The sequence below is a fragment of the Schistocerca gregaria genome, chromosome 1, assembly GCF_023897955.1.
Source record: "Schistocerca gregaria isolate iqSchGreg1 chromosome 1, iqSchGreg1.2, whole genome shotgun sequence".
NCBI classification, from domain to species: domain Eukaryota; kingdom Metazoa; phylum Arthropoda; class Insecta; order Orthoptera; family Acrididae; genus Schistocerca; species Schistocerca gregaria.
Window position 1 is genome coordinate 164644724 of NC_064920.1, and position 60948 is coordinate 164705671.

A 60948-nucleotide genomic window follows, 5' to 3' on the forward strand; every position below is an offset into this window, starting at 1 on the left:
AAGGGGAAACTTTATTGACACATTGCTGGGGTCAGATACATCACATGATCACACTGACAGAACCACAGGCACATAGACACAGGCAACAGAGCATGCACAATGTCGGCACTAGTACAGTGTATATCCACCTTTCGCAGCAATGCAGGCTGCTATTCTCCCATGCAGACGATCTTAGAGATGCTGGATGTAGTCCTGTGGAATGGCTTGCCATGCCATTTCCACCTGGCGCCTCAATTGGACCAGCGTTCGTGCTGGACGTGCAGACCGTGTGAGACGACGCTTCATCCAGTCCCAAACATGCTCAATGGGGGACAGATCCGGAGATCTTGCTGGCCAGGGTAGTTGACTTACACCTTCTAGAGCACGTTGGATGGCACGGGATACATGCAGACGTGCATTGTCCTGTTGGAATAGCAAGTTCCCTTGCCGGTCTAGGAATGGTAGAACGATGAGTTCGATGACGGTTTGGATGTACCGTGCACTATTCAGAGTCCCCTCGACGATCACCAGAGGTGTACGGCCAGTGAAGGAGATCGCTCCCCACACCATGATGCCGGGTGTTGGCCCTGTGTGCCTCGGTCGTATGCAGTCCTGATTGTGGCGCTCACCTGCACGGCGCCAAACACGCATACGACCATCATTGGCACCAAGGCAGAAGCGACTTTCATCGCTGAAGACAACACGTTTCCATTCGTCCCTCCATTCACGCCTGTCGCGTCACCACTGGAGGCGGGCTGCACGATGTTGGGGCGTGAGCGGAAGACGGCCTAACGGTGTGCGGGACCGTAGCCCAGCTTCATGGAGACGGTTGCGAATGGTCCTCGCCGATACCCCAGGAGCAACAGTGTCCCTAATTTGCTGGGAAGTGGCGGTGCGGTCCCCTACAGCACTGCGTAGGATCCTACGGTCTTGGCGTGCATCCGTGCGTCGCTGCGGTCCGGTCCCAGGTCGACGGGCACGTGCACCTTCCGCCGACCACTGGCGACAACATCGATGTACTGTGGAGACCTCACGCCCCACGTGTTGAGCAATTCGGCGATATGTCCACCCGGCCTCCCGCATGCCCACTATACGCCCTCGCTCAAAGTCCGTCAACTGCACATACGGTTCACGTCCACGCTGTCGCGGCATGCTACCAGTGTTAAAGACTGTGATGGAGCTCCGTATGCCACGGCAAACTGGCTGACACTGACGGCGGCGGTGCACAACTGCTGCGCAGCTAGCGCCATTCGACGGCCAACACCGCGGTTCCTGGTGTGTCCGCTGTGCCGTGCGTGTGATCATTGTTTGTACAGCCCTCTCGCAGTGTCCGGAGCAAGTATGGTGGGTCTGACACACCGGTGTCAATGTGTTCTTTTTTCCATTTCCAGGAGTGTATTTCCCTCAACATCAACAGATTTAATGCGACTACATTCCATTATCCTCGTTTTGCTTTTGTTGATGTTTATCTTATATCCTCCTTTCAAGACGCTGTCCATTCTGGTCAACTGCCCTTCCAGGTCCTTTTCTATCTCTGACATCATCGGAAAACCACAAAGTTTTTAATTCTTCTCCAGGGATTTTAATACCTACTCTAAATGTTTCTTTTGTTTCCTTTACTGCATGCGCAATATACAGATTGAATAGCATCGGGGACAGGCTTCAACCCTGTCTCACTCCTTTCCCAGCCACTGCTTCCCTTTCATGCCCCTCGACTCTTATAACTGCCATCTGGTTTCTGTACAAATTGTAAATAGCCTTTCGCTCCCTGTATTTTACCCCTGCCACCGAAAGAATTTGAAAGAGAGTATTCCAGCCAACATCGTCAAAAGCGTTCTCTAAGTCTAAAAACTTCAGAAACGTATGTTTGTCTTTCCTTAATCTATCTTCTAAGATAAGTCGTAGGGTTAGTATTGCCTCGCGTTTTCCAGCATTTCTACGGAATCCAAACTGATCTTCCCCGATGTCGGCTTCTACTAGTTTTTCCATTCGTCTGTAAAGAATTCGTGTTTGCATTTTGCAGCCGTGACTTATTAAACTGATATTCCAGTAATTTTCACACCTGTTTTCTTTGGGATTGAAATTATTATATTTTTCTTGAAGTCTGAGGGTATTTCGCCTGCCTGATATATCTTGCTCACGAGATAGAGTTTTGTCATAGCTGGCTCTCGCAAGGCTATCAGTAGTTCTAATGAAATGGTGTCTACTATTGGGGGCTTGTTTCTACTTAGGTTTTTCAGTGCTCTGTCAAATTCTTCTTGTAGTATCATATCTCCCATTTCATCTTCTCCTATGTCCTCTTTCATTTCTATAATATTTGTCCTCAAGTACATCGGCCTAGTATAGACCTTCTATATACTCCTTCCACCTTTCTGCTTTCCCTTCTTTGCTTAGGACTGGTTTTCCATCTGAGTTCTGGATATTCATTCAAGTGGTTCTCTTTCCTCCAAAGGTCTCTTTAATTTTCCTGTAGGCAATATCATTCCATCTCGCTTACTTCATTTACTGCATTTTTTTATTTTCTCCTTTCGTCAATCAAATTCAATATCTCTTCTGTAAAACAAGGATTTCTACTAGCCGTCGTCTTTGTACCTATTTGATCCACTGCTGCCTTCAATATTTCATCTCTCAATGCTATCCATTCTACTTCTACCGTATTTATTTCCTCCATTCTTGTCAATCGTTCCGTAATGCTCTGTCTGATACTCTGTACAACCTCTGGTTCTTTGAGTTTATCCAGCTCCCACCTCCTTAAATCCCACCTTTTTGCAGTTTCTTCAGTTTTAATCTACAGTTCATAACCAATAGATGGTGGTCAGAGTCCATATCTGCCTCTGGAAATATCATAAAATTTGGAACCTGCTTCCTCAATCTCTGTCTTACCATTATATAACCTATCTAAAACCTTCCAGTGTCTTCAGGCCAAGTGTTAGCTATGATTAAGTCATTCTCTGTGTAAAATTCTACCAGGCGACTTCCTCTTGCTTTCCTTAGCCCCATTCCATATTCACCTACTACCTTTTCTTCTCTTCGTTTTCCTACTATCGAATTCCAGTCCCCCATGACTATTAAATTTTCGTCTTCCTTCACTACCTGAATAATTTCTTTTATCGCATCATATATATCTTCAATCTCTTCGTCATCTGCAGAGCTAGCTGGCATATAAATTTGTGCTATCGTGGTAGGCGTGGGCTTCGTGTCTATTTTGACTATAACAATGCGTTCACTACGTTGTTCGTAGTAGCTTACCCGCCCTTCTTTTTTTTAATTCATTATTAAACCCCTCCTCATTACCCCTATTTGATTTTGTATTTACGAACCTCTATTCACTTGACCCGGAGTTTTGTTCCTCCTGCCACGGAACTTCGCTAATTCCCACTACATCTAACTTTAACCTATCCATATCCCTTTTTAAATTTTCTAACCTAACTGTCCGACTAGGGTACTGACATTCCATGCTCCGATCCGTAGAAGACCAGTTTTCTGTCTCCTGATAACGACGTCCCCCTGAGTAGTCCCCATCCTGAGATCTGAATGGTGGACTTTTTTACCTCCAGAATATTTTACCCAAAGGACGCCATCATCATTTAACCATACAGTAAATCTACGTACCCTCGGGAAAAATTATGGCAGTTGTTTCCCCTTGCCTTCAGCTGTTTGCCGTACCAGCACAGCAAGTCTGTTTTGGTTAATGTTACAAGGTCAGACCAGTCAATCATCCAGACTGTTGGCCCTGAAACTACTGAAAACGCTGCTGCCCCTCTTCTTGAACCACACGTTTGTTTAGCCTCTCAACAGATACACCTCCATTGTGATTGCACCAACTGTACTGCTACCTGTAACACTGAGGCACGCAAGAGTCCTCAAGAATGGCAAGTTCCATTATTCGTGGGGAGATTTATACGTATCTTCTTAAAAAATGCGGGAGAATCAGAAAATAGCAATGAAATGTGCTTCGTTTTTTTAAAAAAAAATTGGTTAAAATTAGCCACAAAACCATGAATAGCATGGTATGTTGCAGAAAATAGAGTGTATGCCAAGCATTCACAAAAAATAGGCCAGTACTGCTGGGTGCTACGCTACGCTGGAAAATATCTTCTGAATTTGCCGGTGGTGATGCTGCTGCTGCTCCAGCGAAACCGACGTTGAGAATGATAGTTTCAGAACACTAAGGACCAATGGGGGCTGTGGTGGTGGTGGTGGTGGTGGTGGTGGTAGCGATGGCGGGGAGGCGATCAATAGCAGCACAGTGGGGTAGCAGCATGGTGGGGCTTTCATTTTAGTTGGGACACAAATTACAATCACAAAAAATAACATCACTTTAAGCTAAAAGCCTTGATCACTTGGGTAAACATGAACCCACTATAGTCCACCGTCTTGCTACAAATTATGATAATTGTCATGACAGTAATTGACCATTAATTATGGCACGAATAAACAAAACATGAGCCCAAGCAAACAGTTTGCTTACATAGGGGCTGTCGGTTCTTGCGGGGGACGTGCTGCCGCCCTTGTTTGATCTGTTCGATACATAGGAGGTAGAAACTCAGGAACAGAAGAACAGGTTTTATTAATTGAAACATGTAAGACTACTGTCCACTTGTAACTCAAGGATAACTCAACTAAATCTTTAGCCTCATTAAAAAATCACAATTTTTAATCAGAAAGGACGCCAGAAATATTGTAGCACCATGTCGGAAGTTCTCAAATAGAACAACAAAAGAAAAGAAATTTAAGTGTAGGAGTAAACGTGTACACGGAGAAATGAAACGCATGTGTAATGCAGCGATCCTGCTGACCAGGATGTGTCTGCTGCCTGATACAGTTCAGCATCTGCCGACTGCCATAGTACCTCATCTGCTGTAGCCGACATGCTCCACCCACCGGATTCACATCCTAGTGAAGCTCTTCGATACTGTTGCTCTATTTCTGCCAGGGGCGGGGAGGGAGGGCTGATGTAGCGGCCTACGCGACAGCCTCCATGTGTTCATGAAAAGTGCAGTGTTGTGCAGTGAAAGTGTAGTGTAGTGTGTGCGCAGTAGTGCACCGAGAAGATACCAATGACGAACCTCGTTCTGGACGGTCCAGCGTATCAACAGGAGATGTTAACGTCGAACCTGTGAAGAAAATTGTTTTGGAAAACCGTCGAATTACCGTTAGAGAAATTGCTGAGGATGTTGGCATATCGGTTGGATCGTGTCATGCAATTTTTTCGGATGTTTTGGGGATCAGACCTGTGTCAGCGAAGTTTGTTCCAAAACTTCTCAATTTTGATCAGAACAACCGTCACATGAGCATCACGCAGGAGCTCTTCAGTGACATCAGTGATTATCCTGATTTGTGAAACTGATCGTAACTGGTGACGAAACATGGGTTTACGGTTATGACGTCGAAACCAAAGCCCAATCGTCCCAGTGGAAGAATCCCAGACAGCCAAGACCGAAAAAAGCACTCCAAGTTCAACCAAATGTCAAAGTTTTGCTCACTGTTTTCTTCCATTACCGTGTCGTGGTGCATCATGAACTTTTGCCTCAATATCGTACTGTCAATAAGGAGTATTGCCTTAAGGTTGTGTGCCATGTGTGAGAAGCAGTACGCAAACGTCCGGAATTGTGGGAAAACAATTCATGGCTATTGCATCACGACAATGCACCTGCACTTTCATCGTTGCTTGCCAGATTTTTGGGCTGAAAACAAGGAAACAATCATGCCTCAGTCATTATATTCACCGAATTTGGACCCCTGCGACTTTTTACTGATCCCAAAACTGAAGAGAAACATGAAAGGACGAAGATTTTCAACGACTGAGGAAAAAAACTACATCGCTGGAAGTATTCAGGCTGCACCAAAAATTGCTTATGAGCAGAGCTTGCAGGATTGGAAGAAGGATTGGCACAAGCGTATTGTATCTGAGGGGAATAACTTTGAAGTGGACAGCATGAATATTGCTGAATAAATAACTATTTTTTCATAAAAATTTAAAGTCACCTTACTTTTTGAACACACCTCATATAGTGCAACATTTGCCTTGTTTATCATTGCCATAACTAAATTTGCACCACTCTTGTGAGTTACGCATCGACCAATCAGTTCATCTATGCTCCATAGCCCCATGCTATGTTCACCACTGAATACCTCCAGTCCCACCCCCTCTTACCATTAGCAAGTATTATCGAGAAAGACATCAAATGCCATAAACATCATCGGCCTTATGCTACCTTGCAGTCAAGCAGTTCCTTGTTATATTAATTTGTTCTTCTACCTCCAAGTACGTAATATGCGTTTTACTTGTTGTAGTATGTAGAAAACAAATAATTGTTTGCCTTTTATAAAGTATAGCCCATTGTAAAATCATAGCTGATGATTGTTCAATATAATCAGATGTCGCTGAGGGAAAAATTAGTATATATTTGGATTTTTCTGGACATGGATCACTGAAAAAACATCAGGGACCGACACTATGCCTGCACTGATCGCTAGTAATTTGTTTTTTCTATCCTACAGTGTCTGACACTATGCTAAACCAAGCTAGAGCTGTGTGAACTCAGTAGGCTTGCGACTGTGGCGTTGACACAAGTCAGTAACTCGCATTTACTTGTGAACAGAGACAGATATCAGCGTCACTAGCAATACAAAAACTTTTACGTACTTTTAGCTATATTTCATTCGGAGTTGTGTATGGTCTCTAACGCATCTAGCAGTAAGCTACCTGCTACCAAACGTTTTCACAATAAGACTTGTAAATGAAGTGCAAGAGGTTGACAAATAGCATCATTTCACAATGACTGTTACAAGTTATTGAAAGGTAAATGGCTTATTAAGAAGCCAAGATGTTACACTACAAAGTGTACAAAAATCATATTTTTAAATGGTACATTTTTTTTCAACATCGATTGAGAAACATTCCATAACTAAAATAATCACGCTAAAAGAAAAGCAGGAGTTTTCTTTCTTCACGAATAATGTAAAGCTTTTAAAGAACAAATAAGTTCAGAAAATGTTGTCACAAAGTATTATACATCACAAAGAGTTAAGGCAAAATCGGCAAGTGGATTTTCCCCTTTTTCATCCGGAGAGAAATGTAAACACCCAGGACGGCAACTTGACCTGGCTAGGTGTGGGCTGGGCTTGTACATGTCATGCCAGCTCGACCCAGTGCTTAGTGTGAACTCATGATCTGTGTAAAAACTAACTGCAAGTCCTCTTGAACAATATCTAAATGGCAGTACCTTTGCTGAGAGGTGTGCTTTCTTAATAGCTGTACTGGGCCTCAGCATGTCTACATGGTGCTACATATCGTATTTTAAAGAACATTACACAAGAATGAAACATGGGTGAGTACTTAAATAATGAAATAATGATCAAGATTACTACATCTAAGAAATTAGTACACTGAAGTGGCGAATAATTTGTTTACATTACTATTATTATTTCCTTTCAAAATAGCACTTTACTTCAGCCTGTGTCACCTGTTCTGACTATATATTGGTGTATTCAGTGTACTAATACTATTGAGTGAGCTCGTAAAGAAAAGGTGCCTAATCAAATCCATTCTGCTCAGATGTCGATGAGAGATGAAGAAATGGAATGAAAGTCACCCAAAACATATTATGGATGAAATTCAATCGGGGTGGCTCTCTGTAAACGTTTAGTGTCTTTGCTAATAACTAGAGTTCTCAGTGTGAAAAATTAGCTGCCTTTAATCAAAACACTATGGAGGACAGAGTTTATCAAACACCTATCAACCACATCAATAATTTAAAGAACTGAATCGTTGCTGCTATTGTCACATTTGATGCAGATATGTTGCACAAAGTGTAGACAGAGCTTTAATACCGACTGGGTGTTGTGTATGCCCCAAAGGTGCACATGTTGATACTGATTGAATGGCATGAAAACTTTGTGAATTAGTGTGTCAGATCAGCCAAACATCGTGTGAACATCGCCATTAATTTGGGTTCTATAACACATTAAATTCGTAATGTACTCTTTGAGACATCCTGTACATTTTTTATTTTACAAAGATGTGAGTTATTGGCATATTTAAGCTTCCCAGGCTATAATTGTGAAGAATAAATAAACAAATAAAAACAATAAATAAGATCACTCCATATTTCACTCCTATTTTAATGTTATAACAAAACTGTTGGCTTGTGCAACATGGAAAATTAATTGCAGACAACTGTTTATGAACTCAGAATATTTCTAGGGATTGCCAGGAACTGAGACCTTCAGTGAACATGGGCCTATATTCTCAGTTGTTTATAGACAATTACAGAAAAAGAGACATACTGACAGTTCTAATCTTACAAATAAACGATAAGTACGAAAAGTAATGGTAACAAAAGCTTTCATATACAGCTGGCTCCTGAACTAATTTCAGTCTGGAAGAAAATGTAGTTTCTCGTTCTCCAAGAGTTCTAAAAAACCAAGTGAAGGTGAGGTCAGCATTATCATTATTTAATCATCTGTCAGAGAACATACCAGGTAGCTGCAATGAAATGTTGACTGATTATAACAATTCAGGAAGAAAATGAGCATGACCTGTAGTTGCAGAGAAGAAGAAAAAATGGGAGCCTTAGTTTAAATTTCAATTGCAAGTAAATCCTAAAGTAATTATAAAATGCAGGCAACTTCTCCTACAGTCAGGTAGTTGTCTCAAGTGAGTTTACCAATGGCTATGTATCATGCTGAACACACAATAAGGTGAATGAAATAAAATATTCCTTCTGGAATATAGAACTTAACTTTTCATTACAATGGTATTTTTAAATGTTACCATTCATGCACGAGATATATTTATCCCTTCAGAAAAGTCAATGTAATATCACTATTTGTAATGTTTTGCTTTGTACAGTCGTTCCAAGCAGGACTAGGAAATTCTTCAAATTTCAAAATTTGCTTTTCTTTGGTTCTGTCAGCTTTGTACACTGCATCAACATCACCATTGGTAAACAAACATTGTGCCATGGGATGGACCTGATCACCCAAAATGATCACGTAATCTTTGGCAATAACATGACCATGTAGACCCACAGAATATCATGATATCGTTGCCCAAATCATCACTGAACCTCTGCCATGTTTCACTCTTGGAATACACCTTAAAATGGGGTTAAATAGGGCACCTTCTTCCATCTACTGGTTTCTCCAATTTAACCCAAGTATACATATAATTTTATGTCCAAAATCCAAGTGACCTTGTAGTCTGTACATTTTGTGAAAGTTTTGAATTTATTTCACATCTGACAGCCTTCCTAAACAAAAATTCAGGTGTCCTATGTTACCCTACAGAACAGGGTAACTTAGGAAACTTATGTTTTATTTCACAAAAAGCTGGTTTTTGCAACAGAAGGATAATGAAAGTTATTCAAAATTGAGTAATTTGCAACACAAAAGAATCTTCTTTTATTTAAATATGAAGAACTGGTCACACTTTCAAATTGAATTGAACAGATCATAGTTCAAATTGAAACCTGTAGCATCCTTGTTATGCACATAGCGGTGTCACTAATACCATAATCAATGTCATTCTGGCTTTCATTAAATCATCAATATCTGGGAACATGTGATTTGTTACATCTTAGTGAACTTTGTCTGAAGCTTTCCCTAACCATTGTGAAAAGCATAGATGCACAAAATTCTTTTCATATTCTTTCTTAGTGCCATTGTCATACATAAGTATTATGACTACAAATGCACCTACTAGTTCATAGCTTGGAGGAAACTTTTGTTCTTAGATGGAAGTTGGCCTTCTTCATTTTCTCCTGCTGACTACTCTACAGACGTTTCAAGAAACAATATGTTTCCATTCGAATTAGAGTCATGACGTGAATGCTTGTCACATTCATCACTGCATGATATGTGTGGTTTCTTATCTTTCTTGCTGTTGACATGTTTCCTTGAAGTCACAGGACCTGTGAGTGTCCTATCCCTCAGTGATATAGCTTTTCCTATTTTTTGTTCTGTTTCTTTTTTTGTCGTTTACTCAAAAAAATTTCCTAAGGTTTGAACCCATTCTGGTTCATTTCCATCAAGATTGAGATTGGTGGCTTTGGAACCACGCAATTTTCTCAGCATTTCTTTCTTGTCTACAGGAACAATGCCTGTGCTTCTAAACCTTGATTTCAGATTCTTTCCACAACTGCCACCAAGCTGATCAAGACATTTCTTTAGCAGTCCAGGAAACCTGTGCTTTGAAAAACTTCCCCTGTTCTTCTGTTTTCAATCATAAATCACATCTCTCCATTTAATTTTTAAAGTCGTGAAAAATACAACATTAGATGATTGCCATAAGGCTTCGTTATTGGGAGGAAGTGAAACAAATCTGATGTTGTTATTCTAACATTCAAGTACTACCTTTTCTGATACATTGCTGCTTAGATTGCCTCCAATTAAGTTTTTGGGACTGAGTGTGAATTGCTTGAAGTAAGGCAGAGCTACCATTTCAAGTCCATGTCATAAATGTCCATTGTGAACCAATCACTTTTGCTTTTATTATATATAGCTTTTCCTGTTGCTTGAGGAACCTACTGTCCAGTTGTTGTACAGATTTTCAACTTTATGTGCCACATAGAGAGGCAGCACTATCTCACTAGCTGTTCCCAAAAACATGAGTGAAACATAACATATAGTTGAGTTGACAATTCTTTTGGGATGTCAGCAGCAACATCTGACAAGTGAAAGTTTTTGTTTGTGATGAGATAAAAATAATAAAACCAAATCTTGGCCTGCTAAATTGATGTTGAATGTTTTCTCAATAATCCCCTTGTGATTGGCGAATGATTTTACAATTAGACGAATGTCTAAAGATGTCACATAGAAGCAAGTCCCAGTCTCCAACAGAATCTATACAAAATAACAAGACCAGAGATCATCTTCAGAAACTGTGTAAGGGTTGCCCACTTTTCTAGTTGGTTGATTGATTTGGGGTGAGGGGATAGGTCATCGATCCCATCAAATTAGGTAAGGATGGAGAAGGAAGTTGGCCATTCCCTTGCAAAGGAACCATCCCATCACTTGCCTGAAGTGATTTAAGGGAATCACAGAAAACGTAAATTAGGATGGCTGGGCACAGATTTGAACCATCATCCTTCTGAATGTGAGTTCACTGTACAAACCATTGCGCCACCTTTCGCGATGCTTTTCCAGTCTTTACAGCACATATATGATGGTCTAAAGTGTATCTGGTGACCCTATATAATTCAGCGCCTCTTTATAGACATGTGCATTCATTTTTCTAATGCATCAAGCGCTTTATGTAGATGTTCATAATCAAAATCGCGATATTTACATGACACAGGCTACTTTTTCTTTATTTCTAAGGATATGATTTCCCTAAAACAGAAAGAAGATACTATCAATATGTTGAAACTGTGCTTACAAATAACAAGGGAGGTAACATAGGACACTGAAATAAAAAGGGAGTAACATAGGACAATATCCCATGTTACTACTGTCTAGGAACAGCTCTGATGTTAACATTTTATGCATTCCAAAGACTACTGCAAAGTACTTAAGCAAGTAATCCAGAAATAAAAGCAGTTTTATTGTGAGAAAAAGATAATTACATCGGGCAACAAAAGAAAAACTATATGGGATATGGTGAAGAAAGAGACAGATGGGGCCAAAAACAAAGACAAACAGTTAGCTCCAAAAATAAATGAGACGTTGGTAACAAGTGTATGTAGTGTTGCAAATTTCTTAAACAAGTAGTTCGTTTCTGTTACTCATATCTTGGGATTATTGGGTTCAGTAAACAGTGCAATGGAATATCTGAGAACAGTCTTTATAAATAACTTCACTAAAATGGAAATTAAATGACGTTCACTTCTGACAAAGAAGTTACATCCATCATAAAATCCTTAAAATCAAAATGTTCTAGGGGTATGATAAAATAGCAACAAACTTATTTCAATGGTGGTCATGTCATTTTAGTTCTATCCTAAGTTATTTGTCTAATAAATCTCTTATCAGTGAAATATTTCCACACTGGCTAAAATCTGCTTAACTTAAGCTTCTTTACAAGAAGGGGGATAAAGAGATACTATCAAATTATCGAACAATTTCAAACCCTTTCAAAAATATTTGGAAAGCTATTTACATGTACAGTGAGACTGTACTTAATTCATTAAATAACAAATTAACGGTTGCTGGCATTTTCTGTGACCTGTCAAAAGCCTTTGTCTGTATGAAGACAGCATTCTATTAAGTAAATTAGAACACCATAGTTTACTGGCAATGCTGCAAAATGATTCAGGTCTTACCTAATTTACAGGAAACAAATGATGTTGTTGTGAAATATCTGTGGAGTAAGCAAACAGTCTTCATTTAACAGGGAATTAATTACATGTGGTGTTCCTCAAGCTTCCAACTTGGGTCCATTGCTTTTTATTGTGTTCATTAATTAACTCTCATCTGTTACATTGTGAAAACTAAGTATTTTTTTGCAGATGATACAAACATTGCAAAAAATAGCAAGTTAAGTACAGATTTAGAAATGGTTTCTAATCAAATTTCCACTGACATTAATAATTGGTATAAAGGTAATTCACTGTTATTAAATTTTGAAAAGACCTGCTATATGCAGTTCAGAACCTGTAAGAGATTCTTTTTCAGCATGCGTATAATATATGAAGACATGCAGATGGAAGAGGTTAACAATGTTAAATTTCTGGGATTAGAGCTTATAACAAATTCAGTTTGGAAGGGCATATCACAGAATTACTGAAGCGCCTAATCAAGTCTGCATTTGCAGTGCGAATTATGACACATATAATAGATATAAGCATAAAAAATATGCATACTTTGTTTACTTTTATTCTATGTGATCATATTCTGGGGTAACATGTCAAATCCAGCAAAAGATTTAGATTCCAAAAGGGTGTAACAAGACCCATTTTCTGTGTAAATTAAAGAACAACATGTAGAAACCTGCTCAAGGAACTGGACATACTAACCACTGTCTCTCTGTATATTTATTCCGTAGTGAAATTTGTTGTACGGAATATGTCACTATTTCCAACCAACAGCTCAATAAATATCAACAGTACTCGAAATACGAACAGTATAGATGAGGACTTATAATCACTTACCTTTGTTCAAAAAGGGATCCAGTACTCACGAACACACATTTTCAGTGAACTGCCAACAACGATTAAAAGCTTGGTTTCAGATAAAGCACACTTTAGACAGAGCTTGAAACACTTTTTGGTAGGCAACTCGATCTACTCTATTCATATATATCTTAACAGATACTGTTTGACTAGCTTAAGTAAAAATGTCTGTTAGATTTCAGTTTTGAGAGCACTGGGTCACAATAGTCAAAAGTAGGTATTTTGCATATGACAAATTTATTTAAAGAACAGAACTATGTTTCATTATGAGAGTGTAATAATTCTTTAAATATTAGAAGTTCCAGTTTACTGTAATGTATTCACATATCTTGACAATCTCCTGACACATGATCGGGAAAGTGAGTATTATATTCAAATGTTCCCTTTTTTATGTTATACTTTCTGACATGTTCCACACCCACAGGAATCACCTCATTTTTGAGTCTACGGAACGAAAACTGAATCTCATCTAACACCTTATTTGTTCCCTCAAAGAATTTTCGCATGCTGTATTACTTGGGTTGGCAGCATTGAACGTTCAAGAGTGTCATCAGTATTTCAGGTTATGTTACGAAAGCATTAAAACTGACTCAATAATGAATGTCATTTCAGGACAATGGAAGTTCATATTTTAACAGTAATTTAAACACTTGACATAAAGAATGTTCATACTCCCCTTTAACAAAAACAACAACTTTTTCTTTCAAAATAAACTAGCACTTCTCTGACCACATCCTAATAACGTTGACAATATCACTAGACCAACAGTGTAGTCACAGCGTGCACTTAACATGGTGAATGTCCAAGTGGCTCATGTTACCCCAGTGTTCTCTTTTATCCTATTTTACTGTAAACTCTGCCAGAAGTTGCAAACAATGGGAAACAGGAGTCGTCTGATAAAATGACATTCTTCCATTTCTCCATGCCTGCAAGGAACTAACTAAAAGAGCTCAGATTCCTTTTACTTCTTGACTTCCTGTGGCCATGGTTGTTCCTACTCCTGTTTCTCCTATTGTTCATTCCGCTACCCTTGTTACTGCTGGTGTTTATTTTTTAATTCGTTTTAGTCCAATATTGGATACTTATAATTATGGTTGATTCATGTTATTAATTTGTTGTATAACTATCAGGTTTTATGGCTTCGGTTTCACGTTTTCTGGTTATGGGCATTAGGAATTTGAGTACGACATTCAGTTATACAGTAGCTACAACAGCTGTCGTTGCCTTATTTTTCGTCACAATCCTCCTCAACGACCACGCTTAACTGTCATTCAACACATGCTTTCGTCCGTGTTGTGAATTAGCGGATGATGTTTTTCCGCTATCCCTGCATGCGGGAGAGCGGCCGCTCAACCCCGCGTCCAGCCACGCTGATTCAGGTTTTCTATGATTTCCCTAAATCGCTTCAGGTAAACGCCGTGGTGGTTCCAGTGAAAGGCCACGGCCGACTTCCTTCCCCATCATTTCCCAATCTGATGGGACCGATGTCCTCGCTGACTGGTCCCGTCGCCCGAATCAACCAACCAGCTCTGCATGCGGTATAAATCTACGACATAGTGTCGCCTGAAACACTAAGCACTTTGGCTATCTTGGGTCAGAGGCACCCAACATATCAGCACCAGCTATTTTCCCACATTCGAATTTACTTAGCTCTGTCATAATGCAGTTACAACTGCACAGAACATTGTTCTGCCCATGACTGATAGTTGCCACGTATTGAGGACATTGCACAGGTGCCGCTCGTGCTGAAACACAATATCACAACATGCAGCGTCGGCTCGCATTTGCATTTATGTTCAAGCATGCATTTCTGGCAGTGTTTGCATCTTTTTGTTCATTTCCTATATTTGTATCTATATACGTCGTAAGCGAAGTATTAGTTTACTTGCCAATAACAATATCCATTTCTGTTTATCATAGTCAACATTCTGTTCATTTCTTGGAGGTCTTTCCACGCTAAATGGAATCGAACGGGACGGTACGGTGCTCGTACGACGCCTCAATTTGTGGGGCACACAATCATGATCTCTGTTTTGTGTTTACCATTTATAATCTTTGAAGCTACTGTTGTTGTATGTTTGGTGCATTGACACTTGTTTGAAAGTATGATATAAGTGTCGTGTGAAGTATGTGATAGATATTTAACGTTTCTGTTTCGTAGTTGTTAATTGTTACAGTTATAACAAGAATTGATTGTATACAGAAATAGCGCCATGGCTAGTATAAGGACTGCTCATAAACGAAATGTTGGTACTGTGGGGTTGCTGTATTCCAATTAGTGTTCTAATTAACCATGTCGGGACACGCTGTTGTTGTGTGGGAATGGGAAAATAGACACGGACGTTGGCGACCGTACAGCCCAGAGGTTTCACAGCATCTTGAAAGAGCTAACTGCAAGAAACTGACAAGGGTCTTCCTGAGTGACGCCGACCCATCGTTAGAGAAGTACTATATAGATCTGAAAACGAAAACCCAGTGTTCCGAAGATGCAGGTAAGGAATAACATTAATTATACGAATTGTAACAAATAGCTATTGCAGGCGGCCTATATTTCATTTTTCTTTCACTTTTTGGATCATCAGTCTTCATTCTCAGTGTGCTAGTTAAGTATCTCAGTGAGTCTTTTATCGAGAAAATACTGTCTTCTAGTGATTATTCTACAATCCTAAAAACACACTCATACATTTCGTGCAATGTATAGAATTAGTGTTCTTCAGTTTTGCCCAGAATGTTTCCTTTCTTTTTTGGCTTAACACTTCCTCACCATTTCTAAGTAAATGTGCAATCAACTGGCAATTTCAATATTATCAATGTTTTATTCAGTGGGTGACCAATTAATTTTGCTTGTGTGACGATTTTTCTTGATTCTTACTATTTGGGAATGGAGGAAGTAAGTTCTGCTCAGTGCAGGGCGTACACAGAGGAGAGGAGCTGTGTTGGTGTAACAGGTCCCATAAAGCTGATGCAAAATGATGCACTAAGCATACTGTCACTGTAGGTAGATACAGTTCTTTCCCCAAAAGAATTTGTAGATATTGCTTGCAATGGACCAAGAACTATTCACCTCATATACCACAAGCTACTTGAACCCCTGTAAAATTATCTTTTAATTATTCTAAAGGACTGTTTGAAAACTGTAATGTTTGCTAATGACACATGTATACAATTCAAAGGCCAAACTAAACCATACCAGACATGCCTGAGGTGCCACCTAAACAGAGATGCAACTTCTTCACAACTTACAGTTTGTCTTAATGTCTTCAAGAATGTTACATGTAACTCCAACAAGAAAATATGACTTCTTGCCAAAAATAGCAATTAATGGTCATAGTCTAATTATTTAGAAAAACTGAGCAATAAAAATATTGTGTATTGTGGATCATGCAGAGGCATCTGTATAGATTATTCAGTTATTACTCTCACTTACTGGTAGTAGTATAAGTTATTAATGAATAATATTTGCTGTTAATGATAAAAGTCAATTTGAATTGAATTGTGATTTAGGATTCAGCTCGAGGCTCTGTAATCTGATGTTAAGATTTAGGGTCAGCTTTAGCTTTCATTATTGGGTGTCGACTCTACCTTTTAACTTAACGAGGTCTTGATATGATATATCCAAAAACAAGAAATGGGGGGTCCTCTTAAATTGAAAACGGCCAAAAATCCATAAGAAGTGGTCGAGGGATGGAAAAGGAAGAAAATGTAAAATTGCCAAGAAGTGTGGCACAGTGGAGTGTACCACGAGAAGGCAGATGTTATCAGAAGGAACAGTTTACTTAATTGAGACAAAGCACATGTTTGGTAGTAAACACTTTCTGTATAGCGATTCCCCACCTGACAAGTTGCAATGAAGAATCAAATCACTGATGTGGTGAAGGTGCTACCAAAGTCTGTGTGACGAGTAGGGGTTCTCTGTTTCTAGTAGGATGACAACCTGTTGAAGCACTAGATATGCATTCGGGAGGAACATTGAGGTTAAGGTTTCCTGTTGTGTGTGTAGTAACAGTTGATTCTGTGAGTTGTTCCTGTGAGGAGAATATGGGTGATTTCCTTTGTCAAGGTTATATATCCAAAGTAGTGTTTCTGTAATTTTCATTTACTTTGTATAAATTTGATTCGTTTACACTTCGTGTGGATTCCTGGCCTGAAGCAGGAATGTACCATAAAATGAAACAATTATGCACTGAACATATTATACTCTAATACATACATGTACTTCAAAAACATGGATAATGGAGAAAAGGCAGGGAGCAGGGTACAAGCTTGCGAGATTAAATTTTAAGGAAATAAGACATGTATGGAAGTGAAACATGGACGATAAATAGTTTGGACAAGAAGAGAATAGAAGCTTTCGAAATGTGGTGCTACAGAAGAATGCTGAAGATCAGATGGGTAGATCACATAACTAATGAGGAAGCATTGAACAGGATTGGGGAGAAGAGGAGTTTGTGGCACAACTTGACCAGAAGAAGGAATTGGTTGGTAGGACATGTTCTGAGGCATCAAGGGATCACCAATTTAGTATTGGAGGGCAGCGTGGAGGGTAAAAATCGTAGAGGGAGACCAAGAGATGAATACACTAAGCAGATTCAGAAGGATGTAGGTTGCAGTAGGTACTGGGAGATGAAGAAGCTTGCACAGGATAGGATAGCATGGAGAGCTGCATCAAACCAGTCTCAGGACTGAAGACCACAACAACAACAAGACAGGACTAACACGAATGGGTAGAGTAAGGAATGAGATGGTGAGTGAAATTGTGAAAGAGAAACCCATGCAAGAAATCTTCGAAAAGACAAGATTAAGGTTGTGTGGGCATGTTAAAAGAATGGGAGTGGTCAAGATACCAGAGACAGGGGCCACAAAATGAGAGTAGAAGGCCAAATACCTAGAGGGACACTAACAGACAGATGGATCGTTGGAGTGAAGGAGTTTATGAAGAAGAGAGAACAACACTGAAACAGAGTAAAAGGAGAATAATGTTGAAAGGATAAGAAAAGATGGAGAGGCTTCTGTTCCAAGCAGACTCAGCCAGGATTTGGAAACTGTAAAAGATGATGTGGGTGTTATCTCCACATAAAAAACTAAAATCATTACAGTGCCACTGGTGTATTAGTCAGAACACTTTACATGTGTTCCCTTTTTAAAGAAGTCTCAACTGCAGTGGTGCAGGAGTGTGCATTAGTAGGAGGCTGCAAATTTCACTCTGGGGCAGTCACAATGATGTGAACCATATTATGCAGAAATGTGCGAAGTAAGAACCTAAGATGCAGTGGCAGTTCTGTGTTATCTGACAAGATAATGTGTAAGTTGGTCATCATTTTGGCCCAGCTTAGAAAACTGCAAACCAGTGAGAACACTTGTTGGTGCACAACAATGAGTGTAGTATTATGTCACAGGGGTAAGTGTGAGGACTAAGGATCATATGTGTTCATTTAACAAATCTGAACCCAATCAGATTTTTGGACGACTTTCTGTTAATATCAGGGCTAAGCGGAAAAACAGACCCTTTTGATTGATACAGTTACTGCATGTTCTGTTAATGTTTACTTAAAGTTAGAAACAGCTCTGCAAGTGAGATGGAGATCAACTTTGATGACACTATTTTCCAGATGATGATGTGTTGCTTTCTTTTCCAACGGCTGGCTACTTTAATTACATTCGTTGCGGTATCCTGTCTCTCTTGTAACCTTATTCTCATATTTTTGTGGTCAGATGTAGTTGGTGTTTCCCACAGTGCTTGCTGTCAGTGTAGATCTGTAATTAAAGGTAATGCTAATTGTTCGCTTCATTGCCACTATTCTGGAGTAGTGAGATCCAAATTGTATTTTACGTATAAAATTTCAATATAATTTCTCCGTGCTCTGATCTGAAAGAATGTAACTTCTGATTCCAGTGGCATAATTCAAGTCAGGTTCGGTCTACGAAAGCTCCAGTTGTGTATATGCTTGTTCACTTTCTGTGCTTTACATGATTCATATTTTGTCATTTATAATTATTCTGACAGAACAATATCTACTTTACAGGTGTTCCCCACAATGTTCGGAGGAAATGTTATTCCCTGGATTCACCTGCAGCAAAAGGAGCAAAGTGGGAATGGGCTGGTGACAGCCCGGGAGACTGGCATACTTACGATATGGATATCCAGTGCCTTATAGAAACAGCATGGGCAAGGGTAAGACATATGATGTTATTTTTGTATTAGCTATATATGATTAGAACATTTTTGAAGGGGTGAGAGTTACCAAGCCATGCGATTGTTTTAGCTGGTTACATGTTGCTGGACAACAAGACATATTTTAGTAGAATACTAATCAAAAATTGGCAGTGCCATTAATCAGAAGTTTGGAAATAACTTTCATGCCTGGTGAACAGTAGTTGCTCCCCCCCCCCCCCCCCCTCCTTTTAGGATAAATTGGTAAATTAATCAACAGATACTAAGCAAATGTTCATTACTGTTTGTTAGCTGGAGTCATATCAATTATAGTTGTCATATAAGGAAAAATCTGAGTAACAGTACAAGTTAAGAGTAGATTGCCACTCACCACATAGAGGGGGCATTGAGAAGCAGACATGTACATTTAAAAGTGGGCTGTTGGATAAGCTATTGGAGTAAGACCTTCAAACAATGGAAAATATTGGATGGAATAACGACAATATTATAAAAAGCATAGAGTGCTCCTCACCATTAGCGGAGCTGTTGGGATGCTGAGGACTGACTGAAGCGAGTAGTGAATCACTATACTGAGAGGGATAACATTGTAGAGGTGGAATGAGATACTGTAGTGCTGCCTGTGGGACTGTACATGGATGTGGCAGGAACAGGATGCTGTGCTGTTAGGTGCAGTATTGAGAGGTTGTGGTGGGTGGGGAACAGCAGAGGAGAGAAGCAGAGTAGGGAAAGGTGCTATACCGAATCCCTGGAAGCATGCAAGGTGTGTGTCAGGCAGGAGTGGGAACAGGTAGGGGATTAATGCACATGAAGGACAGGTAGTAAAGAGACAAGGAATATTATAGGAACAAATGGTATTTTGCAGGGAATGTTCCTACCCATACACTTCAGAGAAACTGGAGTTGGTTGAAAGAGTTCAGGTGGCCCAGGCTGCAAAGTAGTTGCTGAAGTCAAAGCACACTGTTTTGCGCTGCATGCTCACCAGCCGGATTATCCAGCCATAGTTTGGCAGTTGCCATTCATGTGGACAGACAACTTGTTAATGATTATGCCCTCATAGATTGCTGTACAGTACTTGGAGCTAAGGTGGTGGACCATATGGCTACTTTCACCTTTGGTCCTGCCTTTGATGGGTTAGGAAAGGCCTGTGGCAGGAATGGAGTAGGTGGCACTGGGAGGATGTCTGGGACAAGTTCTTTATCAAAGTCGTTTCCAGGGATATGAGTCATGGGGCAAGAGTGGAATAGATATGGACAAGGATTCTGTGTAGATTGGGTGGATAACAGAATACCTCTGTGGGAGGGAGAGGCAAAAAGTGATAGGAACCCATAGTGGAGAATATTGTAATGCTGTATTGCTGCATGGCACTGAGTCATGAAGGAATTACTCCTTTGTGACAGATCAGTAGGTGAGCAGATGATGGTGGCTGATGGGGGAGACAAGGTGCAGATATGTTTTCTGAGCAAGGTGGGGACTATAATTTCAATTCACAAAGGCCTCAGCAAGACCCTCGGCATATCTGGAGAGGGACTGCTTGTCACTGCAGATGTGACAACTGTGGGGGTTTGGCTGTATGGATGGGATTTCTTTGTGTGAAAGGGATTGCAGCTGTTGAAATGCAGGTATTGTTTGTGGCTGGTAGGTTTCTGTGAGGTGGAGATTGACATCAACATAGGTGGGTTATTGGACTAAGGAAAGCCAGGTAAGCGAATGAGGTGTCAAGGTTCTGAAGAAATGTGGATCACATGCCCTCATCCTTGATCCAGATCATGAAGATGTCATCAGAATTTCTGAACCAGATGAGGGTTGTGGGATTCTGGGTGACCAGGAAGGATTCATGTAGGTTGTCCATGAGTAATTTGGCATTCCATGGAGTTGCTTGTGTGCTGTTGGACATGCAACAGATTTGTTTTCAGGTACCAAAGAGACAGCTGAACCACACAATTGTTGAGCATGCAGCATAACACAATGTGCTTCACTTAGGCTGCTTCACAGTCGATTCCATCTGGAATCTTCCCATCAACACCAGATTTTCTGAGTTGCTCAAATGGGAACTCTTCCTACAATGTATCCTTTGCTTCCGTAATCTCCACTGGCCTCAACCTTCACTAGTCCCTGCCTCCATCTGCCTGTGACCCCTACCATCCTCCTACTCCTGCATCTCCCAGGCATATGTAATCTCTCCAGCACATCTGCATAGCTGTTTGTCCTTCTCTCCCTTTTTTCCCCACAGCCACATAGTGCTGTTCTATGCAGCACATCATCCTCCAGGCATAGTACACCATCTTCACCCACCCCTACCATGCTACTCCTCCTCCTTCATGCCAGATGCCTCTTCTGTACCCCGACCACCCACCCAAGCTGAAATCGCTACTCACCTCAGTTGCATCTCAGTGCTCAGAGACAACAGTGACAATGTATGAGCTGAATATGTATTATTTGTGTGTGTGTGTTTTCTACTTTTTGTGAATGAGTTGATCTGACAACTTATTAAATGTGCCTCTCTGCTCCTTAATGGCTTCTCTATGTGGTTTGTAGACATCTGTTCTTACTCATTTAGTGATTTAAAAATACTTGTAATATATATTCCTTGTTTACATATATACCATAAACGGAGCCAACCGCAAAAGATTTTGAAAAACATTTGTGTATTGATAAGATTAGACAATAGATAATCCAGAATGGAATGATGTCGTATTACGGGGGTCACTCCAAAAGAAATGCACACTATTTTTTAAAAAAAAATCCGTCTTTTATTCTACATGTTTGAAAGTTTTACAGTGTGTAGATATATCCTTTAGGAACAACATTTTCATTTCTCCGTGTAATTTCCATCCCTCTCAACTGCCTTACGCTATCTTGGAACTAGTGCCTGTATACCCACACTGTAAAATTCTGGACCAACCTGTCCACTGTTTGGCAGCATGCACAAGGGAGTCATCATCTTCAAACCTTGTTCCACGAAGCGAGTCTTTCAGTTTCTCAAAGAGATGATAGTCACATGGAGCCGTGTCAGGACTGTAAGGCACGTGTTTCAGTGTTGTCCATCTGCGTTTTGTGGTTGCTTCCAGTGTTTTTTTACTTACATGTGGCCGTGCATTGTCGTGCAACAGCAAAACATCCTGCTTTTGGCGATGTGGTCGAACACGACTCAGTTTAGCGTGAAGTTTCTTCAGTGTTGTCACATATGCATCAGAATTTATGGTGGTTCCACTTGGCATGATGTCCACAATCAATCTGAATCGAAAAACACTGTAGCCATAACTTTTCCAGCAGAAGGTGTGGTTTTGAATTTTTTGTCTTGGGTGAATTTGCATGACGCCACTCCATTGATTGCCTCTTTGTCTCTGGTGAAAAATGATGGAGACATGTTTCATCACCTGTCACAATTCTTCCAAAAAATTCATCTCCACCATTCTCGTACTGTTCCAAAAGTTTCTTGTTTCTTTGTGAGCCACTGTCAACATCCTGGGAACCCACCCGGCACAAACCTTTTTTAATGCCAGCACTTTCAGTATTCTGCGAACACTTCCTTCCCCTATCCCAACGTAGCGTGACAATTCGTTCACTGTAATGTGTCTGTTAGCAGTCACCAATTTGTTAACTCTGCACATTGTCTGGAGTGTGTGTAGTATGAGGCCTGCCGCTGCGAGGACAATCCTCAATATTGCCGTGCCTGCTTTCATTACGTAACCTGTTTGCCCACCGACTAACTATACTTCAATTGACAGCAGCATCTCCATACACCTTTTTCAACCTCTTGTGGATGTTTCGCACCATTCTCGCTTTCACAGCACAAGAATTCTATGAAAGCACATTGCTTCTGACAAATGTCAAGTTTAGCAGCCATCCTGAAGACATGCTGTGACGGTGCCACTCATGGGAACAAGTTGAACTAAGTTTGAAAACAAGTGGGAAGGATGTATCTACACACTGTAAAACTTTCACACGTGCAGAATGAAAACTGTATTTTTACAAAAATAATGTGCATTTCTTGTACGGAAAGGGTAGACTGCTACTCAGCTTATAGCAGAGTTACTCAGTCACAGATAAGCACAGTAAAGACTCAAACAATTTTTTTGACAGTATGTTTATCGTGCCTATTTGCAGCTTAACATTTCCACTGTATGGTGAATCGCAATTTATCCTTTTCATAATACTGTCATTGCTTGTCAGTTATGGGGAGCTACTCCCATCCTCTTATCGTTTCATTTATGGTTATTACATAGCCATTGTCTTTAATAACATATTGTGTGATACTGGGTTATGTCGCAGTAATACGTTTTTATCCTTTTTTTGTACGAATACTTGTTATACCTTGTTATAGGTATAAGCAGTGAATCTCTCTCTCTCTCTCTCTCTCTCTCTCTCTCTCTCTCTCTCTCTCTCTCTCTCTCTCTCCATATATGAATACTTCTTTAATTAATTTATAATTTGTTTTGTAGAATGATTTGTAGGTAGCGATATTGTATTGCTTGACACATGTACAGCATATTTAAACAAGTTATAAGAAAAAACTATTTGGTGACTTGATTAAAAACCACATATCTCTGGGTTGTTTAATGAGGTTATTGTATACTGGATATTGTTGTTATATGTGTTCATCTTGACAAACAGATTTATTTGTGTGCTACCATGTTTGATTCTAAATGTTTCTAATTTTTCAGGGAGACCAGACAACTGACATCAGCAAGACCCATGGTGGTTTTCCCTACATTATTAATTTTTGTAACCTGACCCAGGTGCGGAATAACACTGGTTATGTGCGTAATATCAGAAGAGTTCAACAAGCTCCTTATCCATTGGTGAAAGTACAGCCAGAAGAGATTGGTAGTGTTGCAGGTAATATTTCCTGTTCAGTAAATATAGTTACATAGGAAAAAAATACATGGTGTTCCCTCTCAGTCCCCCCCCCCCCTCACATTCCCCCCCCCCCCCCCCTCACACACACACACATACACATACACGGGAGACTTGCCGTTATTTGGTGGGTCTGTGCTGTGGGTCTGTCCCCTCGCTTGGGGAACATGTGTGGGGTGTTTTTGTGGAATGTTCCACACTGTTCGTAGCTGACATGAGAACAGTCTCACCACTCTTTTCCATTCTTTTTCCTTTCTTAGTTCACCTTCTCCTATCCTTCCCCTGTTTTGATGTTTGAGGCTCCACTTTTTTTCTTCTTCCTCCCTGTCTGCGTCTGCTCCTGAAGCCAGCCTATGCATCTGTCGCATAACAGGTGACTGGGTAATGCGTAATTCCCAGCCCCAGGTTGACAGATGCGGTTTGCACATATCCCTTGGTGCAGGGCGGGCACAGGGAGGGACGATTGCCTGAGCTACTATCTTTCCAGATGGACAATTTGCCCCTCTGTCAGGTGTGTGAGAGGTGTGATCTGAGGTGTGAACAATCACCTAAGGCAGGTGCGTCTCCTTGTGAAGGGGGCCCCCAGTTGGAAGGAGTGTGCCATCAGAGACACTGGCAATCATGAGGTATTTCCTCGCAATGAGCCAATCATCGTCTTTGCAGTCCACATCTACCAAACATAAATGGAATGAAGCTCCCTATTCAAAGACCCTCCGAGCTGCACCATGCTTTCTCATCTTTTCACGTAGTGAAGACAGTCAGTCTTTCACCACAGTAAATCCGTTTATGATGCAGAAAGTTGTTGATGCAATTACCGGCCCTGTGAAATTATTCTAACGTTTACAGAGTGGCCGTTTGCTTTTGAAGACTACTTCTGATACTCAAGCACAACAACTGCTTGCCGCTTTGCTTCTCCACGGCTATCCTATTCATGCCACAGAACTCTGAACTCTCCCCGTGGTGTTATTTACACTAGGCTGCTTGACAGTCTGGCTGAGGCCGAAATCCAAATGTACCTCTCTGATCAGGGTTTCTTTGCCGCCCATCAGTTTATGAAAAAGGTAGATGCCTCCTTAGTGCCCACACACACTCTCTTTATTACCTTTGATAGAGTGGTGCTTCAATCCAAGATCAGAGCCGGCTATGAGGGTATCACAGTTTGACCATACATCCCGAATGTGATGTACAGCTACCAGTAGTACCATTTCAACTACACTCAAATGTCTTGTCAACTCCTGGCCAAATATGTAACCTGTGGTAAGGGTGCGATCAAGGGCGATTGTCTGCCTCTTTCTCCCCTCTGTATTAACTGCTGTGGCGACCATGCCACCTCCTCTCGAGATTGTCCCATCTTGATGAGCGGGCTCTCCAGGAGATCCGGGTAAAGGAAAAAGTACCTTACCCAGTCGCTCGCAAGTTATCGGCTAGTAGCAAATCCTGCTTTCTACTGTCTGACCCTTATCGTATCATTCTTCTTACATCTAGCTCCATGATGGCATGGACATGCAGAAATGTGACCTGAAATTCAGCTCTAAGGTTGTGAAATCACCCAGCATCATGGAAGCATCACTGTCCCCTCGTCTAGCTGTGCAACAAGCCATCAAACTCTCGCCTTGTGGAGCAAAGTCACCAGCTACAGAACTGGCAGGCCAGAACGGAGAGAAGGAGTACTCCCATGAAGACTTCCTATGTCCCTCCAGCCAACCGACAGCTGAGTCTTCCTCTGCTAACTGGAAAGGCTCGAAGAAGTCCAACAAAAGCAAAAGGTCTTCTCCTTTCATGACGTGAAGATCCTCTTCGACTACGTCACCACACGATTCCCTCACCAGTCCGGCTTCGTGTCACTGGTGTGCACCACCTACCATTTTTCTGTGTTGAACTCCATGGGCCAACATCAGAAGGAAACCTCATGGAGCAGGATCCTCCTGCCTCTGTGCCCTGTAGCAGAGAGTCTTCAGAGGCTGTCACTCGCTAGCCGCCGAAGTGACACCCCTTCATTTTTTTTCGTCATGACTCTCCTCCAATGAAACATTCATGGCCTATGATCCAGCAACAAGGATCTACATCGGCTTTTAGAATTGCAGTGTCCACTTGTACTTTGCCTTCAGGAAACAACATTGTATCCTCACGATTGCTTTGAGCTTTTACATTCCTCCCCGGTCCGTTTTGATCTTCCTGTGAGGTCGCCATTCCAACTCGTGGGGATGTCATGCTGCTCATACAGGATGACATTCATAGTCTACCCATCTTCAAGCTGTTTCAGTTCGCTTTTGCGTTGCTCACTTGACCTTTTACCTTTGTACTGTTTACATCCATCCGTCATTTGATGTCACCAGGGCAGACATCGTGTATTTTATTGGCAGGTAACTCGCCCATTCCTGCTGCTCGGTGACTTTAATGTGCACCATCCCATTTGGGGTTCTTCCAGGACCTGTCCGAGAGGTGCCTTCTTGGCTGAACTTCTTAATCAACTTAAAATTCTGCTTTAACATAGGAGCATCCACATTCCTTTCTGACTCCTCGCACACCTATTCCCATCTGGACCTAACCTCCTGCACTGCCCAGCTTGCCCATCATCTTGAGTGGTCCGTTCTTTTTGACACATACTCAAGCAACCATTTCCTAAGTGCTACCCATTTGCTGACTCCTACCCCACCTGTGTACCCATCCAAATGGCAGATTACTAAGGCTGACTGGAGACTTTACTCCTCCTGGTGACCTTCAGCGAACAACATTTCACAAGTTGTGATGTCCAGATGGAATATCTAACAACCATTATCCTTACTGTTGTAGAATGTCCCATTCCTCGCATTTCCTCTGTACCACACCGTGTCCTGGTCCATTGGTGAACTGAGGCATGCCATGACGCGATTCATTTGCGGAGATGTGCTCTCCGTATTTTTAACCGTCACCCCACAATGTAAAACTGCATTTGTGATAAACAGATGTGCACATAGTTTCGTCGCATTCATCAGGAAAGCAAAAAAGCTAGCTGGATTTCATTCACTAGTTCTTTTAACAGTTCCACTACCTTTTCTGTCATGTGGGCCCACCTCTGACAGCTCTCTGGAGCTAAGATCCATTCCCCAATTTCTGGCCTGACAGTAGCAGACGATGCCATTGTGGATCCTTTTGCTATCTCCAACACCTTGGGCTGCCATTTTGTGGAGATATCCAGCTCTTCCCACCATCCCCTTTCTCCATCTGATACGAGTGGAGGAGGCTTGGATGATACCCTTCTCTTCTCAGAATCATGTTACAATGATGCCTTTACTATGAGGGAGCTAGATCATGCTCTCACTGCAACTTGATCCTCTGTCCGAGGGCCAGACGCTGTTCACATTCAGATGTTGCAGCACCTTTCTCTTGCACTTTCTGCGCAATACCTACAACTGTATCTAGGCAGAGGGCATGTTTCCCAGATAGTCGTGTGAAGTCACTGTCATACCCATACCTAAGTCCGGTAAGGACAAACACCTTCCTTGTTGGTACCACCCCATTTCTGTCACTAGCTGTGTTTGCAATGTTATGGAATGTATGATTCATGCCCAGCTGGTCTGGTGACTCAAGTCTCACAATTTACTAACTACTGCACAGTGTGGATTTTGAGCGCGTCGTTCTGCAGTTGACCATCTCGTCACTTTGTCCACCCATATCATGGATTATTTTCTGCTGAAATCCCAGAGTGTGGCTGTATTTTTCAATTTGGAGAAAGCCTACGACACCTGTTGGAGACTGGTATCGTCCGTACTCTCTACACTTGGGACTTGGTGGCTTTCTGCCCCATTTCCTTCAGGAATCTTTAAGAGACCAAGTTTTCAAGGTGCAGGTTCTGCCTTGTCTGACATCTTTATCTAGGAAAAAGGTGCGCGTCAGGTATCTATCCTGAGCATCATCCTCTTTGCTATCGCCATTAACCCTATAATGACCTGTCTACTGCCAAGCACCTCCAGCTCCCTTTTTGTTTACAATTTTGCCATGCATATAAGTTCTCCACAGACCTGTCTCACTGAGCAGCGTCTTCAGCAATGTCTCGATCGTCTTTACTCGTGGAGCATTGACAGTGGGTTTCGCTTCTCCACTGACAAAACCATTTGTACCAAGTTCTGGTGGTACGATTCGTTTCTCCCACCATCTTTACATCTTGGGCCTGTTGTTCTTTGTTTCATTGAAACTACGAAATTCCTGGGCTCATGCTCGATAGGAAACTCTTCTGAGCCTCCCACGTGTCTTACCTGGTAGCCAACTGTGCGCGGTCCCTCAATGTCCAATGTGTCCTCAATGGACTTCTTGGGGTGCAGATTGAAACACCCTTCTCCATTTTTACTGGTCCCTTGTCATTCAGAACTAGATTATGGGTGCTTTGTTGATGCATTTGTACATCTGCCCCTCTTAAACTGTCTCAATTCTATCCACCATCGTGGCATCCGTTTGGGCACTGACGCCTTTTACACTGGTCCGGTTGAGAGTTTGTATGCAGAAGCTGCCAAACTACGGCTGTCCTACTGCTGTGACTTTCACCTCAGCAGATACGCATGCCGTTTGTCTGCCATGTGTGGCCATCCATCCTATACCTCCTTCCTTGATGACTCCTTTGATCACCAGTATGGGGCACGCCCGTCTTCTCTGTTACCTCCTGGAGTTTGCTTTTGCCTCTTGCTCCAAGAGATTTTCACACTTCCTGCAACTTTCCCAGTGGGTGTGAACCCTTCACCACCTTCATGCGATGATCCGTGTTCACCTTGGACTTCATTCTCTTCCTAAGGACATTACTGCAGCCTCGCTCTATCACCTTCAGTTTCACAACCTTCACTTGGAATTTCATGATTGTACCTTTGTGTACATTGATTGCTCTCAGACTGTCTGTGGTGTCAGGTGTGCCTTTGTCATTGGCACTGACTTTTTCCAGAGTCGGCTTCTGGCACACTGCTCAGTATTTACAGCAGAGCTCTTTGCCCTTTATCAGGACACTGAGTACATCCAGCGACACAGGCTTTTCAATTGTTTCTTCTGCTCAGACTCTCTCAGTGTCTTTCAAAGCCTCTGTGTGCTGTACACCATCCTTCCCCTAGTGCAACCGGTCCAGGAAAACAGTCACTTGCTCACTCTTGATGGAGCCACTTTGACGTTTATGTGGGTTCCTGGTCATGTCTGTTTGACAGGAACTGAGGCTGCTACCAAGGCTGTAGTCCTCGTACCCCCACCCACAAGTTCTTACATTCCCTCCAATGATCTCCGTGTTGCCGTCTATCAGGAGGTGGTGTCACTTTGGCATCGCCTCTGATCCTCCCTTCATGGGAATAAACCTTGGGTTATTAAGCCTCTCCCAGAGGCTTGGACGACCTCCCCTCGGCCCTTCTGCCGTGAGGTGGTCATTTTAACTAGGTTGTGTATTGGGCACTGCCTTTTTATCGATTGTCATTTGTTAAGTGGTGCTCCCCCACCCCTTTCTCCCCATTGCACTCGACTTTTATTGCTTGCCATTTCCTGATGGAATTCCCTTTTTTAAACTGTTTACATTCCCGTTTTTGTTAGCTGTCTGAGTTATTGGCTGTTTTAGGGAATGACACGTGGGCTGTTGACCACATTTTACTTTCTATCAGTATGGCTGAAGCCATTTAATTTTTACTTTTGGACCTCCATTCCTCTGTGGTGTATTTTATAGATCTTTCTCTAAATCCCTGTTTTTAACTGTCTTCTCTTCGATCGATTGGGATTAATGTGTAGTTGTTTATAACTCCTCTTTGTCTTTGTGTTCTACAGTTCCGACATGGGCGCTTAAATGATGCCCCCCTCCCTCCCTCCCTCCCTCCCTCCCTCTACTCTCTACTTCTCATTTTTTTATCTTTATTTCTTCTCAGGTAACTCAATTCAAATTCAGCACTGTGGATATTTTGTGTAACTTACATTTGGAAAGTTATTTGGCAAAATGAACTTATTCTGGTTAATTCCAGCAAAGGAATAGAGACTGCTAGTCCAGCACCACCTCCAGTGTTACGGCATTGGACTGTGGCTTGTGTGTCTGTGATAGCATTCAAAAGTGGGTGTTGTGGTGTGAAGTAACTAAGGGTGTTTGCTGTCCTGGTAATCAGGAGAAGAGGTTCAAAGGTAGCCACAAAGCCAGTGTAAAGCTTTCCAGAATCATTGCTGTGGATTTGGAAATCTGTGCTCTTCTTTGCCCAATCAAAAACACGCCATGAACTAAGGGAAGTGGCAAGGCTGGAATTTGCACACCAATACCACAACTGCAGCTGGATATCCACACACCACCTCCAGTCCTCATACTTAGTTGCCACTGTTATAGACTGTATACTTCATTTATCAGGCTGATTAATTAGCTATAGATTCATTCATTCTTAGGAAGACAACATAATTGTTCACAAATTATCACTTAATATGTAAACAGTTTGTTACATTACATAACACATTGAATGATGCTGTGTCTTCCAGTCTTTTTCATTCTTTTCTCAATACACAGTTGAACTCTTGTAACATTAGTGATGGTACAGACATGTTTTGATTAATGTGGTCATAATGCTTGTAACTTTTTTTTCACTAGATATTATGCACTAATAGTAAGCCACATGATGTGAAGTGTGTTTTAGGGGATCATTGGAAAATATCACTTGTAAGAGTAGAGTATTTGGGTATTTGTCTGACGAAGGCACACAGTTTAACTTGTTACATGAGTCACGTAAATAATTTCAAACCAGCATAGAAGCAGATGTTCTTTGAATGATTAAAATAGCAGTGAATTAATTGAGAAGTTAAACCATAGAGTCACTTAACGCAACATGAACAGTTTAAGGTGAAATGACCATGTACGTTTAGCCATAAGAAGGGCAGGGGGCAAATCGATTTATCGGAATAAGCTAAGAGAAGGAGGAGGAATGATTTTGGTACACTGTTTTTCCAGGTCACCACATTTCATATGATGGTGACTTGTGGAGTAGATACGTTGATAGCACATGATCCAGTCACAGTATTGTGATCACCACCTATGTTAGACTCAACATGCAGTGACCACTCGCTGTCGGCAGGTGGCAGCACTAGCAGTGGAGGAATATAAAGTGTGTTAGGGTATGCAGAACACAGTGCAGTCATTGTCAGAAACAGAGTGATTTATCTGATGTCCAAAAGGGCATGATCATTGGCTTTCTGGTCAAGGATGAAACCAGTTCCCAAATGCTTAATTTTGTAAACTGTTTGCATGCTGTTGTGGTTAAAAATATACAGTGCATGGCGCTATCCAAAACCAGCACTGAGGCAACTGTGATGCACCACCGGCCTTAAATAACAGGTCAACAATGCCAGCAGAGATGTGTATGTGGGACATATGTGCAAATGCAGAGCAACTGACCATTTATATTAACCAAAGGGCTACCATGTACCCATGGTGACAGCTTTTCATCAGCAACGAAGGCTGAAATTTGCATGCCAATACCGCAACTGGAACTGGATGTCCACTAGTGGCAACAGGTTGCCTTTTCAGATCAATCATGTTTTATGCTGATGGTCATTGGCATATAGGGCATGAAGTGTTTGATAGCAAACATTCTTCGACAATCTTTGGAAGAATCCAGGCAGGAGGACGGAACATTGCGATCTGGGGAATCTTGTCATTCTGGATGGCACAGTGGATCAACACAAGTATTCAACATCTTCCAAACACAATAGAGTGTGGCGGCTGTGTTGATGGTTGTTGATATCACTGTTTGCAATATTTACCTGCTGCTAGAGAGGGAAATCTGTACTGTGAGTTACTGGATATGATATAGCGACACCCGCTTCCTCCTTGGGGATTTTAATGCTGATAATCCTTTGGGGAGCAGTTCCAGACCACCCGGTGAGGTCTCTTCATTGAATAGTTCCTTGACAAGTTTGAATTTTGTCACAATGGCTGGTCCCTTACCCAATTTAGGACAGCACGCAGCTTGTTCTTGCCCATAGATCTTACTCTTTATTCACTGAACTTAGTTATTTTATTACAAGGGGCTGTATATATCACACTCTGTGACAGTGACCTCTTCCTGGTGGTCTTGTCACTCCCATTCCAAACTGACCAGCCTGTCAGGTATTCCAGAGGGCAAACTTGAAGATGTACACTATGAAAATCAATACAAGAGCTCAGTTTTTAATTAAATGAAAAAGAATGCCTGGTTTGATATATCTCTTTCATGGGAAAATATATTCCCTCTCAGTTGTAGGTCAGACTTTGTGGGTTACTTGGTCTTTGATGACCAAGTACTGTTCCCAGCTGTTGGTTCATGGTGGTGACATCATTGACTCTCTTGCCCTCCCACCTTCCAGGCGTGTAAACAAAGGATGGAAAGATCTTCCCAGTCTTTACTGTATACTGTTCAGGCCACATAACAAAAATTTAAAGGATGGGAACTGCTTTGTGGCCTCGACTTGTCCCATGACATGGCCTCAAGCCCTGACTTGTTCCATTATCAAATGATCCAACAGATAAACGTAGACTGGTAAAATTAACTTCTCAGAACTTTTAATTGCATTTGGGCCCTCAAATTGTGTGGACTTTTGTCTACCTGCCAGTCTGGTTTCTTGGAGGTTCAGTAAACGAGAGACCTCCCAGCCAGATTAGAAACAGCAATAAGACTACAGTCCAATTAAAATCATTTGATAATTGACTTCCCCACTTGCTGCTACAGTGTTCCCACATCAGCCGCCGGCTGCCTCTTGGTTGTAGGTTACACACAAACACAGCAGGTCACTTTGCAAATGCTATTAATGTGTAATGCAGAGCAATGTGGGAAGCAGCCTTCGCATGGTATGACAAAAATGTGTGATGCTCTGTTAACAGCTGATTTTAAATGATCAATGACTGAACTGGCAGATGACATGTTGTGTATCCGTGAATTTAAACTTGTGTGCTATATGAACCACAAGCTCGTGATGTGCAGTGTATCTGAGAAAACAGTGGTCAGCAATCTGTAGCAGAACTAAAGTCATGATCACTTTCTTCAGGGCAATTGAAGCTAACCTCTATGAGCAAATACGAGACAGAAAAATTTCAGTTTCAGTGCTAAAAGCTAACCATAATTTCTTGTTATCATTGGTTACTGGCACCTGAACATTCATCACAAGGCTACATAGGCTACCACATTACCAACCAATGGGCAGTTCTGTTTGGCATGTGGTTGCAGGTAATGGATAACACAGGCAGATTCCAAATGAAAATATACTGATAGGAAGAGAAAATAGAGCAAATAAAAGTCAGTATGATGATGAAAACTATGCAGAGAAGTATCATACACACAAAAATCTTTAAACCAAGTAATTGAATAAAAATAATAAAGTATTTTGATTTGTTTGAAAAATTAAAATAAAAAAAGGTGTATTTCACACAATTCGAATGTGCGACCTTCTACACATTGCATTAACATGCTAACCACTTAAGTATGCCACTATAGTGGGTTCATGTTTACCCAAGTGATCAAGGCTTTTAGCTTAAAGTGATGTTATTTTTTGTGATTGTAATTTGTGTCCCAACTAAAATGAAAGCTCCACCATGCTGCTACCCCACTGTGCTGCTATTGATCGCCTCCCCGCCAGCACTACCACCACCACAGCCCCCATTGGTCATTAGTGTTCTGAAACTATCATTCTCAATGTCAGTTTCGCTGGAGCAGCAGCAGCATCACCATCGGCAAATTCAGAAGATATTTTCCAGCATAGCGTAGCACCCAGCAGTACTGGCCTATTTATTCACTTTGTAAACTTGGCTTCTTTCTATGGACTAAAGTAACTAATTTCGATATATTCACTGTTGTAAAGAATAAACTGATCAGTCAATAATTACCATGCAAAATACAATACTAATATTCAATTATACAGTGGAATGTAGCTAATCAACTACTTCTGTTTGTTCTGGCAATCACAAGCTGCTGCACACTATGTTGTCAAGACATTAAGCTCGCTTTCCTCCTCCTCCTGTGAACTGATACAGTAAATCATAAAAGATAACTTTCCACTAATTGCTTATGTAATGTTTTCATAGGAAGGAAGGTCAGTAACAACACCAGCAGCAATAAAGTCGTTACTCAGAAAACAACAGCAGGACTGTCAAAAGATAATGTTGGCACAAGTAAAAAACAGACATTCTCTGGGATTAAAAAGAATGTGAAGAAAGGAAAAACGTCTAATGAAGGTGCTGGTAACATTGCACGTATCTTGAATAACTTGAATATATTTGGTGAGTAAGAAACTTATTTTTGTTGTAATATGAATAAATGCCATTTCTTTACCAAGGAAGTTTAAAATTTAGTTCAGGCTGTTATTCAGTTTTTTTATAGTTACGGGCAGCTTGGGTGCTGTGTCTGGCAGTGAGACAGAAAATTGAAGTTTCCTTGGTTTTGAAAGGCCATGATAGTTATTTGTATGTTCAGTACATCACGTTCACGATCTAATCTTGAATATATGTTATTGAGAATGTAATGTGTTAAGGCTGTTTCAACTGATTGTGAGAAATAAATTTGAATGGTGTGAAATGAAAGAACTAATTAGATGCTGAGTTTGTATTATGAGGTTGCATAGTTATTTTGCAACTTACATTTTACTGATTAAGAATAAAATGTGTGTTGCAAGTTTCAAGAACTGACCGTTGACCTCAATCCAGTTGTTGTATTACCTTTTGCTACTGTAAAATATTTTCACATATTCAGTGGATTTGATATTGATGCTTGTTATTGATAAAATCACCTGGTTAAGGGGTTATTCTTCTACTGTAGGGTACTTGATGTGGAGATAAATGATCACAACTAATATTATTGGTCAGGAGTATTTTATTTTGTTATCAGTATTTAATATTGTACTAGGTAACTAAACTTATCATTTAGTTATCTTTTAGTTTGTAAGCTTTACAGACTGTCAAGTGCCCATGTTTCAGAAAGAGGATGTTCTAATTTCTGTGCCTCTTGATGCCCACAACATTCTAATCAACACTCATGCTGTTCCTTTCCTTCTGTGAAATTAATTTTATTGCAGCTGGAAAACACACTTGAAAAATAGATGGTGAAATGAGGTGTCATTAATCTATATTGGTGTGACACAGTTGAAGCAGCTATATTGTCAATATATAATCCAGAATCCAGGACTCCATCTGAGAGATGAAAGGAGAAATAACTGGAGGAAATGAGACCTCCTCGGAATGGAACATGCACCTTAAGTACAGGAATTCTGAAATATTGGTGGTAGCTGAACACAGTCTAATAAGTACACACCATATTATGTTTGAACATTAGAGAATTTTGGTTCACACTTCTACTTATTGGACTCTGTTATCAGAGAAGCAATAGAAATTAGACTATGTGATAACAATTTCAATAATTGCTACACATTGGACAATGCATGGAAGCGTGCACTTGATAAAGAAAGAGTACAGAGGAAGAATTCACATAGATTACTACATAATATGAGTGATGGCACTGCAAATGATGCTGGACAGTGAGCACAAATGTAATCTATGGACGCAGAGGGTGCCTCACCAACATGCACCATCTCCATATGTCATCATTCTCTCTTTTAATCAGACGCCATCCTTCAGGCATAAAAATGTAAGCCTCCCCAGTTTCATGACAGACTTAACTGCTGACAATGGTGATGGAGGAAGTGATTGAAAGCTTGGGATTTTATTCTAATTTGTTGCAGAAAACTAACCGAGAACTTTATAGCTGAGAACTGCATTGTGAAGGACTTGGACACAAAACTTTTCTTAATGTTCCCTTCAGATATTTTGAAATATTTTCTAGTCTGTTCATTCATCACTCTGTTTTCCACTATACCATTTCATTGTGATCAGAAAATTTATTTTGTATAGCCAGTTGTGTGTCATCATCAGAGGTGAAATTCATGACTGACTAGACATTAAAGAGTGTACTTACAAATATGTTTTCTGATACTATTCTGCTGTCATGTGAAATTCTTGTGGAAAAATCCATGGAATCCAGGTTATAAGTGGTAAGTAAGAGTTCTAAAATGTTTCTTCTATATGAAGCTTTGAGAAAAGTAAAATGTGAACAGATTATCATTTATTGTTTGATTTCCTTCATCTTCAGAGTGGCATAATAATGATACAAAGTTTTGTAGAAATATTTGAAACATTCACAGTTGGTACCTGTACATTCCAACAATTATAAATGGAATTTCCAGTATCAGCAATGCACAACAAATTCTTAACAGTTTTAATATAAGCATACCCTGTGGATTACAATAGATTTGAACATGCTGTTTCTAAGATGCGTTGCAACTCATCCTTTCTCACTATTTTCTCTGCAGGAATATACTGCTTCTCAGTTTAAAATTCTGTCCTTCCTTTCTGGTGCTCAATATCCAATCATTGCCAGGTTGGAACTGGTATGGTTCATCTTCAGCATTCACAGAGAACCATCCATCTGCTATACAGGCTATTATTATGGAGGTGTTGCCACTCCCAAAACATTTTTAATTCTACTGCCAGCAAACTCCCGCCCTGGGGAGGAATTCATGTAACCATTCTATCAGCATTTAGTGTACATTGCATGATCAAATATGACAGTTTGTCAGAGTGTATGTGCATCACACATCCAAGGTGGGACATGATGACCAGCTTGGTATTTCTGTAGGTGATACCACATCCATGCTGGCCAGCACACTGGCCAATGTCATTAATCCTTGAGGCGGATTTGATCCAGAGCCAACAGTCCTCCCCATGTTCCAGAAGTGGGCTCTTCAATGGGCTAGGCTATCTGGCCAGCTTCTCTGTTTCACTTATGGTTTCCTTTATGTGCGTGGTAGACAGACAGACAGACAATACATCATCAAGAAGTTCATTCTGTGATGTACTTTTGCTAGTAATAGTAGGTATTAAGAATGTATGGAAGTGAATCAGACTGGAAGTTCTAACAGTCAAATAAGTTGCCTAGCTGTGTAACCAGTCTCACAAGACACAATACATTTTGTAAATAAGGAAAGTAAACTATACTGTCTGTTGCTGCAGTAGTGCTATAGTCTCTCTCAATTTTACTTAAGTTTCAGTTCCTTTTGATAAGCTGTCACTTTTCACTGCAGTTTGCTCTACTGAATAACTTCTTTCCATCTAAACTTGAAACGGGAAAAAAGTGTGATGATGATGAAGAAGAAGGACACTTTCGTTAACTTTAGGTCATAAAATTGCCCACTAAAATCCAGAATGAGCACTCAACATGTGAATAAATATATTAAGTGTACAAAATTATTTAGGACTAAGTCCACAAAATGCTCACTTAAACTATTAATTTTGAGCCACTGAGAGAATTAATTAAATGTGACAAATACACACACTCAAAAACATGCACATTTGATCAACCAGACATTATTTTATTTTTTTCACAAGATATAAAGTACAATTCTATTGCCAAATATAAAGCTGTATTCACTGTGTTTTATTGCAGTTACCTATTAATCTGTTTGCTAAGTCATTTACCTTGGCTCCGTCTGACCCCCCCCCCCCCCCCCCCCGCCCCTCCCCCTCCTTTCCCCTGTGCACAATTTTCAGCAACAAAAATTATCTATGTGGGAAGATAACTGTATCATGTTTCCTCATCTTCTGATGGAAAAGAACACAGACTGCATCAGAACAGTAGGACTCAAGGACTCAAGTAGACCCACAATTGCCTTCAGCCTTTAAAAAAATATAATCCCTACTATATCAGATAAAAGAGCAAGACAGGTGAGATATGAATGGTAATCATCATCTGAGACCATTTACTTTCACTATGAAAGTTTGTGTCCTTTTTCCTGTTAGCAGTAAAAACAAAATTAACTGGTTTCTTATTCAGGGAAGATAGTATGTAACTGATGTGACCACATTTAATTCGCACAATTCGTTACTGGATGGCATAAAGTATGCTGAAATTTAAAATGATTTTTTCCTACACTATTTGTTTTTCCTTTTTTATTTGTGATTTTCCGTGTCCTGTAACCCCTTTCTCAATTCCTGTGGAATAATCTTAAAATTCACAATTACAGTTTAAATCATGATGTCATAAAATGACTGCAGTTAATTGTTTACAGGTAATAAAGCAAGTAACAACTCTCTTCCACTTCCACCTACAGTGACTGTAACAAGTTCCGCTAAGGCAGTTCCTGTTCGTGGAAGCAGTGGTAGTGAATCAGTATTAGACGCAGATTCCAGTAGCACAAAAAGTGGGCGACGTCCTAGTGTTGACACAGTCTCCACCTATCTTAGCCATGAGTCAAAGGATGGAGAGCTTAGAGTTTCACAGGTACTAATTTTGTGTGTGTGTGTGTGTGTGTGTGTGTGTGTGTGTGTGTGTGTGTGTGTTAGAGAGAGAGAGAAGAGCTGTTTATGTTGTATACTGAAATTTAATACAGGGTTTGACTGCAAAGTAATAAGACTGGGTCTGGTCTAAAGAATTTATTGGTCTGATCAATACATATTGTTAAAATTCTTCAAAATTGTCCCTTGGGCCTTGATACACCACTGCAAACTTGATCCTGTGCTGCAAAGGCTCCCTAGATGTCAGCTGTCACAACCCCCTTTCAGAAACTCTGTAACAGCCCACAGGATGGTGGAAACATTGTTGAAACTGTGACCTTTCAGGCTTCTCTTTAGCTCTGGGAACAGAAAAGAGCCTAATGGGTTCATACTGTGGCCTTATGGTGGCTGCAGTAAGATTCCAATTATACAATGAAGGCTTTGACGATTGGATGTTTCAGATGCTGAGAATTCTTCTAGGTTGTATGGCCGTGGTCTGTGGAACTCTTCTATCCCTGGAAGATTTCCATGGACCACAGTCATACAACCCGGAAGAATTCTCAACAAGATTCCACTTCTTATTCAGGCCTGGTAGGCAGTCACAATGAAGGCAGTATGGGCTGGAGTGTTGTCATGAGGGAGCTTCCAGCAATCGATAATCTCCAGTGGTTTCCATGTGACGGCTCTGTGCAGGCATGCAAGGATTTCCTTGGAGAAAACAGCATTGACTGTTCATACCAAGGGTACAAAATTCTTTGGTTTTCTTTCTTTTTTTTTTCATTTTGGCCACATTTTTGCACAAATCACTTGTTGACCAGCATCGAGACAGAAGTAAAGAGGTATATAGTATAAAGATAAACACAGCTATGTAGGAAAAAACGTGCGTGAATGCCTAAAGAGGAGAGGGGAAAAGGAGAAGACTGAAGAGTAAATGGGAGTAACACCTACCTGAAGATCTTCCAAAAACCTCGTTCCTTATCACACTTACCAACTTCATCCTCATCCATAATTACTTGACTTCTGAAGGCCAGACCTTCAAACCAGGATGGCTCCATCCTATGCCAGTCTCTTCATGGGCCGCATGGAGGAGGCTTTCCTGAAGATCCAACAGCTCCTTCCCCTGGCCTGGTATAGGTTTATAGATGACATCTTTGTGGTCTGGACTCATGGTGAAGAAACACTCCTTAATTTCCTCAGTAACCTCAACTCCTTTTCAAATCTGAATTTCACCTGGTCCTTCTCCAAAACCCAAGCCACCTTCCTTGTTGTCAAAGTGACAAATTATCTAATTTTGAACACTGTTATTTCAGTTTCTATTTGTGTGGTGTAAACATATTACTCATCATGTTATTCGTTCGAATTTACCATCTCACTCTGCTGCAGGGCTAGGACAAACAGCATCATATTCAGTAACTACGAACACATTCACGTCGGATTGCGTGAAGTTTATTTGTGTTACAATATGTAATACGATTGCATGCAGGTGCTGTACATTTTCTAAAGTTGATTAATGTTAATGATCAGTTATAAGAAAAAGTATGTAGGAATTGTTCGTTAGTGGACAAAAGCGTATTTATTCTTTGGCGAGCAGAAGGCAATTATCTCTAGTGATTGTTCACAGTGCGCTGACAGCTATTAGCACATAACAATAAGGGTCCTACAGTCCTGTGGTGAGTGGTGGATGCAATGTGAAAAAGAAAGAACTGAGCACACTTATTGATTGTAGTGCTAAACGCAGGGAGTCTGCTCACACCCGTTTTTTGAAAACGCTTAGTGAAGTGATGGTGCATGGAGCATGCTACAAGAAGTACATTAATGAGAGAATGATAGCAGCTAGCCTTCGTCATCCTCAGCAACCAACAGGCGTGCTATGTCGGTCGCAGGAAAAAGGTCAGTTCAAGTTCAAAGAGAGATGCTTCTTATGCGCAAAAGGGAATTCTGACGACTTTTTAACCAAGCACTTAAGACTGCCATACGACAAACGAAATTTTGATGGAGGGTACCTTATCCACAAAGTGACTTGGACTCGAAATGTTTGCTTCAAGTCAATAGCCCAAAGCTATGTTTCTTACCTGCAACATCAATTTGGATCTCGATTTGCTATTGTATTTGATGGGTATCGATGTGAGGGAGACAAATGTAGCACAAAGAGTGCTGAGAGGATTCGTAGGTCCAAAAAACATTCTTCGGTTGACGTTGTGGTTGAATCAGAGATGATGAACCAAGTCCCTCAGGACAAGTTCTTGTACAACGAACGAAACAAGATGCGTTTGATCACACTTCTTAAAAAGGAATTTCTGGAGTGTAGCGTTGAAGTGCACCAGCCACAAGAAGATGCTGACGTTATGATTGTAACATCTGTCATTTCAAGAACCAAAGATTTTGGAAGTGTTGTCATTGTAGGAGAAGATGACCTACTTGTGCTCATGAGCGGTTTGGGGCAAGGCATTGAAAACTTATTTTTCTTAAAGCCAGGAAGAGGAAATGCAGAAGACAAGTTGTTTTCCACTGCATCTTACAAGTTGGACAGTGAATATATTCTGTTCATTCACGCCTTTAGCAGATGTGATACAACATCCGCTTTTTTTGGTCAATGAAAAATTAAGTGCTGCAGTATTGTTGCGAAAAATGAACACCTAACCTCAGCGCTTTGCACGTTCAATAAACCACATGCTACCCGTGAAGAAATAATAACAGCAACAAAACAGGTTACTATTGCATTGTATAGTGGAGGTGTCAGCAGTTCCCACACACTAGACCATTTGCGGTACCAGCTATTCGCCAAGTCTGCCACAAAAAGCAAACTGAATCTTGCACGGTTGCCACCTACACTAGATGCTGCACGACATCATTGTTGTGGATTTACCAATAAGTCCAAAGTTGGATGGGAAACTGGAAACCTCCTGAGAAATGGGGCTGGAATCACAGTGACCATGGTCCAATACCTGTTATAATGAGGCAAGATCCAGCACCTGAAGCACTTCTTCACATTGTTTCATGCTCATGCAAGCTGAACTGTGGTGGAGCGTGCTCCTGCAGAAAAGCGGGTTTGAAATGTTCTTCAATTTGCAAGAAATGTATTGGGGTCAACTGTGAAAATGCGCCAATATTTTTATATGAAGACAGTGAAAAAGATGGTATGGAGGGTGTTGAGGAAACAGCTGATGAAATCAACGAACTTGCTGAGGCTGACTCGCTGTTCAAAGAAGAGGTCAATCTGGGATCAACTCTAGGTACAGACCCTGAATCCATAACTCAAGGTATTTCTGGTGACACTGAGGAACCTGGCCCATCAAAACGTTGGAAGTGATGCTCATACCTGTCTCAAGTGCGCTAATGTGCGATATTACAAGTATTATACACCCATAACTGTCAACATTTTTTAGTAACTGGCAATGCATTTTAATTGTAATAAAGCTACTTATTTTTAATGTCAACTGTGTGGCTTTTATACACAAGAATAATTACCTACCTAATTAGGTTGCCTATTGCAGCTAATAATAGTTCAGTTTCCTGAGACAATTTGTGTGTGTGTGTGTGTGTGTGTGTGTGTGTGTGTGTGTGTGTGTGTGTGTGTGTGTGTGTCTATGTCTCTTAATGATGTATTTTTATATTTATAATTGTACAAATACCAGGGATGAGGTGGCCCATAATGAACTTCAGGTAGTGATGTAAGAATCACACTAGTTGGGTGCCCAGCAGTCCTCGTGTTGCATACAGAGAAATTGAATACTTGAAAGTGAGGTGGTAAATTCCAACATATAACATGATGTATAATGTATTTATACTACACAAACAGAAACTGAAAAAAATAGTGTTCAAAAATAAAGTATCTTGCCACTATGCTCAAAATTTGAAAAATTGGTAGTTTTTGAGGCACTGTTGCGCCTTAGAAATTGGGACTAGAAAAAAAATGGCAAGAATCAAATTTGTAGAGAATTTTGTGCTCTTTAAAAAAGAAAATAGATGTTAAAGCGATAGGGGCAAACGAAACTGAGATATTTTGAAAAAACGGGAAAAAGGCCGAAATGTTCCAAGTTTTTTGACTGCAGAAAGCTTTCCCAAGTGAAATTTTGTTGGCAAAACTCTGTTTTCTAATATTTCCAACCATATGAACGAGTTGAAAAAATAAACTCTTCTACCCCACCTTTTGTAAGGTATTTCTGCAATTTAACTGGACTATTAAAGGAAAGTACAATGTTGAAATTCGCCTGACACTGTACCTAATTATAGTAGTGTTGGTGCAATATCGTGGGAAAGTTTAAGCAAGAGTGTACCGGTACCCAGAAAGCTGTATAATGTTACATTTTGTAGAAATGTTATTCTTCCTTTCTTTCATCGTTGGGAAAGGCTCACACAACAAGAGAAAAGCACTGAATTTCCATTTTTTGGGGATAAATGAAAGATAGGGAACTCAAAAATGAAAACATTAGTTATTACAGCACACACACACACACACACACACACACATTGTGTTATTTCCATTCTGAAGATGCCATTATCATAATATCAGATGCTGTAAATATTAATTTGATTCTTACTTTCATTTTGTAATTTTGAATGTAGTGCAATGTATTAATACTATCAAATCTGAAGAAAGAAAGAAAGAAAAGAAAGAGAGCCTTTGCCAATTAGAAATTTAGTCTCTTTCCTCCTTTAAGACTGTAATAAAAGTTTTTGATGTTAAAATATGCACAGACCTGATAATTTCTTAATTAATCCTTTTGAAGATGCAGTTTGCTTAATAAAGTATGTGATGTATGTCATGGGACCTTTATATGCAACCTTAATAGGTTAATTTTCTGTTATTTCATTCACCATTAGCTTTTTCTTGTTTGTTTACAGAGGGATTTGTTGGATTGCAGCGCTGGAAGTGAGGATGTATTTGAAAGTGGACACAAGACTAATGTTGCTTATAAACAAAAGAAATATCCTACAGAGAGTGGCACAATAGTCGGTGTTGACCCAGCAAGTAATGTTATATCTCAGTACGTCCGAGTAGTAGAAGATGGTTGTTGGACTGATGCTCGATGTCCCATTTGCTTGATAGGACTGGTTGACTCGGGTAGTGTGGTTGTGGCATTGACAAGATGCTGCCATCAACTTCATCTGGATTGTCTCAACTCTATGCTCACCAGGCAGATACCGGGAGGGAAGGTATTACTGGGCAGAGTGAGATATGTGCCCACTATATAGCTGTATGCTAGATATATAGTTCTCAATAAAAGTAACTATTGAAATTGCTGACTTCAGGTCTGCCTATTACACTAATAGCTGTTGTTTATAAATGCCCTAACATGTTTCAGCACTTTTTTGTTGTCATCAGTGGGTACTGTGAAAAGGAAAGGTGCTACTCACCATATAGCGGAGATTCTGAGTCGCGGATAGGCACAACAAAGAGACTGTCACAAGTAATAGCTTTCGTCTAGTAAGGCCTTCATCAGAATTAGACAGCAAACACAGTCATGCAAACGTGCTTTTGTGTGATTGTGTATGTGTGTGTGTTTGCCTTCTAATTCTGACCAAGGCCTTACTTACCAAAAGCTATTATTTGTGACAGTCTTCTTTAGTACCTATCTGTGACTCAGCATGTCCGCTATATGGTGAGTAGCATCTTTCCTTTTCACAATATTGTTACATTACATCCTAGATTTTCCATTGTTTCATCAGTGGGTATTTTTATTCAGTTATTTACAATGTAAACATTATTTATGTGATAATTATTCTAATGAAATTAGGCCCAAAACAGTTTCCCAGTTGTAATTATTACCTTGTTTTTTGCATCATTGGGTTCTGTAGGATGCTCTTTACCTCTCTGTATACTGCTTACTTGTCGTCTGCAACTAAGTGATGTTACTGTTTTCGGTTGGTGAGTTAGCATATCACTTTATCTATGAAATGAAACTTTGTCATGTAAAAATATGTTGTAACTATATTCTGTGATTAGTTACAATTAGTTTTGAAATATACAGTCTGCATTCTCATTTATAAACAACTGCTGTTTGCATAGAGGTGGATATGAAATCCAGTAATTTTTGTCTGCAAGCATGGTTTCTGTTGGAGCGTCAAAAACCAAATGATTGGTAAGAAATGAACTTTACAAGAAGACAGCCCAGAGTTAGGGCTTTTCATTTTATTTTATTAATTTTTTAATGAAATGTAGTATTTTCTTCCTTTATGTTATGACACGGAGGAGGAGGAGGAGGAGGAGTAGGAGGAGGAGGAGAAGAAGAAGAAGAAGAAGAAGAAGAAGATGCTGCACCATACATTTAAACAATATTCTGTTGATGTAGATTGTGTTACATATAAGGTTCATTCCATAAATTTGATAAAGTATTACCAGTTCCTAATGTGCAAAAAATTACCTTCACATATTTCCTAAGTACTCTTCACAAAGTTGATTCTACTGGTGTAACCTCTGAAACCACTTACTATCAGCTCCTTGGTATGTGTCCTTAGAACGGTTGAACAGTTATACTCCGTTATCGTACAGCCACTACTAGCTAATCATCATGAGAAAGCCATTTATTCAGTTAGAATGGAGAAGGGTAAAGAAGCCATATTGGGTTGGATCTGTAGTGTAACATGCACACAGAAAAGTGTGTATTTAGGGCTTCTCAAGAAATGCTAGTGAGAAATGTGAGACGGTGGTTAAGATATGATGTGTTTTCAGGAGGAGTGAAGAGCAAAATCTCCATTCAACAGTCCTGATTGTTTTCCAGTTTCCATAAATTAATTGAGATGAATGCCAAGCTAGTTTCCTTTCCCATCCTTGTCCAACGAGAGTTTGTTTTCTGTCTTTAATGACCACAACACCAGACTGATAAATCTGCACAAACATGCAGTCAAATCTTCATAAGACTTCAGGGATTGACAACTTGACTGAAATGTTCAAAAATTTAAAATTGTGCACTTCACAAAATGGAAAAATGTACATTCTATGACAGCAATTTCAGTGAGTTACTGGTGGAATCTGTCAAATAATACAAAGATTCTGGTGAAACGATTTGCGGGGATATGAAATGGAATGCTCATATAGGTTCAGTCATTGACAAAGCAGTTGGCAGACTTGAGTAATGTGGAACTATAAGGAGAAAAGGCATATTAGTGTCAAAATACTTATGCAACATATCCTAGAATATTGTTCAGATGTGTGGGGCCCATACCAAACAGAGCTAACAGCAAATATTGAACATATAAAAAGAAGGGTACCATGAATTGTCACAGGTTTGTTAGATTTGTGGGGGAGCATCATAGAAATACTGCAAAACCTGAACTTGCAGAAACTTGGGAATAGCCTTCAACTATGTTATGAAAACCTAATTATATAATTTAAAGAACCTTATTAATTGGGGAATTTAGACACCTACATATCAGTCTCTTAGGGACACTATTACACTAATTACAGTACACACAGAGGCATTTAAGCAGACATTCTTCCCTTTGACATAAGTGAATAAAATGGAGAGAAATCTCTAATATGAGGTGCAGTGGAAAGTACCCTCTGACATGCAGAGAATGGAGGTAGATTTTGACGTTAAAATCTGACCTATCTTCCTTTCTTCAAGAAATGCTTGACTTTTGGATGTCCTCTAAGAGGGTTATTCTAACTTTATTTTAAGATGATTTGGTTGATTAGTCTGGCTTGTTTTGAATGTTCTGAATGTGTGAATAGGTGCGTTGTGTATACTCTTTGATCATTTTCTGAACACGAAGATATTTTGAAACTTCCTTGCACAATCAAACTGTGCGCTGGACCTTCCCTCAAACCCAGGACCTCTAACTTTCACACGCAAGTGCTCTACCATCTAAGTTACCCAAGCACGACTCACAACCTACCCTCGTAGATTTACTTTCGCCAGTACCTCATCTCCTACAATCCAAACTTCACAGAATAAAGAGATGAGGCACTGACGGAAACAAAGATGAGAGTGCAGGTTGTGAGTCTTGTTTGAGAAGCACTTGGTTGGTAGAGCACAGGCCTGCAAAAGGCAAAAGTCCACAGGTTTGAGTCAAGTTCTAGCTGCCAGGAAGTTTCATATCAGTGCACACTCTGCTGCAGTGAGAAAAATTCATTCTGGAAACAAGATTTCTTTTATACAACAGATGCTGAAAACATGAACTAACTTTCGTCATAAAGACTAGTTGTTTCCTGTGTAAATTCAATGAGCCACTAAGGCAGGCCACACTAGCAAAAGAGTCCCCAGAGTATTAGGTAAGAAATGGTACAGCTGTCATGAACCATAAGTTTGGTTTGAACACCATAGTGCTCTACTTCTCGTGCTTCTATTGTATTCATCTGATCTTTGAACTGAATTACCCAGCCACTTATAGGAGGACCTACAGTTACACATGGATTAAAAACCACAGTGCAACTTGGTATTTTTCACTTTAACAAACATTATCAGAGGGAAAGAAGTGATAAGTGACAGATAAAAATCCTAGGGATCAAACCAGAGAACTTTTCACTGTAGTCCAACACTTAACCACTAGGTCACTAATCCAAATCATTATTTCTTGAAATATCATAATTCTGTGAATGCAGAAGAAATGAGCAGTACTCAGTCCTCCTAACAACTTTCAAAGTATCCTTCAAACACAGTGTAGAACTTGGAATGTGAGCCTATCAGAGAGATACATCAGTGTTTGATCTATCTTGACAGTGTGGTAACTTAGTGTTGGATGGTGATCCAGTGGTGACAAGCAAAACTTTGGTCCAATTGCCCAATTGCACCAACTCGCATTTAGCAGTTGCTGTGGTGATATATAATACAAACTTGAAAGGCAAAACTGAAATGAAAGATTTATAGTAAGACAGCTTCTGATTGTAATCTTTTACAGAATTGCCTACTCTGTTGTAAGTTTCATGTTTCATCAAAATCGGTCATCTTGGTGGCAGAGGAACAGCAGTTTACAGTTAAAGTGATTTTGTGTTCTGTTGCAGTGTAGAAGCAACTGAGCTCTTGTACTACCTCATTGATAGGGACTGGAAAATTCGGCAAAATTTGCATCTATTTGTGACAAAATTCACATTTTTTTTCTGCACTAATATAAAAAGTTGTCATGCTACTTTGGTGAAGACGAACAAAGCCATTGTTCTTTGAAATTTACTGTTAAAAAGTGCCGATTGGGAACTTTTTGACTGCGTTGTTTGCTTCTACAAAAAACTTCAACCTCTTTTTGTTCCGAAGTGACCTTTGTTTTCTTGGTTTGGCAGTATTTAAGCTTTCAGGAATGATTGTTCTGTTGAAGAGCAGCAGCATTTTCCCCACCAGTTACCTGAACGTGTTGTCAAATTAAGAAGTTCTGGACATTACTTGTCTTTTCTTGCCCAGTTCGATGATTATAAAATCTGCAGTCTATTAATTTCTAATTTTCTTGGGCATTCATAGCTGTGCAACCTATACTTGACTACGCTACAAATTGAACTGACTAGGTATTCTGCATAGAAGTAGAGCCGAACATGTGGTAATTGTATTTTTTTGTTTGGGGAAGGATTTCGCTGCAGTCGAAAATGTTACAGATTTTATTTTCCAGTCACTACAGCACAGAGTGTGGGTATCATTGGCTATAGTGGCAGATAGCCACAAGTGTAGACAAACTAGAATTTTGACAGCCAGACGGGAGGGCAAAGGTGCTGGGAAACAAGCCCCACCTCCCTTTAGCAGGGCAGGAGTCTACAGCAGGACTGACACATTGTTACAGATGTCGTCAAGCTCATCTGGTTTTGTAAGGATGATAATCAAAATCTGTGATAGACCAGTATTAATTGCTTCAATTTTTCCAAAATAAGAAAAGGAAACCACAAGGCCTTCGGGGACAGCTATGTGCAATTTGCCTGTTGAGGTTAGGTAGCAGTGTATTGTTAACGATGTAGTTCAGGCCCGACCTGTAGCAGTATTTGATGCGACCACAGTTCAAAACATCTGTCACCTAATTTACCACATTAAAAGTTCCCACATTATGTAATCTTTTGAGCTTTGACTAACAAGCAAACATACACGTTTCTTTGTTGTAAAATGCTAGGTGCCATGGCTGAGTACTACTGCGTTGCATTACGTGATATGTATCTTCAATAGACCATTCAACCATCCACAGTTGGCACGGCACTAGATCATTGTGCCCATTGATACATTGTTGTGTTCATACACTTTTTATTTTGCAAACAGGTTCTACACCATTAGCTTCCCTAATTGGGCTTCACTAGATGATGCACAGTATCAGTAACTGGAAATTAGTTACATTTTCGATATTTATACGCCGAAAATAAAGCTATTTCAAACTATCTCTGATAAAATAGGTCATATGGATACAAATCACAATAAAATACTGTCTACTAAATAATTTTATGCTTTTGCATTTTGAGGCATAATTTGCATTTATTTCCCATTTATCACAAAATGTGAATTTTTCTGGTCCCTGCTCATTGAAAACAATATGTAGAAATGTTTTGATCTGTGAAAGGAAGGAAAGTAAGTCTAGGTTTAAGTGGGTTCCATCATGAAAGTGATTACTACTAATAGAACACATTTGGTAAAGTGCACAGTTTTGCAGCCCCACCCTCAATTCTTTTGCCACACATTCCTTGCTCATTAAATTTCTGAAGTAAATCCGTGGTCCAATGAATTGATATATTTTCATGAAACTTGGTACAGCATAAGGACACAGTTATAAAAGTCGTGTTCTGATATGCCATATCAAATAATGCCTTAGTAAAACAAGCAGAATTCTTCTTTCTTGCCTACGTAGTAGATATTTAGTCCTGTTTGTTGTGAAATTTTCCCAAAATGTGGCATCCATGGAAAGTCTGTGGAAAATTTTTGAAGAAAGCTGATGGTAGAAATGTTAAAGTCTAACACATTTTTTTTTCTCTTAATTAATCTTCAACATATTTTCAAGGCAACATCACATAAATTCAAATTTCAGATGCAAAAACCCCTTTCACAAACTCTCTCTCTCTCTCTCTCTCTCTCTCTCTCTCTCTCTCTCTCTCTCTCTCTCTCTCTCTCTCTCTTGTCCTTGCAAAGTGTTATTCTAACAATGTTTGTAGCCAAGTACTATGAGTTGTGTGTTTTGTGCTGCATATGAACATGTTGCTTCATTGCATTTGCAGAATCTCTTCATCCAGTGTCCTGTATGTATGACAATATATGGTGAGAAATTTGGAAACCAACCAGAAGGCAGCATGGACTGGACAGTTTTGAATTATTCTCTGCCTGGACACCAAGGAGTTAGAACTATACAGATAACATATAAGTAAGTATTTTATCATATTGAGTACTTTTATGTGCTAGGCAGGTGATACCAAACTCAAAAATTGAAAGCTACAGACTGCAACATGTAGATAAAGTGAAAATGCTTGGTGACAGCCTATTATGTAAAGTTTCAATCAAAGAAGTAGATAATTGATCACCTCTCACGTATGAGCATGAAATTCAGGAAAGAAGAGGAATCCTTGAAAATTTAGCAAAGACTGGAAAAGGAAGAAGTCTCTCTGAATGCAAAGCAGGGAAGTACTAATGCCTTTAAGAAGTATACCATTACATGCATGCCATCATTTTTTCCTATAAAAGGAAGGTTCATTTGCATACTTTTTTTCCCTGCTCCCTGTTCCTGCAGCACAGAACAGCATATTTATACCAATGTGTACCCACTTTGCTTTTAAGTTTGAAAAAATTTTTGTATTCTGAATATTATTACAAATTGAGAGAGTGTCAAATAATTCACTGGAGTGACACGCAAGAGCCATGTTCCAGAACTAGATGTGATCATCCAGATCTGGTGTTGCCACAATTTTCGCAAAATAACTTTAGAACACAGTAAGTGTAACTCCTCCATCAACAAGGCTATTGATTCATTTCCCCGTGCTCATGGTACTGAGCTGTAAGTCATATGCAATCACCTCACTGGTAACAGGTTCTCAAAACCTACAAGAGGCCAAATACCAGCCTCCTGGACTTAAGAAATTTAGCTATTTTTTCCCTCTATTCTTGTTGAAAAGGGATATGACATATATTAAATTTGAAATTTAAGTGTGAAGTGAAGTGAGTTTGTGTCATTCCCATGAATTTTAAGCCATTGGCAATCCTGTACTTTTAATATTAAATCATTCTTATGTTGACATAGAGTTTTAATGCAGAGAGGAATGTCAGCGGTGAAACTTGGGTTTCTCCCAGTGCATAAAGTGTCCAAACAACTTATGGGAATGCAAACAGGTGACGTCTTCCATAACTGCCAGTATTTGAACAGATGAACACCTTTTATTTTCCAGCCACAAATGCAATGACAGAGTGCTGTGCAAGGAAATTTAAATCCTTGGCAGACAGGGCTATGCCTACTGAGCAACATAATATGGCACATGCAGGAAGACAACACATGCATCATAAACAACCAATGCCACCACACAACAAAAGCTTACCAGTGTGAGAAGTCATCGATAGTGATTATTAATTGCCAGTGGGTGAGCAAATACAAGGCATGTTAAAATAGTAAGTGTACTGTGGATGTAATGGGTTGGGATCTTTTGTTTTTTGAGGGTTGTCAACACTGAGTTGTAGACGGGGATCCCATGACCAGAGCAAGCTTTGCAGGAACACGATAGTACGTAAACTCACATCATAGTGTCCAATTGTGTGAAAAATATCAGTAAGAAATCCCACCAACTGCGAGCCATGTGCTGTGATATGCTTCCTTCTTGCGGAAGGAATGATACTTATCGAAATTTTTTTTTTTTATGAATCGTAATGGTTCACAGCCAATGTTATGAACAGAATGAGTACATTTAATTGCTATAGGGAATTTAGTGGAAGCAGAACAAATATTCACAGTGAAAGATGAATTGGAGACCTACTATTTTGACTGATGAGTTGGTGCAAAAAAAATCAAGGAAACTGTTTGTGAAGACCGCCGATTGACAGTGGATGAAATTTCTGCGATGTTTCAACAACTCTCCAGAATTCTTTTATACAAGACAGAAACTCTGGGATACTAGAAACTGTACGCAAGATGGGTCCCAAAATAACTGACAGAGCAGTGCAAGAAAAATTTAGGGTAGTAGTCCTGTGTGTTTCTTGAGTGACTTGAATTGGAAGGTGGGGATTTTCTAAACTCTGTTTTGATTAGAAATGAAACATTACACAACTGAAACAAAGAGACAGTCACCACAGTGGCATCACACCAATTCCCCATTTGCCAAAAAACTCAAAACCACAATATTAGGCTAAAAAATCAGTGTTTTGGAACTGAAAAGGCATCATTTTGTCAAATTTCTGCCTCGGGGGGAGACTGCCAAAGCTCAACAATTTTGTCAGACTCTAAAAAAACTCAAAATGGGAATTCAGAACAAAAGGAGGGGAATGCTGATGAAAGGAGTGTGCTTTGTTGCATGACAGCGCAACCTTAGCCTTGAAGGTGCTCTTTGAATCATGTGGTTGGGATGCTTTGAACCACCCTCCACTTGGTGCCTTCAGATTATTCTCTTTTAATCTCCCTGAAGGTGTGCATCAGTTATGGAATTAACTTATTGGCTGATGAGAAGTGCAGAAAGAGGTTCTGAAGTGGGGGAAAGAGCTGGCAGGAGAGTTCTTCAAAAAGGACATAAAGAAGTTTGTGCTGCAGCACACCACATGCATTGAACAGCATGGTGATTATTAGAGAAATGGTCAACAGTGTATCAACAATATCCTCTTTTTTTCCAAATATGCTTGTAAAAGAAACAAAAATCTAATACACTTACTTTCTGAACGTGGCTTGTAGCATTAATTTTGGCTCTTTATTTTACCAGGGAAACTTCTCTCTCTATTTAAAAGGTGAAATGACAGGCTGTTCTCGTCAAAATATTGACAGTCGCCAAAGGCGTCAGCCAGCTGCATCCAGAATAAGTTGTTTGAACCTCTTACACTGCAGGAGAAACTCAACAAGTGACCTTATAAATAGAGGAGGAGGTTTTTGGCTGAATTCTGCTTGGAATCGTACTCTTTCCTTGGTCAGACAACATAGGCACAAAGATGATGCTACTTGCCCAACAGTTGGTAGTTAATGTCCAGTATCAATAACTTCTGACATTGGTCATCTTTGGTTATGTGGTGGTGCTAGTGGTTTATGATGCATGTATTGTCTTTCCACATATTCATATTATGGTTTGTTGTATCCGTAATTGGAGAAACAACAAATAACGATTGGCGTGAGTTCCAAATTCTGTTTATTGCCAACAGTTCCACAATACCAACACAACTTGGTGCTCGATCAAGAGCAGCGACTGGGCTGCAGAGTCCAAGTCCGGTATGGTAAACAGTCGTAGCACAGTGTAGCATCGTTCCTGGGTGAGACGTTGACGTAGCAAGTTTGTAGCCCAACACGAGACTGCCAGGTGTGGCGGCATATGCGGCTATATAGAGTGAGTGGCGGAGGAATATGCCCGCCGTAACAGAGTCCGCTTGTCGTGTCCTGTTATGATTGGCGGCGCGGCCTCACGTAACTCTCTCTCGGGAGGACACTGGCCGAGGTTGCCATGACAGTGCGGAGGCACTCAGTGAGTGAGGCCCGTGCCTGCACTGTACAGCTGTGCAGAGCTGCGCATAAGCGGGGCATGCCGGCCGTTGGTTGTATGACGTAAAGAACCCGGCCACGCAGCTGCAGGCGCCACGGTGTGGGCATTGACTATACCACATGGTTCATGGTCATTGTAGCCTGACCGATTGAGTGTTTAAATTTTCTTCTTCAGCACTCTCTTTAGCACTTGTGGCTTGAAAACAACTAGGTGTTCACCTGCCGAGATATCAGCACTTTTAAATGGCATCATCTGGGTGCATTTTTGGCTTTTTGGAAGCCTGTTGATTTATATATTTTCTCTTGGACTACAACTAAATATAAAATTTGGTGAGCTCAGTTCTTGTTTTATATAGCACTAGAATCATATGGAAAATTGGTATTACTGACTTAGCAATTCTGCTCATTAGGAATGGACAGCTTTCAGTCAGCATTTCAATATAGAGACGAGTTTTTCTCCTAATAATCTCTTACTGATTTATAAGCGTTTATAAAAACTTTACCTAATAAGAGTAAAATCATGTAAATTAATATAAAATGGTCAAATTATATACTTAGCAAGAAATGGCTTACTTCCAACAGAATTTAGAAACATGTCATTTTTAAAAAAGTTATGAATTTATAATGCTGAAAGTGATTTACACAAGGTGGTGGTGTTACAACTTCCAATATATCATCATCTGCTTTGATGCTATAAGATTTTTATATGCAGTAAACTGTCAAAGATATTACGTAAGCTGAATTTAGTTTGCATTCAAAACCTCCTTGTCTTAAAAAAATAAAAAATAAATGGATGTAGAAGGAATCCTGAATCTTTAGAAGGCGAACTGATTATTTGATTTATGCTGCCTGCAAAAGTCTAAAGAGGAACAAATGAGTAGATAGAATTTTTTTTACTAAGAACTTCATGTCTATGAAGTGAATTTATGCAGTTAAAAGTAATACTTCCAAAATACTTAATGAGTCCTGTACACAACTTTAAAAAAAGACAACTAAGCAATTGTAGACACATTGAATGTTATATCTGATGCATTCTGCACTTGGTATTCGGCAAAGCTCCAATCTTTTCTTTTTTTTCCAATTCAGTATAGCTTCTGGAATCCAGGGCCCAGAGCACCCAAACCCAGGACGACCATACTATGCTGTTGGATTTCCAAGAATATGCTATCTTCCTGATTGCGAGAAAGGGAGGAAAGTGCTGAAACTGTTGTCAGTTGCATTTGAACGGAGACTTATATTTACAATAGGGCGATCAGTTACTACCGGCAGGGAAGATGTGGTAACATGGAATGAGATACATCATAAGACTGAGCCAGGATTATCAAATATGGGACATGGTTATCCAGATCCAGGGTATCTGGACAACTGTTTAAGAGAACTGGCTGCTCATGGAGTTACAGATGAGAGTTTGTATCAAGAACTGTAAAATATTATGTTCCTGTAATGTGTTCTCTGTCTGATGTAAATACAACAGTGCATTGTGTGCTCTGCGATCATTTTTTCACTCGTCTCATTTAAAATTTTATGCAAATATCTAAGTGCCAAATTGCGTGTTAATATGTATAATAGGTTGGACATCGAGTAAAAGATTTTTATATATTTAAAATCATTTCATTTAATGAAATGAGAAATACTGTTTCCTTTAAATTCTCAAAGTTGTGGTAGTAGCTCTGTCTCACAATTTTTGAAGCATTGTTTAATGGAGGACACACTTTAAACAAATCCACTTTTTGTTTGTGGAAGTAATGTGCTTATTGTGTTTTTGAAACAAAGTTAAGTATTTGTTATACCTTATGATATTTGCTGTGGCTTTCAGAGCTGCTGATAGCTTCAACAGATGGTTATAAGATCTTTCATAATTCTGAAGTATAAGTGGATGTATCTTAAGACTTACATAGAACTGAGATTAAGACAGTACTATAGAAGAAGTGTGCAATATGAAGTAGAAACAAAATAAAAAATATTTATTTAAAAGTTAATGGAGAAGCTGCAGAAAGATGGAACAGTGTTTATTTGGCAAATAAGGACTTCTCTTAATTAGATTCCTGAAAACTTACATAGGGTCTGTGAAGCACACCTCTCTGTCTGTGTAACAAGTAAACTGCCAGAACACTTTTTTTGATGATGCTTTTAATTGTCTATGCAGTAAGATTCTTAAGAGTTTTGTATGAGCATCAAAAGACAGATTGTAACATTTCCTCTTCATATTTCCAGTCTTTCTTCTCTATTACTATTGTAATATTTTCTTCAATAGCTATGAAGTCCCTGACTATCATGGAGCCAGATGTATGTTACTAAAAGTTTGGCTTGTGAATGGAGCTTCAAAATATGCCTAAGAGTAACAGTTGTGATTGAGAAAATGAATGAAATACTGGTGTAGAGGTTCTCAAGTTAACTAGCTGTCAGTGTTGTAGGATGTTGTTCCATTTAGTAAATGAAGTAAGTAGGCACATTGTTTGGTCAAAAATTGTCATAAGTCATATACATTATAAGCACGAAGCAAAAATATATTTGTGCGCCACTTTCTTACCGCTTGACCTTATATTATCTTGTGGTACACTAAACTTGAAACCAGTATTGTTTCCTATTTTTCTGCAAATCATAAAATACGTTATTTACAAAAATATTTTAAATCGTTTAATTCCATTCCAAATCAGACCCCTCTTCTGAGTAGTGGGCTATTGTTCAGACAACCAATGGTTAATTAGAAAAAAATTAAAGTTGATTATGATTATGTCTTTTATGTAACTCTCAGGGCAGTGTGAATACTTTTCAGTTAAACCTTCTCATCATTACACTGCTTCAGTGCTTAGGTGAGATTTAGAATTACAGGTTCATCAGTATTGTTACTGTCACTCTGTTCAAACTTAATTCATGGCACCTATATAAAAAGAAATGGAAAAAAAGTGTCTATCGGAAGTTCTCAAACCTTGAAGCTTGTTGTCTTTAGTTTCATCACAAATAGTATTAATGCAGTTCAAATTATTCTGTGGCAGCTGTCTGTGTATGTACATTGTTTGTATTTTGTGTTGTACAGTATTATGGGATATAGTTTCCTTTTGTAATATTCATTTCCATAAATGATAATGTTCAAATTAGATATCTGAAGGATCAGATTATAGGAATGACAAATTAAAAAAAAAAATCTTTATCTTTAAATATTTACTGCTCTCATGATATGAATGTAATAGTGTCACAAAAAAAGACAAAGAAAATAACCATTCATCTCTGAAATAGATATTGAATTTGATTTACAGCTTATCCTCCCTTGCAACTGTCCTGTTGTAACAAATTAAAAATAATGAACAAAAAACTAAAAATGTTAGTGTGAAACATGTAGCCTATGGTTTCAGTTTCCCCCCTTGTATCTGTGATATTTATGCAGGTAATTAAACTACTGTGCTGATCATTCAAATAAGTTTATATAAGTGTTTTGTGGCCTTTATATTGCAATGAATAATAGTATTATGCCTGCAGACTACCTCATTAATCCTTTGTAAGCATTTTACTAGTTCATATTACTTGTGTAATATATAGTGTGTGCGTCTGCATTAAAAACAAACATGTATCCTGTGAAGGTTTGTGTGTGTGTGTTTGCACTTTTTTAAAAAAATAAGATTCTATGTATCAGTGTATTACTATATATTTACCTAAGTTTTCTGTGACATTTATGGTTGCAGAATGAGATTAATGGAGAATTGCCATATATTTTGAGATGTACAAATTTTATTGTGAAATAGAAAGCAAAATTAGATACAAAAATTTACACTAAAATTATCATGCTGTTGTGTAGAATTTATATTTTATTGAATATAATAAATTGTTTACATTTTATATTTCATATTCATTGGTTGAACTGATGTTATTTCACTAATGATTATTCACAGTTCTCTGTATTCTGGATAAACAGTCAGCTGGAGCTCATTTCATTTTTGTCTAGTGACATACTCTTTCTTTACTGCACATTTTCTAGGCTAAGGAAATCTAAACCAAAACTTTTTTCAATATTTCATACAGGAGCGAAACAGCTTTTTACTATCAACTAAAACAGGAACAGTTTGTCGGCAGCTTACTGACTCAAGATTAACGGTTGCTTGTCTTGCTTTTATAACTTTTGAAAACTTATTTATTACAAAAAAAACATGAATGTAAGTAATATTTGCGATTATTGGAGGAATGGGAACTTTGTTTTAAAAACTGAATCTGGTGATATGTATGATGCAGGAATGGATGTGGAAGTGACAATGGAATAGCCAACATTCAGGTACTAAAACTGTAGTTAATAATGTTGTCATTGTTAGTTCAAAAATAATGGCTAAATGCTTAAGTATTTACTGGGTACCATTTGAAAAAAATATAGATGAAGGCAACTAGAAAGTTCAAGCTGGAAATGGGAGAGTAATTTGTTGGAGAGGTGAGAACATAAATTAAGAATAGGTGGATGATTTGAGTCAAATATGTGTCAGTTTCCTTATCTGGAATTATAAAGCAGTGTTGTTTTAAGGGGGGAAATAACAGACCCAGGTGCTAAAACCAATGTTCCTGATGTTCCACAGTATGTGTAGCAACAGAACAACAGGTATTGTTGGAGTAGATATTTTGCCTAGGCCTGTTGATTCTATCTTGATAGCAAGTAGACAAAACTTGCAAGTCAAATAATTGATCATAATCTGCTCTCATAGTTTACTTTTCCATCCATTTTGTGTGTGTAACCAGTAATATGGATGGGATGTACTACTTTTTCAGGATGTATGTGTAAGCAATCATGAAAAACAGTTTTATAGGATTGGACAAAAATATAAAACGACTTTTTTGGATGGCAGAAGGATATCTAATAGCTTCAACAAGTTTTTTTTTCTGTAATATTATTGCATTTCAGGATATGACTGAAGGAGTGATGCCATCAGTATAGCACCTGATTACCAGATTCTAGTGGAGTATGGTACTGAGATACCTTATTCATGGTTTTGCTTGTGTCAGGCTATACTGTTGAGAAAATTGACAAGTCTTTGGAAGTAAATTTTTTCTAAGACCATTGACTATGATGAAGGAATATTTTTGATGGTAACAACACATCAATCTTACATTGTTTTTGAAGAAATATAGTGGAAGGTTCTGGCAGAATATAAATAATTTAGGAATAAAGGAGGCCATTCATGAAACACCGAACAGCAGAAGTTTTGAGTTGTTGAAAAGCACACGCAAAATAGAAACAAATCTTGCTAAGCCCCTACATAGTGCTGGCTGGAAGCCCAATGGAGGAAGGGGAAACTGTTAGGTGGAGGGTATAGGGACAGTAGGTTAACACAGATTGAGACAAGAAGTGAAGGATGTGTATATAGGCAATTCAAAGCTGGTGGCTGAGAGAAGGATCAAGATAGCTGGAAAGCAGCCATTGAAATAGAGCATGTTGTGCTCAGTTGCATGTTGTATCATTGAGTGGCCAACTTGGTGTTTGGCCACAGTTTCACAGTGGCTATTTGTTCTGGTGCACAACTGTTTAGTTGTCATACTTACGTAAAAAGCTATGCAGTGACTGTAGCAGAGTTGGTATATGACATGGCTGCTTTTGCCTCTGATGTAGGGTAAGTCTGTAACCAGACTGGAATAGGAAGTACTGGGTGGGTATTGCACCTGAGTCTCCCACTATCGGTGGGAGTGGGAAAGATCTTGGGCAGCATGTCCTTCATTTCGAGGCTATATAGGTACTCAGAGCCCTGGTGAAGGATATTGTTCAGTTGTTCCAGTCCAAAGTGATATTGGGGAGGGAGGGGGGGGGGGGGTTATGCTCTTTTGTAGCTGGTTCTTGTGGATGGTGGGAGAATTGAGGTTGTGAGAGAGCATATGGCACAGAAAATCTGTTGTGTACTGGGTTTAGGGGTTAGTGCCTGTCAGTAAACACCTTAGTGAGACATTCAGCATATTGAGTGGACAAAGGAGTTCTCATCGCTGCAGATATATTGTCCATCAGTGGCTGGGCTGTATGGGAGTTACCTTTTGGTGTAGAAAGGGTGACAGCTGTTGAAATGCAGGCACTGTTAGTGGTTAGTCTGTTTAATATGGACAGAGGGCTGGAGGAAGCCAGCAGAAAGGCAATGATGAATGTTCAGGTATGTGACACATTGGGTTGAGGAGGACTGGGTGATGCAGATGGCAAAGGAGGTGTTGAGGTTGTGAAGGAATAAGGGTAGGGTGTCTTGGCCCAGAGGCCAGATCAAGAGGATCATCATTGAACCTGAACCAGACAAGTAGTTTGAGGTTTTGGGAGGCTAGGAAGGTTTACTCTGTATGCCCTCTAAAGAGGTTGGCATAGAAGCATGCCATGTGTATGTCCATGGCTGTGCTGCAGATTTGTTTATACACGGTGATTCTTATTAACATTTAAAAACCTCTGAGGTGGAGTTGATAGACGAGTTATGTTCAAAAAATTCTGTAACTTTCGTCATTTCCGCCAATGGTGTGTTGGAGCAAACTGTGGTTGGCATCCATGCACATGCCTGTGTCTAATGTTTAACTGCCTGAAGTTTAATTGTTGGATGTATGTGAGTTATTGTTCAGCACTATTGAAAAGAACATTGTGTCGCACAGTTTGCGAATTTTGATATTTCAGAAAAAGACCTTTGGCTTGCAATCTGTGAAAAGCTTTTGGAATACACAGATGAGAATGAAATGTTCCTTAGAAGAATCATAACTAGTGGTGAGACATAGGTCTGTGGTTATGAGACCAAGGTTCTGTCTTCACAATGGATCGGGAAAGGTTCTTCAGATCAAATGTCAAAGCCATGCTGGTAGTTTTCTTTAACTTTGAAGGATAAATTCATTATGAATTCATGCCAGTGACAAAATGTTAATTGGTGGTACTGTCAGAATGTGTTGCAATACCTGCAAGAAAATGTGAGAAGGAAACAGCCTGAAATGTGGCAAGACAATTCATGGCTCTTGCATCACGATAACACACCTGCACTTTTGTCCCCGTTTGTGTGACTATTGCACAGAAAATGAAATCACTGTGCTTGCTGCCTCATCCTCTGTACTCTCCATCCCTGGCCCCTACGGGCTTTTTTTAATTTCCATAGTCGAAAGAGAAGATTTGCAATGATAGATGAGATAAAAGAAAATTCACAGATGACACTTAGCACGATCCAGCAAGAGGCCTACCAAGACTGCTTGAGAATATGGAATGGCATTGGGAGCAGTGTATCAATTGTGGAGGAGAGAATTTTGAAGCAGACAATGCACACTTAGTAAAAGGTAAGTGCAGAAAAATTTTATGGACAAAGTCCCAGAATGTTTTGAACAGATCTCGTAAGACACATGCGGAAATATCCCAAAAGTGGATGACAAATGTTGAATGTGTGACTTCACAATATGACATACTTCGTCGCATGTGCAGCAGTTAGCCCATTGGTTTGTTGCACCTGATACAGCCGCAACCTAACTCAAGTATTCACGTTGGCAAATAGCTCATGGGACTCAGATTTCGAGTCATGCATCTAACAAGCAGTTTTTTTTCCCATTGCATGGGGCAATTATATGTTTACATTGAGGCATTAATTTATTTACAGACTTTGCAGTCTCTACTGGTTTATTGCAAAAGTACAGTACAACAGAAACCTACCATACTGCATCACAAGTAAATGAGTATAAGCTTCCAAATTGCATCATTACCAGTAAATAGACCTATGTTTTCTTTACCACATAATGTCTGTAAAGAAAAAATGACTAGGAAAAGGAAACAGACGCAAAATAAGAACACCCTTTGCTTGGTTACAGTGAGGAAAATAGTTTTGTAACTTGCTACATTTACAACAGATCACATTTACAAAAGGTTTTTGAAATTTGCACCATCTGTTTGAATGTAACTATTGCTTTCCATTATCACCCCTTCATGCACATATTTTGGAATACCCTCCATATTTTGATTGTAATGTCACATGTTCAACATTTGTCATCAACTTTTGGGCTGTTTCCTGAAATTTGTGGCCCCATGTGTCTTATATTAAATTATTTGAATTAGCACC

General features: G+C 39.7%; 1 protein-coding gene across 1 annotated transcript; it reads left to right on the forward strand.

Moving 5' to 3' along the window:
• The first annotated feature begins 14809 nt into the window (after positions 1-14809).
• Positions 14810-56768, forward strand: LOC126336029 (protein deltex). Its single transcript, XM_049999512.1, has 8 exons — positions 14810-15586; positions 19118-19266; positions 23931-24105; positions 34145-34339; positions 38176-38387; positions 43226-43537; positions 49494-49636; positions 54014-56768. Exons 1-8 carry the CDS (start codon positions 15388-15390, stop codon positions 54351-54353), a joined length of 1725 nt encoding a protein of 574 aa, XP_049855469.1. The 5' UTR covers positions 14810-15387; the 3' UTR covers positions 54354-56768.
• The last annotated feature ends 4180 nt before the right edge of the window (positions 56769-60948 follow it).

What these genes read in the sequence shown, in the direction of transcription:
- LOC126336029 (XM_049999512.1), top strand. Translation starts at nt 15,388, where the DNA reads ATGTCGGGACACGCTGTTGTTGTGTGGGAATGGGAAAATAGACACGGA. An exon ending in GGCAGATACCGGGAGGGAAG is followed by an intron (nt 43,538 to 49,493) that starts GTATTACTGGGC and finishes TTGCATTTGCAG; the next exon opens with AATCTCTTCATCCAGTGTCC. An exon ending in ACTATACAGATAACATATAA is followed by an intron (nt 49,637 to 54,013) that starts GTAAGTATTTTA and finishes TTTCCAATTCAG; the next exon opens with TATAGCTTCTGGAATCCAGG.